The sequence below is a fragment of the Nelumbo lutea genome, chromosome 8 (assembly GCF_056320005.1).
Source record: "Nelumbo lutea isolate HS-2025 chromosome 8, American lotus-T2T, whole genome shotgun sequence".
In the NCBI taxonomy this organism is placed as follows: Eukaryota; Viridiplantae; Streptophyta; class Magnoliopsida; order Proteales; family Nelumbonaceae; genus Nelumbo; species Nelumbo lutea.
This window is the reverse complement of record NC_142691.1, coordinates 22,354,202-22,426,290: the sequence shown is the minus strand read 5'-3', so window position 1 is coordinate 22,426,290 and position 72,089 is coordinate 22,354,202. Positions and strand designations below refer to the sequence as shown.

At 36.0% G+C, this 72,089-nt stretch overlaps 5 protein-coding genes and 1 pseudogene across 9 annotated transcripts; all 6 read left to right on the top strand.

The window, feature by feature from the left end:
* Positions 1 to 14,718: 14,718 nt before the first annotated feature.
* Positions 14,719 to 23,262, top strand: LOC148843316 (putative disease resistance protein RGA3). The gene is given in 6 exon segments (XM_088959396.1): positions 14,719 to 15,436; positions 15,438 to 16,255; positions 16,825 to 18,206; positions 18,209 to 19,693; positions 19,798 to 20,135; positions 22,795 to 23,262. Coding segments are annotated over 4 exon segments (3,792 nt in total). The 5' UTR covers positions 14,719 to 14,929; the 3' UTR covers positions 19,294 to 19,693; positions 19,798 to 20,135; positions 22,795 to 23,262.
* A 2,299-nt stretch (positions 23,263 to 25,561) lies between these two features.
* Positions 25,562 to 25,891, top strand: LOC148843315 (uncharacterized). The gene has a single exon (XM_088959395.1). It carries the CDS (start codon positions 25,562 to 25,564, stop codon positions 25,889 to 25,891), a length of 330 nt encoding a protein of 109 aa, XP_088815521.1.
* A 6,042-nt stretch (positions 25,892 to 31,933) lies between these two features.
* On the top strand, positions 31,934 to 32,964 carry LOC148843314 (putative disease resistance RPP13-like protein 1). The gene is made up of 2 exons (XM_088959394.1): positions 31,934 to 32,341; positions 32,539 to 32,964. Exons 1-2 carry the CDS (start codon positions 31,934 to 31,936, stop codon positions 32,962 to 32,964), a joined length of 834 nt encoding a protein of 277 aa, XP_088815520.1.
* Positions 32,965 to 33,751: 787 nt separating this feature from the next.
* LOC148843313 (putative disease resistance protein RGA3) lies at positions 33,752 to 35,230 on the top strand. The gene has a single exon (XM_088959393.1). It carries the CDS (start codon positions 33,752 to 33,754, stop codon positions 35,228 to 35,230), a length of 1,479 nt encoding a protein of 492 aa, XP_088815519.1.
* Positions 35,231 to 47,593: 12,363 nt separating this feature from the next.
* LOC148843312 (DNA repair protein RAD5B-like) lies at positions 47,594 to 50,099 on the top strand (annotated as a pseudogene).
* A 1,511-nt stretch (positions 50,100 to 51,610) lies between these two features.
* Positions 51,611 to 58,581, top strand: LOC148843311 (putative disease resistance protein RGA3). Of its 5 annotated transcripts, none has more exons than XR_016102910.1 (3): positions 51,611 to 55,540; positions 57,934 to 58,234; positions 58,324 to 58,581. XR_016102910.1 is itself a non-coding variant. In XM_088956808.1 (3 exons), exon 2 carries the CDS (start codon positions 52,381 to 52,383, stop codon positions 55,534 to 55,536), a length of 3,156 nt encoding a protein of 1,051 aa, XP_088812934.1. In that variant the 5' UTR covers positions 51,704 to 52,071; positions 52,349 to 52,380; the 3' UTR covers positions 55,537 to 55,540; positions 55,735 to 56,199. The 5 variants fall into 5 exon arrangements, 4 of the variants coding, with proteins under 4 accessions (XP_088812933.1, XP_088812932.1, XP_088812931.1 ...); XM_088956808.1 differs by lacking the exons at positions 57,934 to 58,234; positions 58,324 to 58,581 and adding an exon at positions 55,735 to 56,199 and having other exon boundaries at positions 51,704 to 52,071; positions 52,349 to 55,540; XM_088956807.1 differs by lacking the exons at positions 57,934 to 58,234; positions 58,324 to 58,581 and adding an exon at positions 55,792 to 56,199.
* The last annotated feature ends 13,508 nt before the right edge of the window (positions 58,582 to 72,089 follow it).

Sequence of the window (72,089 nt, the reverse complement as noted above, 5' to 3'; positions counted from 1 at the left end):
GAAGTTATGCATGCAATGATGTAGGAGGTGTGAATGAAAATCTTTATTACTAATTCACACATCATAGAACATGGTTAAATGCAAAATTAGAAATATAATAGAGATGCTTTGAAATCAAAATACTTAGAGATAAGGTTTAAAATATCGATATGCTTGATACACCAGTAAGGGCATATCGAGCTATACCAATACTTTTCTTACTTATTTTTATTTTTTCTAAACCAGTTCACCGGTTTAAGACTCCTCCACCCTCTGAACCGGTTAAAACCCCAATACACCTTCTATAGGGGTGTATCGGAGAGCTCCCCAAACGATATATATCGGTCACTACGGGCCAATACATGTCATCAATACTTTGAACCTTGCTTACAAATAAATAGTAATAAACAAAATACACCCAAGCCCAATATAAATAAATTCAGAAATAACATAAAGTATAATAATTAGAAAATGCGTCAAAGCAACTATTTTGCTACTGCAATTGGCTAAACCACCATGTGAAAAATATAATCCATTTACTTTCTTCTCTCTGCACTTTTTCCTTTCATTTACTTTCCACTATTTCCTCTTGCAAAAGTGCACTCATAGCGAGTTTCTCTGCACAAACCTACCCATTTCTGCCAAATGAAGGGATCTTTGACTCTTTGTGGACATTATAGATACTAGACCATTTATCAAATTGGGAATTCACTGGATTGTTTACATGTTCAACCCTATGGTATATAACGTTGGAGACCAGATCTGCTGCACACAAGATACTAACCACACAACTTCCAACATATATGATCTACACATACTCATAGGGTTTACTTTTGAAATGACAATCATGTTTGAACTGTAGGTCATGTTGGGAGCTGTGTGGATAATGTTTGAACTGTATTGAGTATAAATAAGGAATTCATATGTTGAGAATTCTAAAGGCAAATAAGGAATTATAATCATGATTGTTATTGGAAACAATCAGAATTTTGAAAGTGTAGACGTTTGAACATTATGTCAAGATTGCGAATGGATTAGAAGGTCATTACTATTGTTAAAGTGCTTAAAAGAAGATAATTTCATGAAAGCACAATAATATTTGTTGGTAGAAAGTGGAATATGCAAAATATGTTTATTTTTTCCTATTGTATGACAATTCTTATTTTTTCTTAACTATTGTGATTTTATTATTGTTCATACAACTTTCATTAGACTATTTCATTTATAAAAAGTTCATTATTGTTTATAAAGTTATTAATTTTCTAATGAAGACAACAAATTCATATTACTTACATTTTACAATATATATGTAATTAACTTCCCCGTACTTCAGTGGTGATAATAGTCACTTGTCAATGCTCTTGAGCAACAATAAGCGGCTAGTATGCTCTGAACCTCCCGAACACTGGCGGCTGGGAAAAAATGATCATTGGTGACCGGCAATTTATTCTAAACACAAACAAACATTTAACCAGAAACTAAACAGAAAACGAACATGAAACTTAAACTTAAATCTACAAGTACTTTCATTCGTATTTAACAAAGATTAAAAAATGAAACTACTTTCCTTGTGAATCACTTTCTCTAAAAGTCCATTTCGTAAGCTGCCCACAACTTGGAATTATAACTTGTATTTGCCTTTACAATACAATCAAAGATGTATTGTCGGCCATCTTCCATATTAGGCAAAAATAGTTTCAAAATAGTATTAACATGTGTACATCACGTGTGTGTGTGTGTGTATATATATATATGTGTGTGTGTGTGTGTGTGTGTGTGTAATTGACATCTCTGTAGTATGGGGTAGAGTATGTAAAGACAATACAAGTTTATTTGAAAACCATTATTAATTTATGTTTTTTTAATTTGATTTAAGATATTAAATGAGATCTTATTTGTAAATAATAATGAATAACCCACTTTATTTGGTATTTACTATTTATCTAATAAATCTATTTTGAGTTATTTATTTTTTAAAGTTAAATTAGGTTGTTTCTTAAAAGTTAAATCAAGCTTGTAATTAATAAAGTATTTTCTTTTTGAAAAAAAATAATTTAAAAACAAACATGGATTTATGGTAATTTTTTAATGAGTCCCGCCATTTGTATTTGATAAACTATGGATAAACATAAGTTAAACTAATAAATAACTGTCTATTGAGAATGTTTAGGAATGAAACTACCAATTTTTTAATCATATTTCTTGAATTAATAGGATGTCACGTGTCTGAATAGTGGTAGTGGGTTGTGGGCTTTAATAGCAATTTTTTAGAAAATGTCATGTATCTAACTTTCCAGAAAATGAGAAAGCTACATATCTATATGGTGGGGGCAATGTTGTGGTATGTCCCTTAATAAAATCAAAATAATAGTAGTTTATGCATTTGATTCCAAATAGTTAGGATATTTTTTGGTAGGCAAACATGCACCTGGATCAGATTGGATGAGCGAGGCTATGTAGTACAACCAAAACCTGGTTGTATCTATCAACTGGTCCAGGTTAACCTGATCACTTTCTATGACTCGGGAAGAGACCATATCTTGGTTCCAACCATATAATTTAGCTAAAGCTATTTTTGTTTGCTGTGCAAATAGATACAAATTTTGCATTTGCTTCAGTCTTTAGAATTCGTATTAAAAATAAAATCTTCAAATAACCCTTAATCAGCACAATATAGTCTTTATAATTGCATTTTGATAGATATTTTTAAATTTAAATAATTTTTAAATTTTAATTTTCTTAATAGGGCCCACTGGCCTTGTTGCGGAGAACCTACAGTTATGTGGGTTTGATCCTGCACCTTCTTATAAGGAGGGATGCCAATTGCCAAATGACCATCTCAGTTACTATGTCATTGGCCTTTAAACTTTGATTTGAAGTAAAAAAAAAAAAAAAAAAAAGTGCTGGAGAAAATATTATTATAATTCGGTTTATTGTTGTTCTATTCATCTAAGCGCCACAATTTTGTGTATAAAGAGATGGTGTGAGAAATTCGGTTAATCAACAGTGATATTTCAATCAATTATTAAGGTTGCATTTGGTACCATTGCCTTTTATTTTAAGACTTTGTTTTATTCGAGTTAGAGATTTATCATTTTTACCCATATATTTTATTCTTATAAGGGAATTCTGTCTAGGATAACTCTTTCTTGGGTGAAGAAGGATATATTTGCCATGGTACCACACAATAAGGCAAATGCCCCTGCCCCCAACTTATGGAAAAGCAAACACGTCCTAAGGCTTCATTTGGGAAGAGTAAGAATACAAATATGTAAAGTGCAAAACCTTGTATTTTGTATTATTTTATATATATTTGCACCATATATATTTGTATTTGACTCTTTGACTGTGATTGTTTGAGGTGTAAATGTGAACCGGGGTAAATATTACACTCTGGTTCAGTTTTGTTAACCTTTGGATTAGATGTTATTTTACATTGTAGATGAGTGTAAAACTCCACTTTAAGTAAATTTTACATTGAAAATTGTTGGAAAGTTACCATGGATAAAATTGATGTAAAACTCTATATTTTCATAACTCGATGGACACTCTCTCTCTCTCTCTCTCCTTATTCTTCTTCCTCCCTGGTTTCACTCTTGTTTGTTCATATCCTCCACTTCAACTTCCGGCAGTAGCAGTTATCCCCCTTCTTCAATTAGCTACTATATCTTTTGGATATCTCACTTGCGTCGGTGTTCCACCACATATCAAAGAATCTAAGTTTTCAACGATGAAGACTTCACCATTGATGTTGCAGATCTGTGGATTGTATTAAACCATGCAGATTTGCAAGATGAGTAGCGCGACTCAATCATATTTGAACAAAACATTTACCTTCTCTGTTCAGCCTCCATGCAGCAAGCTTCTTCACTAGTGTAAGAAGTTTCCATTTGTTCCTCCACCCAGGTTGGTACCAAACAGCAACAAACTGGAGCTCCCACCCCTTCTAAGCACTGCAATGGTCAACTGGGTTCGACTGGCGTTTCCACCATCCCAGAGCACAGAAGATCAATGTTCTAATTCATGGCGTAGGGCAACTGGGTTCCCATTCAAGTTTTCTTGACCTCTTCAGTGTTGGAATTCGAGTCCAGGAGTTTAGTTGCATCTTCATTACAGAGACAAAAACTGTAGTCGTGGTGTGGGTGGAGAGAATGTTTGGATGCAGCAACTATAGCCCTATTTGGATCTCTGCCAGAGGCCGGATGAAGAGGACATTTTAGAGCAGAAACAGAAACCACCCAGGAGAATTTCAATGCAAGGAGAGATTTAGAGAGCAAAAACTAGGTTTGACGGAAGGAAGAGTTTCAGTGTAAAAATTCAAATCCATTCAGTTTCATTTTCCATTGACCACTGAACCGGCACCGCCTTTTTAATCAGTGTAAAAATGAATTCACACTTCAAATAAATAAAGCCTTTCCAAATTGTGCTTAAGGCTGTGTTTGGTTGCAATGCAAATTTGCATTGATGCAAAACCATAGCAGTGCAAACGATTTAAGTGTAAATTCTGACCTATTTTTGTTTCAAATTTTAACTTATTTTGTTTGATTGCAATACAAATGAAGTAAATTAAAGCATGAAGCAAAATAAAGTAAATCCAAAACAAAATTAAACAAGAATGTGCATTTTTTACATTTGCACTCCCATCCATTTATACTAGTGCAAATAAATTTGCATTGCAACCAAACACATTATAAGTGTTTAGAGTTGATCAACACAAATTTTTGAGAAATGTCTTGTCGTATCACATTAAGATAAACATGCATGGGGGATTGAACATATTGGCATTTGTAGATGAACCGATAAAAATAACAATTTGTATTGGTTAGCTTATGACAGATTTTTATTAACCAACCCTAGGCTCAGTTTGGAAGGAGTACAAATACAAATATGTAGAGTGTAAAATTTTGTATTTTTCATGATTTTGTATGTATTTAATTTGCATTGTAATGCTTGTATTTGTACTCTTTCCAAACTGAACTAATGCTCACTTTGGAAGGAGTGCAAAATACAAATATATAGAGTACAAAACCTCATATTTTATATTATTTTGTATATATTTGTATTGTACATATTTGTATTTGTACTTTTTCCAAACTGAGCCAGCATTTCATGTAGAAATGAAAATAGTACCGAACACAATTTAAATATAAAATCCTCATAAAAAAACTTAAATATAAAACAAGTTAAAAACTTTCTACTAGTCTGTTGTTCAAAGAAAAATACTATGTATATATGAATTTCATAAAAGAAAAAAACAAAAGAGAAATACATTGCTAAAAACCAAAAGAAATAGAAAGAGAATAGAAAAGTATGACCGACCTTTTTTTAAAAGGCCCCTAAGGGCAAAGCTTTGACCAACCAAAAGTTTCAATATATCTTCTAATTCATATTGTATCATATTTTTCCATATCACTTAAGGTGGTGTTTGGGACCAATTCTGATTTTTTTTTTAAATCAGCACCACATTAAAGCCACATCAGCAATTCAAAAATTGAGAAATCAGCAATTTATGAAAAATCTCATCAGAGAAATCATCTTCGATCCAAAACACCTCCTAAGACTTCGGTTGTTTGTACTGTTAATTGCACTAGTACATATGTATGAGAGTGCAAATAATGGGGTCAATTTTTTGCTTAAGCTTCACTTTACTTTGTTAGGCTTTACTCCACCTCATTTGTAATTTTAACAAACAAAATAAAATAAAATAAAATCTGTAACAAAACTAAACGAGATATAATTTGCTCTCAATTCATTTGCACTCCCATACTTTTATACTGATGAAAATAAAATTGTACTACAAACAAAGCTTACATTATTTCACTTCTAGTACTTACCAAAAAATATCACTTCTAGTAAAATTATCAAAAAGCAAAAGAATGAAAACAAAAAGTAAATTGAAAATGCATGAAAACATTATTAGAGGTCTTGAGCTAGCACCTTATATTGTACTTTGAAATGGATATTTACCTTTCAATCATCATACCATAAGAATGTAAGTGTTGTATATATGTGGTACAATCCTTCTACCAGGATTCAACTAGCATGACTTAAGAGCTTTCTTAGGTTGAAAGGAAAAAATAAATAAATTAAGCATAGAGAATAAGAGGCACATGCTATTTGGTCTCGTAGAAGGATAACCAATATAACGCTGATTACACAACAAGAAGAGGGAGCACAAAGGTAAAAAAGGGTAGTATAAAACAGATGTGGCGTTCTTGACACTTGAGTAAGGTTGTTTAACAATTCAAACTCGAAACAATGAAATATACTCTAATTTGTTAATTATGAGGCAAGAATAAGAAAACTCTTTGAAAATTAAGAATTCCCCAGCAATTATCAATTTTTTTCCCTTGTTCTGTCTATATTTCATTACATTAATGATAAGATGTAAATGCGTTTTTTTTTATTTGGCTAGCTTGTATACAGTGTAAATCTGAATTGCATATAAATATTGCACCAAGTTTAGCTTTGAACCTATTTGTAACTATAACTCAGTTTGGAAGGATTATAAATACAAATATGTACAGTACAAATACATATACCCTGTATTTTGAGAAAACTATTTAGGGTACATTTGGTTCGTAGTTGGAATCGGAATCGAAATCAGAATGGTCTATTCCCATAGCTTGTTTGGTTCAGACAAGAATGGGAATGAGAATTAAAATAAGTAGGAATGGGATTTCATTCCCAAGGGAAGGGTGGAATGGCCATTCCCTCAAATGGGGGAATGCCATTCCAGCAGGAATGAGAATGGGATTTTGATTCCGCACAACCAAACAGTTAGAATCAGAATAGCCCTTTCCAATTCCGATTCCAGACACCTATTCCTGTAATCCAAATGGACCCAATCAAAGTTCAGGGTACATTTAAGTGTATTCAGGGTATATAAGTAATTAATCCTAATACAAAATATAAGATTTTACATACTCTACATATTTGTATTTGTACTCCTTCCAAACTGAACCTATGTACTGCACCATCTTTACCTACTAAATTTGTAATTTTCATCTCATTTCATTTGCACTAGGTTTCAATTGAGAACAAATGACTACTTAGTGCACATATGCATTTTGGTTTCATTTTACAGGTGTTTGATAAAATTGCATTTCTGTATTGAAAATTACAGGTGCTTGATAAGATTGTACTCAAAGTTGGTCAATGTAACAAGGGTTTATGATACGGGAAAAATTTTATAGCCAATCAACCCGTATCACTAAAGAGGTGAAATCGGGTGGTATTTATTAGGGTCTGTAGCTCGAATCAGAATCGAATCGGAATTGAAATCCTCTGAAATCAGAATCAGAATGGTCCATTCCCATAGTCTGTTTGGTTCAGACAGGAATGAGAATGGGAATTAAAATCAGTAGGAATGAGATTTCATTTCCAAGAAAGGGGTAGGGAATGGCCATTCCCTCAAATGTGGGATTGTCATTCCAGTAGGAATGGGAATAGGATTTCAATTCCACCCACCCAAACAGTTGAAATTGGAATAATTCATTCCAATTCCAATTCCAGACCCTTATTCCTGCAAACCAAACGGATCCTTAAAATTTATGGGGGTTTCCAGTACCATGTATTTCCATAATCATAGGTTTTCCCATGTAAAAAAGGTGGATGACTGGATTCTAGCATAGTGATTCATGTTTGTACCTATCACAACTAAAAATCATTTTACAATAATACAAAATTATTAGCATAAAACTAAACCAACTTTGTATTTTCATAGGACAGGCATATTTACATTTGTACCAAACATTTTTTTTTTTTGTATTTATGCTCTTCTTAAATAGAGCCTAATGCAAACTTTACATTTAAAAAATTGATGCAAATTTTGCACGGTCTTCCTCCTACCTTTATTCTCTTTCACATAAAGTGAGGCATCACATCATCTTGCCTCCCACCTTGCTCCCTCAGATAAATAATCTTCATCCTACCTCAATTCCCTTTCATATGAAGTGGTGAGTGAAGGCTACATTATTTTACTAAACAAACAAACACCACAAAATCAAATATGAAGGAAAATTAAATCAGAATTTGCACTTCCCAACATTTACATTAATGCAAATGAAATTCACACTGAAAACAAACTTAGCCTTTGTCCAATATTTTTAATTTGTTAATTAATCTAATTTATCGGGAGACAGTGTGAGGTCCCTGTTGTCTCACAAGAATCGCCATCCATCAATCTAAAATAGGACTTATGGGTCCCCAGCCTTGGATTCAACAAAGTTTTATTTGATTTAAGGGCTCCATTGCATACATGATTACTTGACATTTTGACAATAGGATGCACCACAGGCTTGGTCACGAGTGTAAATACAAATTTATACAGTATAAATATATAAAAAATAATATAAAATATAAAATTTTGCGCTCTACATATTTGTAATTGTACTCCTTCCAAATGGAGACCTAGACATTGGGTGTAATTTTGGATCCAATTGGCAAATACCTCATAAATGAGAAAATCTATGATACAGAAAAGATAAGATATAGAAAGACTTTTGATCAATCAAAACCCACCCATGAATTTTGATAAATAACACCTTATTTGCTACCACCTAATTTCAGTTTATTGATTAATTGTTTTTCTCATATCATATATTTTCCATATCATAGTCGAACTTCCTATAAATATATAAGTCTTTGAAATTTAAATTTTATAACGGCTTGATTTGGAAAGAATACAAATACAAATCTATAGTATAAATATACAAAATACAAGATTTTACACTATATATTTGTATTTATACTCTTTCCAAACTAAGCTAAAAGCAATTTTTAATTTATTTTGGTAATCGCATGTCCCATTACATAGCATCCCAAATTCCCCTGACGCCCCCTACCCCTACCCTTGGATGAGATGTCTTCCAACCAAAAACTAAGCCAACATGATTTGTATTCTCATATATCACCAATTCACCATAGGATGCGTAGATGAATTGAGATCTGCTCCTTACCGAGGGGACCTGACACCACCTTATCAGACACATCCCACACATTAGGAACATCTTCCTGAATAATAACATGAATAATAACATATAAGTACAACAGAAAAAGATCATGTTAGAATGTGTTGAATGGTTATTTTATTGGGAGGAGACTCGGATCCTATTCATGCCAATATGCAAATTTCGTGATATACAACAAAATTCAAAAGCAGAGGTCACATTGGCGCACCCCACATGCAAATCTGCGTTCATTAGTAACACATTCCGTAGTTTTCATTGGGAGATGTTCTCAATACAAGGTTGAGATGTGCTCTGGTGTAGGGCGCTGATGCCAACTCTCAAGAACAAAATAGCCGGACCTATATATATGCCCTGTATATAGCAGGTATGAGTTACAATGCAAATGCACCCTTAGGCCTTAGCATTGATCCCAAAATGTCTGTAGCGTGTAGAATTATGTGATGTGCCATTGAAAGTACCATGGCTCTGTTTGGTTCACGGAAATAGGGGTTTGGAATCAGAATTGAAATGAGCTATTTTGATTCCAATAATTTGATTGGACAGAATTGGAATTGGAATGGGCTATTTTGATTCCAACTGTTTGGTTGAACAGAATTAGAATCCTATTTACTTTCTTGCTGGAATGCCATTCCCCATTTAAGTGAATGGCCATTCCCTGTCCCTCAATAAAATCCCATTCCTGATGATTATAATTCTCATTGCAAACCAAACGGATTCTAAAAAAATCAAATACTTAATAAATAAATCAGAATAATTTGAAACATTTTGGGCCAGCAGTATGACAATTATTTGACGTAACCTCCTAATACACATTCTATGCAAGAATCATGGCCCACTATTTCATTGGCCCTCGTAACAGGTCGCTTAAAGCAAATATGAAGATGGGTCCAACGGTGGTTGGCTTTTGAATAATGTGATTTATAGGTTGTTTCTACGGGAATAGCTGATTGAATGTTAAACAACGAATTCATGCAACTCTTGCATTCTTCGCCCTGTGGAAACGATGAGGCCTATGAATACAGGAGCTACAGGACAGAGGACAGAGATGGATATGTCTACTTCTCACATGGTCCCACTTTGTCTGTCTCGGTGTCTCCCAATCTTTTATGTTCAGCTGAACATGCGCTTAGAATACGGTTGATATGAACTCTGATTGCCGAGTCCAGGGATATTAAAGATTAATGGGGGCCCATTCGATTTGTAGGTTGGGGTGGTAGAACTCATAATAGAGGACAATGATTAATACAGCTGGTCCAGTAAGATGTCCTCTTCCTTTTCGGCCTGAGCTGAGAGTGTCCTTTTAAGCCACAGATGCAGCACCCTAAGCAAGCTTGGCTTATATCTACCAAAAAGCAAAAAAAAAAAAAAAAAAAAAAGTAAGTATAGCTAGCTTATTGCTATGCATTTGGACCTGGCTAGATACTTCTCGGTTTAGTTTGGGGGAGTGTTTTCAATCCGCCGTTAATCCATTTGGTCGAACCGTTTGAATCATCATTCAATCAATATTTTAAGTCTAATTTTAGTAAAATTCAGAAATTGGTATAAACTGTTGATAAGTTAAAAAAATTGTTTGATTTGGGTGATTGGACTATTGACTTTGACCCAGTACCCAGGTCATGGGTTACACACTAATTGTGTTTCGATGTTCAATTGGGTTGGTCTTTTTTTTTATTTTGAATAATTTTTCAAATACACTAGTTGTGTTTCACAATTTTTAATATTTTCTCACAAATAAAAAATTAAAAAACATAATTTAAAGGTTAGGGAGTTGAATCCAATTTGACAAAAATGATTCGGCCTTCAGATAGGTTTTTAAAACATTGAGTCCAACCTGACATGACATTGTATAGAAATTAGAGAGTTGTGACTTGAATTGTTTGGATTAGTGTTTTGTTAAAATTTGAATGGGCTCAGACCAAATGCTTGAATCCAAAAAGCAGTATAAAATGCTAACTTGGGCCAAACCGAATTGCACTCCTAACTCAACCCTTTATTTTAGACCCCATTTGAGCGGGCTGCTATCTTGATTTATGGAAACATGCAAGCTACATAAATGAGACCTAAAACAAATCTTCATAGAATCTAGACTTGTTTAGAAAGCCTAAAATAGCTAACCAATGTATTCAACCCATCAATGACCCGGTTCGTCAGACCACTAGCTCAATCAACCCTCCAATTTGGGTCAATCTATAAGTCTATAACCTACTATATTACCAAAAACGATTGACCCATTATGGTCTTATTCTTGACGTATCTGACTTTTTCAATGGGCTTTCAGTTTTTTCTGTGTTGTTTTATTTTATTTCTTTACTCTTTTACAATGATGGCAGGGTTGATCCATTGACTTAAGAGGAAAAAGGGGTTCAACCTTCGGTTTGGGTTTTAAGACAAAGCGTGGACCTCTTGCACACAAAAGCTCTACTAATACGGTATCCAACTCTTTGTGGGAAGATGTTTCCAATGTGTGGCTCAATACCCGTGTGAGCAGAGATTTTGTGTGGCGGAGATCCCGTTGCTTTTAAGTCATTGCTCACCATGCCACGAATTTTGATGGTTGGCCTATCAAGCGATACTTTAATCATTCATAGGTAGCATTAATCAGTTTTCGAGCCTTTGTTGACTTCGACGATCGGACCATTTGGCCTAGGAACCTCTTAGGCAATTGGTTGCATTTTATCTCAAATCTTTTCCTTGCTAAAAACAGTTGAATTGGTCAGCGATATATTAATCTGGGTAGTTGAATTATCGATTTATTTAATCTATTTAACAGTTTTTTGCCATTTTTTATTTTAATTTTTTTTGTTGGAATAAGCCATTCATTTGAATCGGACGATAGAACCATCAACCTGGAAATCAGTGGCCAGAATGGTTATTGATCGTGTGTGATTTGGATGATCCTAACTATAAGGTAGTTCAGACGTCTATTGCCAAGTGGATGCTTGAACTACAAGAAAGAGGGGTCAGAGAACCCGAGATGGTTAACCAGGCAAGATCGCTCCGATGCTTAAGTCAGTACTTAGTGGATAATTGCGAATTGGAAATCAATAAAGTTGAGAGCTAGAATGCACTTAATCACTCGTACTCGAGTCTTGAGGGCTAATGCCTTTATATAGCAAGGCTGTTGTGGGCCTCACGAAGCCTTTCCGAGATTCTCGGGCCGAACAAGTAGGATTCCGTTCCGCACCGGTAGGTGGATAACATGCTAGCTGATAATGCTTATCGCGTCCATCCGATTCGGGCGAGATGTGGATAAGGTCTACGGTTCAGCGATTTACTCTCGGAAGGCTCGGAGATAGCTGGCGAGCTTCTAGAGTCGGTTACGTGTCACCTCGGTGTACGTGGGTACTGAGGTGCCCTGGCTTCGGTGCTATCTGAAGTGATCAGGCACCTGAGGTTCCCCAGCTTGCCGGTGTGGCACTCAATGCTGATTCATCGTTTGGCTGGCAGGTTGCATCCATGTGTCTTTTACCCATTAGGCCAGGCCAAATCACCCCTCATCAGTTGGATTTTAAAACATTGTCATTAATAACCTTATACCAAGCTAGTTTATTGTCTACTTAAAAAAAAATAAGAAAAAAAAAACCTTACTACTTGTCTTAAATTATCAAGAAAGAGGGGTTTTTACTATTTAATCCATGCCCACAAATCTTAACTCCATTGTACAGTTGGGGGTAAATGAATTGATGCCAATACATGGGTGAGTATTAATACTTAGATAGAGTCATTTAAAATTTTGAATTATTGTAGAATTCAGAATTCTGAAATGGAGTATAGTCTATTTATCCAAAAAAGGAAGAAAAGGCTAACGTCATTGATGGTCTAAATGGTTCAATCATCTAGTCCAATTCTTGAAATATTCATCAAATACCAGTTGATGAAGTCTTTTATTGGCTCAACTGAAGGGAGTAACTTTGGATTGGACCCAAATCCACTAAAAAACGAGATGTTCCCTATTTCAGTTGCGAGGTCTCGTGGCCAGCGTTTTGTGGTCATCCGATTAATCCTTGAAAGGGGTTAGGTTTGAGAAAGATTGGATTGAGGATAGGATTAAAAGAATATTAATATTATAATATAATAAACTAGAATTGACCGGGTCAGATTTGATGTCATGGGAAAATGTATCCAGTCCACAATGGAAAAAAAAAAAAAACTAATATATATATATATATATATATATATATATATATTGTTGTATATTATGTATGATGTGTGCATTGATTTATTTGTACAATTGCAGCACGAAGTGTCTTCAAACCGATAGCTTAGCATTTTCTTAAGAGTAATTCTTTTTATCCACTGCAAAAATGTTAAAAAAAATAGGGAAAGACAAGCTAGTTATTACAAAGACCAAAAGCAGAGGGAATAATCAAGTTTATTTCTTGGATGAATTAATAGAGAAGTGATTAGTAGAGGGAATAATCAATTTTCAAAGGATAGATAGTGCAATTTCATTGGGAATTCATGGGAATAATCAATTCTTTAGAATGAAGTAAGGATGGCAACAAGGCGGGTTAATTTGGAGAGAGTTTGGTTTTATAAATTTTAGATTGTACCAGCCTCTCAAAACCTCCTAACCCGTACTTATCCCAAAATCCATGGTGGGTTTAATTTTGAGAATCCAAACTCTTTTTTCACATGAAAATGCCAAACCTTCTCCGATCATATCCTCGCCACTTTTAAGGGTAGGACTGATAGGAAATAGAACCCACCTATAATTCTTATTATTTCTTATTATATATATTCAATAGATAAATAAAAGATAAATAATAAGAATTCCATTTATTTGATTAAGATATGTTAAAAATACATAAACTTTGAGTTATCCTTTACATCAAATTTAAAATATTATTAAATTCAACACTTAATACATAAAATTTTTATACTTTCCAATAATATGCCATGGGAGGATCTGGTTTAGCATAATACTTGTATAATTTCAAATCCTTTCACCATCTCAAAATCTGTCCTTAAACCTAACGCAATATGAAAATAAATCAAGTTGAAAAAGGCTTCAAAGAAAAGAGCAGAAATTGAATTTCAAGAAGAATAATTCTTCACTAAATAATTAAGAGAAAGTTAATGTCAAAAACTATCTTAACCTTCCCCTAACTACTCTTTAATATAGACTTGCACCCTTATGATTCCTACAAAAAGTTTCATAATCTATCAAAACACTCGAAAAGAAAGTCTTAAGGCTGAATTTGGATGCGATGTAAATTAAGAATTGATGTAAATTTACATCGGTTCACTTTTGTACGTGTTTTGTAAAAGAATGTAATTATTATCCACACAAAACAACATTCCGATTCAGTTTTATGTGTGTTTGGATGGAGTGTAGTTTTACGTCGATAATAGATGTAAAACCTCATCAGTTTTAAAGTTTTATATCGATACTCGATGTAAAAACTATATCGATTTTATCGATATAAAACTTAAACATCTTTTTGCATCAATTTCAAAATACAACGGTCATATATAATTATGATTTTGTGTAAAACTTAAGCATCTTTTTACATTGATGACATTTTAAACTCTTCCAAACGTAGCCTAATTAAAAGTCTTACATTCACACTAGCTTGGTAAATTCCAGCTAAAGGTAAAAACCCTTGTGCTAATTTAGTAAATTCTTACTAAGATGGAAATTTGTTCCACGCTAACTTCGTAAGTTCGAAATATAATAGAAATTCTCAGTATTGGTTTTGAAAATTCATGGGCCGCGCCTCATTGTCATCCTCTTCCATAAAATCTGGAGAGAATATGTCAAAGCTGATGGTTACACGCAAAAGAAAATGGAACAACATAATATAATAGAAAGCTCGAGAAGTATGCTTCTCCAGTTCTTCATCTTGTGGTGCAGTGAATGCTTGGGCTGGTTGGATTATTGAAGTCAGATGAACCCTTTATATTATTCACTGCACGTATTCATTTTTGGCTTGCCTTCGAGTCACTTGGATCTTCCTTCTATTATCGGCAAGAAGATGGCTATTGTTGCAGAAGCACTTGTTTCCTCTTCTCTCGATTTGATTATTCAGAAGTTGGCCTCTCCAATCTTCAAAGAGCTTCAATCCCGGTGTTGCCTCGATGAAGACATTAATAAACTAAAGAATTCTCTGAAGAAGATCCAAACTGCGGTGGATGATGCTGAGCAGAAACAGAACGACGACAACTTGGTGAAGATTTGGTTGGAAGAGCTTAGGCAGCTGATTTATGACGCCGAGGACATAGTGGACGAGTATATGACTGAAGCTGGAAGATCTGAACTGAAAGCAAAAATAAAAGCTGAAACTCAACAGGTATGGAGCTCTTCCTTTTGTTTTACCCCCGTTAATAAGGTAACGAAAATCTTATCAGAAAAGAAGAAGAAGATAAAGAATATCTTTGATCATCCAGACATGGCATCTAGGATTAAGGAGATCTCTGAAAAATTAGAGAAATTAGCTACAGACAGGGATAGCCTTTACATGGAGTCGACAAACGAGTTCCTTGGTCAGTGAATCACACGTTTACGGTCGAGAGGGTGATAAGAATAAAATTGCTGAGTTGTTTTTATCAGATGGGCTGAGGGAGGGAAACGCATTTGAGGTAATTCCCATTGTGGGAATGGGTGGGCTTGGCAAGACAACCCTTGCCCAACTTGTTTACAACGACAAGAGAGTAGAGAATCACTTCGATCTTAAAGCATGGGTCTGTGTATCGGAAGAAGTGGATGTTGGAAACATAACAAAAGCTATTATGGAGTCGGCCACCAAAGAGCGTTGTGAACTTACTTACCTTGATCCGATCCAAGATAAACTTAAGCAAAGATTAAACGGTAAAAGGTTTTTATTCGTTTTGGATGATGTGTGGAATCTGAAGAGGAACCATTGGGGTAAACTGCAAACCCCTTTTAAATTTGGGAAACAGGGGAGCAAAGTTATAATAACCACACGAAGCAGAGAAGTTTCATTGATCATGGGCACGATGGATGCTCACATTCTGGTGGGTTTGTCGGATGAAGATGGTTGGTCATTGTTTAAGCGACATGCGTTATCTGCTAGCAATGTCAATTAGAATCCATACTTGGAAGCAATTGGTAAAGATATTGTGAAGAAATGTAAGGGTTTGCCTCTTGCCGTGAAGACAATTGGAGGCCTCTTAAGCTCAACAGCTGATGAGAAAAAGTGGAAAACTATATTGAAAAGTGAGGTTTGGGATGTACCACAAGACAAAGATGAAGTTATGCCAGCTCTAAAATCGAGCTATAAACATCTCACAGTCCACTTGAAGCGCTGTTTTGGTTATTGTTTCATCTTTCCAAAGGACTAGTGATGGGTGATTTGGCATGACCTAGTAAGAAGGGGACACGTATACTGTTCGAGGGGTGACAATTCGGCCAAACGAACTGGCCCGCAACATTCTGAGCTCAGATGTTCAGCCACCTCGACCCAAAAACCACCTCGACGTAGAGATACCTCGATACCCAATCCAATTCGGGACTAAAGAATCAAAGTACCAGTTCGGAGCTAAAGAACCGAAACGCCACGTAATCTACTTGAAAGGCCTCCCCAACGGACCTCGAATTTCTTGGATCACGATAAGACTCATCCTAGATCCGCCTGAATCGGAGGTAGACGATAAACCTTATTAACACATTGCTCCCCTTCAAAAATGGAACAGATCTTATCCAGACAGCCCGGAGATCCCAGAGCGCTTTTGTAAGGCCCACGACTGCTCCATTATATAAGGACATAAAACCCCAAGGCAAAGGCACGCGTGATTATTTTAATCACTAGCATTCAAGCACTCAAGTATTCAGCTCGCATCCACAGTATAATATTGATTTAAGCATCGAAGCGACCTCGCCGGGTTATCTACCCCGGGTTCTCTAATCCACTATTTTGCAGATTGGTCCAACTCGCCGCACAATTAGAGTTCGAATCGTCTTCAAACTAGGAGTAATTAGATTGCGCACCATCAACTACCTATTTGACAAGGATGAATTGGTATTGTTGTGGATTGCAGAAGGGTTTATACGCTCTACAAGGCAGAAAGAGATCGAAGAAATAGGCGGACAGTATTTTGATGAGCTGTTTTGTAGGTCATTTTTCCAATACTTTAAAAATGACCAGAAAACAGAATTTGTGATGCACGACCTCATTCATGACTTGTCACAATCTATTTCAAAAGAGATTTGCTTTAGTTTGGAGAATAACTTGTCTAACATGACTGACAGGGTTCGTCATTTATCGGTCCTTCCCATAATAAAAGCTGATATTTTGCACAAAGTTAAGCATCTCCGCACATTTTTGCAATTGAGATGCAGATATGGAATTGCCTATGACAAAAAACATCTTGATGGTCTATTTAATGCCATGAAATGCTTACGTGTGCTGTGCTTATCTGATCACCACATTGATGAGTTGCCAGATTCCATTGCTAAATTGAAACTCCTACGCTACCTGGACTTGAGTGGCACTAGAATCGAATGGTTACCAGAGTCAATTTGTAGCCTTTACAATTTACAAACTTTAATACTCCCAAGCGAATGCTATAGTAGATTACCTGAAGGCCTACCCAACCTAATTAACCTGCGGCATATCAAAGTAGATAGAGGATGGAAAGTAGAGAGAATGCCACATGGGATTGGAATGCTAATTAGTCTTCAAACATTGCCTGAGTTTGTTGTTGGCGAAAACAATACTATGTGTAGCAGCAGTAGTAGCAACATCATTGGAGAATTGAAGGATTTAAAACACCTCAAGGGACAACTCCACATATCGAAGTTGGAGAATAAATCTGTCGCCAGGGATGCCAAGGAGGCCCATCTAGATAACAAGGAATGCCTTCGGAAATTGGAGTTAGTATGGAGTGATAAAGGCTCAGGAAATGAAAGAACATTGGAAATTATTGAAGGTCTGCAACCTCATTCCAACTTAGAGGACTTGGATATCAGTTGCTATCCTGGTTCAAGGTTTAGTTGGATTAAGATGCTTCCAAACCTACAAATTTTGCAGCTCTGTGAATGTAAACAACTTAATGCCCTGCCTCCTCTTGGAAGGCTACCTTTACTCAAATATCTTTGGATTAAGGGCATGAGTAACATAAAGCATGTGGGGCCTGAGTTTTGTGGCCAAGAGTTTCAATCACTAGAAGTGTTGAAATTTATCAGTAACACTGAGTGGGAGGAATGGTGTTTTGAAGGAGGGGTAGATGACCAAGAACAGCAGTATACTAAATGCCTACAATTTTTCCCTAGCATGGTAGCCTTACCATTCAAAATTGTCCTAAGCTGAGGAGACTACCCTCTTACAGGTTTGCTTCCTTGTTATCTTTGAACATTGCAGATTGCAATGAGCTGACTTCTCCTCCAAGACATGGAAGTTTCTCACATGGTGAATCACTATCAACATCTGCCACCGCATTAGGTTATCAAGAATTTCCCTTCCTTCGTTACCTCACTATAACCAACTGCCCCAAGTTAAAGGAATTTCCAGAACACCTTCCATTCTTGGTATCCTCGCACTTAGAACAATGTCAAGAATTGGTTGCTGTTCCATGGGTTCCATCGCTCTGTCATTTGGGCTTGTTGGAAATAAACAACAGTATACTATTTGCAAGGTTGCCCAAACTCAGTGCTCTTTCTTATTTGTGGATTCAAGGTATTTGCCTAGTCCAAGATTTCTTACAAATGCTCACATCACTTGAAAATTTACATATCAAAAGTTGCAGTGGACTAGGAAACAAGGCTATGGATTTACACTACATTGTTTCTCTCCGTCATTTTGAAATTGAGAATTGCCATGATGTTAAGTCAATGACCTTGCCCCCCAAACTGCAAACACTTTCTGTCACTGCTTGCCAGAGCTTGGAGTTCTTTCCCACCATGTTTCACAATCTCACTTGTCTCACACATTTAACTATCTCCCAATGTTCTGGTTTCACATCTTCCCCAGCAGTAGATGGAGTAAGGGGATTGTGGCCTGCTTCACTGGAATTTCTTTGCTTAAAAGATTTTAGTAATCTCGATTTACCTTCTAGGTTTTGGTGGCTTCACAACCTCACAAGTCTTCAAACATTGATCATTGTGGGTTGTTCCTCTCTTAAGCATTTTCCTAATGGATTGTTGCCTACCTTGAAACGTCTTTGTATCAGTGACTGTAAGAATCTTGAGTCTCTACCTGAGCAGATGAACCTGTTCACATTCCTTAGACATTTGAGCATAAATAAATGTTCTCGCCTGGTCACCTTTCCTAGCGGTGGATTGCCCAAAAAGCTGGAAAAGATGCAGATTAGAGGATGTGGGGACAATCTAGATATGCTGCCCAAGTGTCCTGGACTGAGCAAACTTACTTCTCTTGAATAATTGACTATCATTTGCGCTTCAGGTATGGTGTCATTCCCAGAGAAAGAAGAGGAATAAGAGTGGTTGCTGCCAACCTCTCTTAGAAAGCTTAGTTTCTCGGATCTAGAGTGTCTTGAGTTTATACAGTCTAAGGTGCTGCTAAAACTCACCTTGCTAGAGTATGTGGGAATCAACAATGCTCCTAAACTAATATCTCTGCCAGAAGATGGACCCCCTGCTACACTTCGAAGGCTGAACGGATGTCCCCTTCTGGAGAACTCGTACCAAAAGAAGACTGGAGGAGATTGGCCTAAGATAGCTAACATTCCATACGCACTTTTTAATATCGCCAAAAGTTGTGATCGTGCACTTGAGTGGGAGTATGAATGGTATTCTTGAAAAGAAACAATATCCGCATCAGGTTACTCGTCTTTGAATTTAGCTGTTATTTGTCTTTTGTTCAGATTTTCTTCTTTTCCTCATTTTTTTTCCTTATCTAATTTGAGATTTATTTTAATTTGATAGCATTCCAGATCTGAACCCATCCATTAGACAAAGCTGACAGGCTTGCAAGCTTGAATCCCTTACTAAGACAAGGTTTCTTCATAGTTCATATTATTTCATGGTGATTTCTTTAACCAGGCATGGAGTAAGAGAGATGATTGGACCAATCCAATCCCTCCCATATGACAAGGGGTCAAATTGGAGTATAACAATATTCTAGATTTAATCTGCTCGTCTGAGCCTTGCAGCATATTTGGTTCCGTAATGCTCAAAGATATTGTGGACTATGGAGTCGTGTAAGGTTGAATTAAGTGGATTATCTACTCACCAAAATATGGAACAATCAAATATTGTTTGAGGTAATTTATTTTATCATTGACTTTGAGATAAACTTTGGTTTCTTTCTCCAAAATGCAAGATTTTACTCTTTAGTTTTAAATGCTTCGGAAGTACTATAAAATAATTGTATATAGAAAGTCTGCACTCTGTAGTGTTGTAATTTAAGAAGCCCAAACTTCAAAAAAACTCAACAAAGATTTTATGGATCATAGAAATTACCATAAGCTTTTAACACTGGAAGGTTTTGTTGCTCTGCATCTTTGTGTTATTGTAGACTTCTGTACTTATGCCTGTTCATGTCCTAATAACCATATTTATTTGTCTTCAATGCCTTACAGATGTACATTGAAGATACAACAGAGAAATGCCATCCATATAATTCCTCTACCTGGTCATTGTTGTTGTATGGTTACTAACTTGCAAATTTACTACAAATTTTTAATAATAAAATCTGTTTGTGGAGCACAGTTAGTGTGGGTAATTGTTTTATGAATTGAATACTGAAGAAGCAGAGTTAATTTTATAAACAGAGTTACCTTTCCTCAGCTAAATTTTCATTCTTTTGTTTAAGCAGTCTTATTCCTGCTCTCTCTTGCTTGAGCTCCTCCTAGAAAAAAACTAAAAATGATCACACACCTGTTTTTAACAGAATATGCAATGTGAGAATATCTGGGTAAATGCAAATATGCAATTGCATATTCTCATAGCCAATAATGACTAACAGGACCATCATGCAGTTGTTATAAATGCCATTGAATTGAGATATCACTATTTCCATGCTTAAATCTCATCAAGAGCTTGAATTTTTTTTAATATTTTTATTTTTGGATTATTAAGAGCTTGAGTTAACTAGTTCTTAAACAGAATTTTGTCTTAATAACAGAAGATTATTGAAGTCTACATAAAGGAGCAATAGAAAAAATGATACCTAATACGTTTTTACATCTATAAATGAGTTGGACCTTCTAAATTCAATATTATTGTGTAAAAACATTTCATTTGGTTGGAAAATGTTGGGCTACACAGTGGGCGGTATCCCTCCCACAAACCCTTAACCCTTGGTGAAGGTAGGATTCAATCTACGCCTAAGCTACAATCCAACAAAGACCTTACCAGCAAGATTGCTGGCACCTTCATGTGAAAACATTTTAAACCAACTCTTTTTGGATTGCAACTGTTAATGCATGTAAAACTTTTTGACGTGTGTATGATTTCCTACATTTATAAATATTGTAGTTTATGGTTGAACTATCAGTTTTAACCCTTTATCACAAACTTGGCATTAAAGGTGAGTTCTAATCTTAAGCATGTAAGAAGATGAAAATGTTGATTAAAGAAAGTAAGCAAATTTGGAACTTAGGCATGGGGATGTCTAAGAAAAAATTTGTCAATTTAGGGAAAGGGTTAGTTCTTAAAATTATATCAGCATCAAGGTCTAAGTTTTCTTTAGTTTTTTTTTTTTTTTTTTTTTTTTTGCTTTTGGTTCTTAACCTGTAAATGGGTATCCCATGGATCATTAAAAAGTGGTCATAGCAGTTTACCTCCTGATTTCTTGGTTCATCTTGTCAGGGGAAGTGACTTAGGGTGTGCTTCTATACCAGTGTTAGGGGAAAGGCAGGCTATGTTGTACCCTGTGTATTTTGCAATCTATGTTAAGATTTTGATTAATAAAATTTTAAGGTGATCGCCCCTCCACCTGGAGTAAAGTTTGGAGTTCGAAAAAAAATTATCTGTTTTCTTGTAAATTGGAGATGCACGAAAATATTGTTTTTCATATAGGTAAAATCTCATTGTGATACTAGCCATTTCTCTCATAATGTTCCTCATATTGAACCTTTGTCTAGATATTCTTGTTTGTCAATATATAGCTAATTGCCAAGTTATACAATGACAGGGGTTATCTCTCTTTTCTACCTCTCAAATGTATGTAATTGATATAATAGATATCCTTATTACTAAATTGGAGAAATGATATCCTCCAATCAGTACACTCTTATATCAGTAAAACCAAAACCTTTAATGAGTGTGATTTTTATAGTGCGATCCATGAGCTCATCCATAATGGTTGATTGTTTTGAGGTCAATGTACCGATTCATTGGTACACATGTAGTATCTGCTTGAGCGATCATATGTAGAGCTTAATGTGTTAGTCAGTAGTCGCCAAGATTTGTATATATGTAATTAAGAGTTTAATACCATACAATTTTCCAGGGCATTATGATTATTATCATCATCATCTCAGTGCCATATCCATAGTTAAATTATGGGCACTTAAAATTATTTTTTATTACTTTCACCCAAGTCTGTTTTGGTCTGTCCCTAGATCTTTTAGCCTCTTCAACTTAGTTGTAAGAAATAAATTTTCTAATAGGTGCTATAGATGGTTGTTCTATGCTTTCCAGGGCATAATGATGATTGCAATAATTTGATTAGATAAGCTTTCTATTTGTCTTAGCATTGCAGGTTCTGTATATTCTTTAGGCTCAGTTGGGAAAGAATACAAATACAAATATGTATAAGGCAAATACAAGGTTTAAAAATACAAAATACAAGGTTTTGCACTCTATGTATTTGTATTTATACTCCTTCCAAACTGAGCCTTAGAGATTCTTCTATTATTTTGGACTTTTCATTGTGCTACCTGGTTCTTACTAATTCTTTCCATCAATATATGGCAGGTTTAATTTTGCACTGAAGAAGTTCTGATAGCTTTCATAGCTCACAAGGGTCAATGCATTTTCTAGTTCAGATGTAAAAATTAGTTGTATTAAGAAGTCCTTGAAATTCAATTGGACGGTGGAAACATCATGAGTCTTGATTAAAACCAAAGAAAGATTTTGTTCAAAAAAATAAAAAACAAAACAAGAAGGAACAAAATTTTAGATCACCCCTTGTGTGGCTTTCTACCATAGTTAAAGAAGTGGTGTTCCATCTTGAAAGTTCAGGTGTACAAAAGCACAGTTCTCGGATTTCTTTCTCACAGCACATGGGAGATGTTCCCAATTCACAGCTGCAAGTGATGTGGGGTGGGCGTGACAAGGAATTTGTGATGTGGATCCTAATGATTTAAAGTTTTGTGAAGCAATTTTGATTAGAATCCATTTGTTGATTATATTAACCATATATGGCATTTGGATTTTAACTTTCATGACTTGTACAGAATCCAATTCAATGGACTCCGAAAATCTTAAACCTACTTCCGTAGTTGATTCAGTTATTCCTGATTTAGATGTTAGAACGTTCATTAGATTAATATTGGACTGGATGTAAATTTAATCAAATTTGACTGAAAATTTATAATTATATAATATAACTTATGTATATATATAATCTGTACTATTAAATTTAACATTTATTATTTATGTAAATTACATACAAGTTAAAAGTAATTATTTTTATACCTTTTTATATTCTAATTTTAAACACAATAAGGCAGACTTGCGTTAAATCTGAATTCAATCCAAAGTTATTTCCAGAGGGCTAGAAATGACCTCATTTTTAAAGGGGAGCATCGTAGCCTGAACTGCATCGAGCCATGACCCTTTTAACAAAGTTATTTCCAGAGATTCAGAATTTCACCTCTACCAACCTTGCCTCTCCCCTTCGGCCTGATTCATGGACTCCTCTACAAGCTGTGAAGGTAAACTGTGACATGGGTTGGAAGTTGGACCTATGTGTTCAGCGTAGAGCCTATCCGTAACACAATTAATGGAGCATTGGATTTCAGGGGCCTTGTGGTTGGTATTGAATGATCCAAGTTACATACTTGTATGAATAGAGGATAAAAAGAACACATTATTGTTTGGCAAATTCACATATTCTATGATGTTAATAGTTAACAAAACAATATATCATTTATCATAATAATGATTCTCTCAAAAAGAAATTATCATAATAATGTTTATTTTAGTATAGAATTTCCGGCATCATAGATTTTTCTTTTACACTATGTGTTAGATTTGAAGGAAAAAGTAGGGAAATGAAAGAAAAGATAAAGGACCCTGACAAACTTTGTATAAGTTTTCTTATATTTCCCTTCATTTTCTTATCTTTTCTTTCAAACCAAACATAGCCTTAAAGGGTTAATTATTTTATATTGGCAAACATTCCCTTAAACTCCCAAAAGCCTTTAGGAACAACTAGTTCAAATGAACTTTTCATTTGGGAATACTAAAGGGTTAATTATTTATGAATACTGCCAAAAAAAATTATTTATGTATACCCTGTACATTAGAAACTACTTAAGTGCCCTGCAAATTTAAAACTACTTAAGTTTTTTTTGGCTTCAAAAATTAATTCTATTCAAAGAAAAGATGGGATATACATCGCGAAGGATAGTATATGTCTATCCAGTCATAAGATAAGGGAGATGAAATTGCAACAGACCCTAGAGCAACTGGATGTCTATCAAATAATCACTCCTAATCAAGGCTGCTTGGTTATCAACCTTTGAAGCATAGTGGATTGCTAGTTTTGTATATGTTTGGCATCGATGCTGCAGTTGCAGTGCTGATGTGTGGTTTGGAGCACTGTTTTATGAGAAAACAGTGCCCTTTTTTTGTTTGGAATCGTTACTGCTAGGTAGGAAATTTCCTAAAGCAACAATAACCTTTTCTGTTTGGTACCAATGCTCTAGGAAACATTTTCTGCACTTCTACCCATTATCCATTGCCACATCACTGCCCTATTGGCAGCAACGAGATGCAGCTCCAGGAAACACCAAATTTGGCATTGCTCCAAGCAATGCCTTTCCAATTTCCAAGGCATGGCTTGGAGCACTGTTTTCTATGGAAAAGTAGTTTCAAAGAGACGGTGAGCAATGCCTTCCCAATTTCCAAGGCATGGCTTGGAGCACTGTTTTCTATGGAAAAGTAGTTTCAAAGAGAAGGTTGTTTCTTGGAGCACCGTTTTTTCCTACATGGCGCTGATGTGGTGCCATTTTTTGGAGCAACAGCAACGGTTCCAAACAGACGCCTTATTGTTCATATCTCAGTTGAGAGCGCCAGCTGAGAGGGCATCCTCCACTTGGATAACCTTTGATGCATCTACCACTATTATCTAGGTTGGATAACCATTGTCATCTACCACTCATTCGTGTAGGACAGCTGGCTAACCACGTGTCATCTACCACTTACGTAAATTAGTTATAAATCGGTTACACACTGACGCAAAATGTATTTATAACTCAGTCGTTCACTCATTTAATTCAAGAAATCCTAAGATGAGGTTTTACCATTTTGCGATGAACTTCCAAATATTTGCAATAAGTCTTTGCACTTTGCCTTCTTTGTCTTAGTTTTTACATGCTATCAGAGCTAGTAATTCCTTCTGTTCTTGCCTTTCACTACTAAGGCGATCTGTGATTCCTTTTTTTTCTTTGGTTTTTCATCACTGAGTTCCTTCTTCTGGATGTTGCACCCGCCGTTGTTTTCAATCGTGACGATCATGGAATTTGATCCAACTTCTCCTTACTACCTACACCCATCCGATAACCCAGGGAGCATTCTAGCATCATTTCCTTTGATCGGAGACAATTATCCAACATGGCAATGGGCCATGCGGAATGCACTGAGAGCAAAGAATAAATATCGATTTGTGGGTGGATCTTTACCATGGTCACTAAGAACATCATTAGAAGAGAATGCTTGGGTTAAAGATAACTCAATGGTGGTTTCTTGGTTGTTCAACTCTCTGGCCAAAGAACTCCACGAAAGTGTAGCCTTCATTGACTCGGCTTCTGAGATTTGGAAAGAGTTAGAAGAAAGATTTGCGTAGAGCAATGTCCTGCGACATCATCAGCTAAAATGGGACTTGGCAATGTGACAACAAGGAGACCATAGCAGGGTATTTCACAAACTCAAAGGGGTGTGGGATGAACTCGGAAGTCTCATTGATCTCCCTTAGTGCACCGGTGAAGCCTTGAAGCATTTCATTACTGATCGTGAGAAAGAAAAACTCCATCAATTCTTGATAGGTTTAAATGAATCTTTCAACGCCATTCGATCGAACATTCTGGGATTGGATCCACTACTGAGTCTGGACAAGGTGTATTCTCTTGTAATCCAAGAAGAATGCCATTAGCTATCAATCTCTCTTCGAGGACGGCCAAACCCTAAAGCTACTGTATTGAATACTGTGTCAAGATCCATGCCTCAAGTCTTTGAGAATAGCAATCGTTCAAAGTATATTTGTGATCAATGCAAGAAAACTGGACACGTAAGTGGTAGATGACACGTGGTTAACTAGCTGTCCTACACTAAATATTCTAACAGATGTTTCAACAACTCGACATATAAACAATTAATGTTCGTCGGTTGTAGGGTACAAAGTGGTGAAGAAATTTTCTCCTTTTTTTGAATTTTTTATTTTTATATTCCATGTCATTTTTTGAAACAACTAATAACCTAAATAATCTCTTCTCCTAAAGTTTCTCCAAAACTACCTCCCTCACTTTCTCCAAAATTATCTCTAATTCCAATTTATCTTCTAAATTATCTCTAATTCCTATTTATCTAAAAAATTATCTCTAATTTAGTAGAGAGTTTCTCTCCTAAGTTATCTCTAATTCCTATTTATCCTCTCCCCTAATTTTTATCTATATCTATCTAAAAAAGTTTGGATTAAAAAATTTAAGAATTATTTAAATATTCTAACAAAATTATATTAAAAACAAAAAAAAAATAATTATATATTTTTACAGAATATATCATGAAATTATGTACTAACAATTTAAAATCTGTTTTTCTGGATTATCAATTTAAATTTTATTCAAATAATAAAAACGACATTAAAAATAAAATCTTATTTAAATATTTCAATAAATAAATATCGTAAATAACAAATATTATAAATATATAAATAACTTTATAACAAAATATTTAGTAATATCTAATAGCTTTAAATAAATAAAATTCAAATAACAAAAAAAAATCTTACAAAATTAACAATGAAACTATGTATTAATAGTATGAATTATAATTTAATATATTATTAAATTCAGTAAATAACAAAAAAATGTAAATGTTTTACAAATTATTTAAATATTTAAATAACTAAATATTTAACATAACTAGATTTTAAATAGTTAAAATAACGAAATTATGTAATAAATTTAAAAAATTTCTTAACAGTAGAAAAACAATTATAGCATAATATTGAAATTAATAATAATTCAATATCTTACAAAATTAACAATAAAATTATGTAATAATAGTATAAATGATAATTTTATGGATTATTAAATTCAATAAATAATTAATGTTTTAAAATTTAAATATTTTGCATATTATTTTAGTAGTTAGGTAACTAAATATTTTAAATAACAAAATATTTAACATAACTAGATTTTAAATTTGTTAAAATAAAGAAGTTATATAATAAATTTAAAACCTTATGAAAAGTAGAAAAATAATTATAACATAATATTTAAAATATTAATAATTTAATATTTTACAAAATTAATAATTGAATAACTTTAATAATAATATAATATTTTTACATAATACTGTAAGTAACTAGATTCACTTATATCAATTAATAATTCGAGAAAATAACTTTCATGTAAATTAATATTTAATAATAATAATTTAAAACTCTTAACATATATTTATTATATAATTATATATTCTAATATTAATATTTATTTTATTTTAGTAATTATTTATTGTTTTTTGGGATAAATGTGTTTTCAATATAATTATTTCTAAATTTATTTTTGATTTGTTATTTATCAAAAAACTTTCAATAATTATTGGAGATTAAACTACTATTATTGAAAATTTTAAATTTTTTTTATTGTACTTATTGTATTTTTTATATAACTTATTGATTAATATTTATTAGAGATTATACTATTTATTGACTAATTTAATATATTTTTAACTTTTATTGTGTTTTTGAAATTATTGAATTTTTTCATTATCAATATATTTTTCAATAATTGTCCATTTTCGCTATAAATTTTCAACAATTATTAGAGATTAAAATATTGTTATTTATCAAAGATGAGATTATTAATTTATCTGAAATTTTGAGTGTTCATGAGTTGGTTTGTTTTAGTTGTAAGTTGTTTTGCCAACCAAATTGACCTGGTTAGTTGAAACTGATTGACCATTTGTGAAAACCGATTCCACTCAAGTTGTATCTGTTTTGGTCAATTTTTTGGTTTGGCCAGTTGGTTCAAAAGATTTAAACTTGAAAATTAAATTTGAATTTTAAAAATTATAGTGCAATTGTTAAAAATTTAATTTATGATATAAAACATTTTAGACTAAAAAATATGGGAAGTTTCTCACTTTTTTCATATTTTGTATATATATATATATATATATATATATATATATCAATGGTCAAGTCATTCAATTTTGGTGGATTTACAAATGGCCAAAGCAAAAATGATCTAGTATGGTGAGGTCAAGTTGATCGGGTTGGTCGGTTTCATCGATTTAATGAATAAACCTAACTAAAATTAATTATTGCTATTTTTGTATTATAAAAATTTTATTAAAAGTAGTATACAAAATAAGAATAATTATTAATTATTTATAAATTTGAAAAATATAAAATAGTTGTATACTCTTATGTAGGGGTGTCAATTGGGTTAGATTTGGTCCAATTCGATCAAATCTAATGTGTGTCCATTACAAATGGACCTGGTCCAATCCAGAGTCTAATGAATATTTTGGACCAGTCCAAAGATTGTCCAATTTGTTCAAATTCCTATTAATTTAGATTGGTTTCAACTCAAACTTGGTCTGTTGACACCTATGTTCTTATTTTCTATCAATGGACCAGATATTGGTTCAATCCAATATAAATTCATTATGGACAGATCAGGTCCAATCCAAATATGTCATATTGGTCTGTCGAGTCTATCGAAATTCAACATGTCTTATTGGTCCGTCCAAATGGATTTTGATTTGGACGGAGTCCAACCCAAAACCGCTCCATTGACACCCCTACTCTTATATGTTTCTATTAGGGGCATTTAGTAGAATGCACCTTAAAGTTTTAAATATTTACTCAAAACTACCTTATAGTTTTCATTTTAATAAAACATCTCATATATTTTAAAACTTATTTACTTAATCAACCTTTTACTAAGGAGTGTTTTTTTTTGTGATTAGGGCCATGATTTTTTATTTCAAAAATACCCTTATCACTTTTTTGTACAGAAAAACAAAATTGACCAAATATAGCCAATAGAGTGGTTCCTTATGTCTTATTAGGGGAAAAATGGTATTTTTATTTTAATTTTCTTTTGATAAAATTTATTTAAATGAACAATAGGGTTGACATTGTCATTTTCCACTATCATCTAATGGAAGATTGATTAAATCCATAGTAAATTATAAGTGGTATTTTAGTAAAATACAACTTATAGGATAAATTTTAGTAAATCCATGAAACTATATAAAGTGTTTTAATAAATGACCATTTCTATTATTTAGCTTTCGCTTAACAAATCCCGTGCATCGCACGGGTCCCCAATAGTAATTAATTAATGTTCGTCGATTGTGGGGTTGAATGAAAAACACTGGTCTCATCATTTTGTTAAAGTTGTGTTTTAGGTTTTGTTTGTTAAAAGAAATTATAGTTTAGAGAGTTCTAATAAAATGAACAAATTAAAGCTGGCAAACTCAAATATTCTATGATATTCGTAATTAACAAAACGGTCGTAGTTTTCATTTTAGTTAACAAAAAAGTTCTGTTAGATGGTAAGTTAGTAATACTTTATTTTCTACCCGTTTATATGAACTAACAGGATCATTATCTTCATTTAGAAAAGAAGATGTTCGCCAATGTAAATTGCTTTATTTTTTAAAACAAAAGCAACGGCAAAAATTATATATTGCTTTTGCTGACATTGGCAATTGTTTTGTTTCAAAAAACAAAAAACAAAACGAGAATAATACCCGCATGTATGGGTGTATTGAATATGGTTTTTTGAATTTTGAATGTATATAGAATTGCAGTGGAATTCAGAAATCTGTATTAGGCCTGTCCATATTTTTTCCTATACTTTTTATAAAAAAAATAAAAAAAAAAACAGAAAACCTATGGCAAAAGCGGCTTCCATTTTCATTTGGGTATTCTAATGCTTATTTTGAGAACTCGATCCATATGTTATACTAACGTGGATCAGCCATCATAGTACTGCAATTTGGGCGGACCCATCCCTAGCTTTTGCCTGGGAGGCTGGGACAGAGGAATAGATTCATAGGTTGGGATTTTCAAGGGCTAAAAATTCAGGCTTGACTCCAATTCTAGGGTATTTTGATTCATAGTCCAAATTGGAATCAGAATCGACATCAATTTTTTTGGAATTGGAATCAGAATAGTTCATTCTTATAGTTAGTTTGATTCAGACAGGAATTTGAATGGAAATTGGATTTAACTGAAGTGGGATTCATTCCAAGGGAAAGGGAGGGAATAGAGAATGGCAAACCGGACCCCTATTCCTGTTAATCAAACAGTTGACTCCAAACCCCTATTCCTGCTAACCAAACCAGACCTTAGTTTGGGATTGGGTTGATCCCTTTGTAGTCTTATCCCAAACTATGCTTTGCTCAACCCAAAATGAGTCCAATCCAATCCCAATATAGTTTTAGAATTGGGTTGAGCCATGGGTAGTCCTGGAATTCGGATTTGCTCCTCACGGAATGTGCCTCACACCAATCTCATAGGGCATCATAGCTATACATTGTGAACATCTTCCCATGAACAATTACATCAACCACGGGAGATATTCAACACTTATGTACAGCTAAGATGCCCTATGAGGTTGGTGTGAGGCGTGCTTGTGAGGGGTAAATCCAATCTCGGTAGCTATGTAGTCTAATCTTTCAGATCAATCTTAAGAAAAAAAAATTAAAAGTTAAAACACTAGTTGCTCTGTTTCAACAAGTGGGCCTTACTGAGTGATCAAGTTTCAACACGCATGGCTTGTTGTTGGTTGATTAAAAGGGAAGGTTCAGCTAGTGGGCAAGAGAGGACAAAGTGGAAAAGGGATGCTTGTGAAGGAGGATGTTGCTGTTTTATGCTAAGAGTGGTCCATCTTGGAACAAGTGAATGATTGAATGATATTTTGGTTGTAATTTGTAAACTGCAAGGAATATTTCTTTGGAAATTACCCTTGAATTGGGATGGGTTCATCTCAAAGGTTGGTTCATACATGTAAATTAATAACTTGAACTAGATCTTATTTGCAACTCTGAGTTAGGGGGCCCTGATCAGATGGGGTCCTAGTCCTTTTTTCTGTTGTCGGATAATAATTTATCATTTCATCCAAAACTATTAACTTAATATGATACCAATCCATTGGTGTAAATTGTAAGGGATCCTTCGTGTCCTGGGCTGTTAATTGTAGATTATTTAAATCGTAGAAATGGCTAATCGCCTTATTTATAAAATTTTACAGTGGTGAATTTGATAGAACAAGAAGTCAAGGTTGATGACTAATGTGCAAGAGAGGAAAAAGGACGAGATTAACAAAAGAATCAAATCTAGAGCTGGTTGGAATGTTGTAACCGGAGAGATCCTTGCTTCTTTACTTCACTGCACAAATTCATTTCAACTCATACTCCTTGAGTCACTTGATTTCTTCTTAGCTCCTGCTAGTCTACAACTGAGAAGATGTCTGTTGTGGTAGAGGCACTTATCTTTGCTTCTCTTCAAACGTTAGACAGTTTCAATCCCAACTGAGTGTTGAGAAAGACCTCAGGAAGCTAGGAAGGACATTGATGAAGATATAGGCCATAGTCAACGACGCCAAACAAAAGCAAATAAATCGACCTGCAGTGGAGATGTGGCTGGAAGATGTCAAACATTTTGATTTATGATGCTGAAGACTTACTGGACAAGTACACAACTGAACTTGGACAGTCCAAGCTGGAAGCAGAAACTGAGGATGACACGAACCAGGTATGGAATCCTTTACGCTCTCTTACACCAATTATTAATAAGATCAAGGAGATATCTAAAAAATCTGGGATGGCATCTCAATTAAAGGAGATCTTAGAAAGATTGGAGGAACTTGCTAAAGAAAGGGGTGAACTTGGTTTAAAAGTGCTTCCGGTTGGGAGGAAAGTTACTAGTGAAGTAACACAGAATCGAGAAACAAGTTCCTTGGTTGATAAATCAGAGGTTTATAGTCGAGAGGATGATCAGAAGAAGATTGTTGAGTTGTTGTTATCAGGTGGGACTGGTGGGGGAAGTGTTTTTGAGGTAATCCCAATTGTGGGAATGGGTTGGCAAGACAACTCTTGCTCAGCTTTTATACAACAATAAGGAAGTTGATGATCACTTTTAGCTCAAAGCATGGGCCTGTGTGTTTGAAGAAGTGGATGTTGGAACCATAACAAAAGCTATTCTGGAGTCGGCCACCAAGGAACATTGACCTTAAACATCTTGATCCAATTCAGGATAAACTTAAGCAAAGTCTACACGGAAAGAGATTTTTACTGGTTTTAGACGATGTGTGGAATTTGGAGATAGGCCATTGGGATAAACTACAGGCCCCTTTCAAATTTGGGAAAGAAGGAAGCAAAGTTATTGTAACTACACGAGACATGAAAATTGCGTCCAACATGGGCAGTGTAGATCCACACAGTTTGGTGGGTTTGTCTAATGAAGATTGTTGGTCGATGTTTCAGCATCATGCCTTTTCTGGTGCTAACAGCAATAATTTGGATAATACAAAATTGGAAGCAATTGGTAAAGAAATCGCGAAAAGATGTAAAGGTTTACCTCTTGCTGCAAAGGCACTTGGAGGCATCCTGCGCTCTGTAGTTGATGAAAAAAAGTGGAGAAATATCTTGGAAAAAGATGAGGTATTTGATAAATTATGAGATCAGAAGGATGTGATGCTAATTCTAAGGTTGAGCTATCAACATCTTCCTGGACACTTGAAGCGTTGTTTCACTTATTGTTCCATCTTCCCTAAAGACTACAGGTTTGAAAAGGAAGAACTGGTGTTGTTGTGGATGGCAGAAGCTTCATACACTCTACAAAACAGATAGAGATAGAAGAAAGAGGAGGGCAGTATTTTGATGAATTATTTTCCAGGTCATTTCTTCAATACTGTGATGACAGTAAATTCAAGTTTGTGATACATGACCTGATGCACGACTAGTAGAATCTATTTCAGAAGAGATTTGCATACAATTGGATTTGGGGGAAAGTAATAATAAGTCATTTGATTTGATGGAGAAAGTTCACCATTTATCTTTGCCTGGAGCTTCACATCGCCGATCAGTAGAAGTAGATGCACTGTACCACGCTAAGCATCTACGCACATTTTTGCAACTTAGTCCATTTGATATGGGAGATGGAAAATGTATAATTCTCCAGATTTACGGAAAGCAACTTGAGGATGTATTTAGCGCATTTAAATATTTACGTGTGTTATGCTTATCTGATCCTTGCATCCACGAGTTGTCAGATGCCATTGGTAACTTGAAACTGCTATGATATTTGAGCTTGCATGGAACTAGAATTACATGGTTACCGGAGTTGATTTGTAGTCTCTACAATTTGCAAACTTTACTATGTCCTCAGGGATCAAATAGATTACCTGAAGGCGTACACAACCTAATTAATCTCCAGCATATATTTGGGCCTACATAGGTAGATGGTATGCCGCCTGGAATTGAAAGATTGACTAATCTTCAAACACTGACTGACTTTGTTGTTGGGGAAAACTACAACTACTATAACAACAATATTCGGGAGTTGAAGGATCTGAAGCACCTTAAGGGATACCTTTCCATTTCGAAGCTGGAGCATATAGCTATGGCCGAGGATGCCAAGGAGGCCAATCTAAAAAGCAAGGAACACCTTCAGGCTTTGATGTTAAGATGGAGTAAAAAGGAATCAGGAAATGAAAAAAGAGCGGTTGATTATTATGAGGAAATAATTGAATGTGTGCAACCGCCTACAAACTTATACCATCTATATATTGAATGCTATCTTAGCTTGAGGTTCCCCAATTGGATTCTGACGCTTTCCAATCTACAAACTTATACATCATCATCTGCCACTGATACTACCACCACCATGGATTCCCAAGAACTCCCTCTTCTTCGTGATCTTAAATTGATCAGTTGCCCCAAGTTAAAAGAATTGCCAAACCACCTTCCATCCTTGGTATCATTGAAAATGCACAATTGTCAAGAATTGGTTGCCCTTTCGATTTGTGGCATTCGTCGAGCCCAAGATTTCTTACAGCCTAGGCCTCTCACATCATTTCAAAGATTAGAGATTGAAAATTGTAGTGGTATAGGGAACAAGCTTATGGATATACAGTACATGGCTTCTCTCCATCATTTGAAAATTAAGGGCTGTCCTGATCTTGAAACCTTGTTGGAGCTTCATAATCTCACAAATCTTGTAGATTTGAAAGTCCACAATGCTCCCACTCTCGTATCGTTGAGTTTGCCTCCTAATCTACGACAACTTTCTATTGCTTCCTTCCAGAAACTAGAATCCTTGCAGAGGGGACTCCACAATTTAACTTGTCTTGAAGATTTAACCATCTACAAATGCCCTAATATCTTTTCTTCTATAGCGATGGTAGGAGAAGAGAAATGGTTACCTACCTCAGTGAAGCGACTTCGCATGGGAGCAAATATTAATTTTGTCGAATTATCTTCCAGTTCTCGGTTGCTTCAAAGCTTCACATTTGTCCAAGAACTGAAGATCTACGAGTGTTCTAGTCTCTTGCAATTTCAGGATATAGGGTCATTGAATTTGAAAAGCATTGTCATCCATGGTTGCAGCAATCTCGAGTCTTTACCAGAAGAACTAAACAACCTGACATCCCTCGAGGAATTGTTTATAAGAGGATGCCCTCGCCTGATTACTTTTCCAAAAAAGGGTCTGCCCATGAACCTGAAGAGACTCTGCATAGGAGCATGCGGTGATGATCTAGATACCCTACCCAATAGTATTGGTCTGAGCAAACTGACGTCGCTGGAAGACTTGGCCATATGTGATTCAAAGGCTCTCGTGTCATTTCTAGAAAAAGCAAAGGAGGAGGAGTGGTTGTTGCCCGCCTCTCTTAAAAGAAGACTTTGGTTCTTAAATCATCTCCATCTCGACTTCTCGAGTTCCTAACAACAAGGAGTTTCACAAACTCAACTCGTTGGAATATTTGGGAATCCGAGATGTGCCTAAGCTTGCATCTTTGCCAAGGGAAGGTTTACCTGCCTCGCTTCACACGCTGGAGTTACAAAATTGTCCCCTTTTGGAGGAATCGTACAAAAAGAAGACTGGGAAAAATTGGCCCAAGATGGCTAGCATCCCCTACGTAGACTTTTTATGCTTCCTCTAATCTAGCTTTTATCAAGTCCGTCCTTCCAACCCAAGTCAAGTAGCTTCACCATAACTGTTCAATTCAACACAACTACAACATTGCTCCGTCTATATTTAATGCTTTTGAATTAAATATTGAATCCATTTCTTAAAATATTTTCTGCACTGATACCTATTATCCAATATTTCTACTATGTAAATATTGGAAAAAATATCTATTTCATCCTATGGTCTCAATTGTTGAACATACTATAAGAAAAAATAAGAAATTTAGGAAATTAAGGAAAATGGAAAAAAAACTTAAAATTACATAAAATATAAATGTAAATATAAATATAAATTCTAGACAAATGTAAAATATAGAACAAAATGCACCATATCAATTCAAATAAGAACACATCGGATGCCATGTCACTGCAACTTCAGCGCCCTATTGGCAGCAACGAGTTGCAACTCCAGGAAACGCCAAATCTGGCATTGCTCCAAGCCATGGCTTCCCGATTTCCAAGGCGTGGCTTGAAGCACCGTTTTCTTTTAAAAAATGTCTCCAAACAAGAGCCCATTTCCTAGAGCACTGTTTTTCTGATGTGGCGCTGATGTGGTGCTGCTGCTCCAAGAAACGACATTGATGCCAAACAATCACATTGTTTTTGTCTCATTTGCATTTTTTGGTCAGACAAATTTTGCATACAAGGCATTTCTTTGGGACTTGATTGTTATCTTCTCTTTGCTTCAATTATTCCCCTTTATCCTCGTTATTTTTTACTCTTCTCCTTTGAGATTTATTATAATTGCAAGCTTGAATCTCTTACTAAGGTGGCAGTTGATAAATCTGAAATTTCATATCTAAAAAGTTAAAAAGATATTGTCTAAAATTTGAAAAAAAGTATAAATGCTTTTATACTTTTTAGAGGCGCTGAATCCATAAGTTTGTTTGTGTTGGATCACCCCTTTACCATATGAAATTTACTGATTTTACTATTTTACCTCTAGAACATACTATTTGGAAATATTGAGTTAAATTTGCATTATCTCATAAAAAATAAAATTTTACCTCAAAATAGTATTGAAATAACACAGATAAAAAATTAATAATTACTAATTACTAACAAATAAATGAAGTTATTAAAAATAAAAAATAATTAATGATTATAAGAAATATTAAAAGAATTAATAATTAATAATTAGTAAAAATAATTTATAAGTAATAATAGTTATTATTAGTGTTATTATTATTACTAGTCTTATTCTTATTCTTATTCTTATTGTTATCATTATTATTATTATTATTACTCACCAAACGACGCTACTACAAGTTGCAGTGGCGGTGACGGGAAGATAGGGGAGCAAGAGAGAGAGAGAGAGAGAGAGAGAGAGAGAGAGGTCAAATGGGGAGGGGTACTTTTGACTTTAGGCCACGTCTGAAATGCATATTAGTGTGTTAAGTGGTAGACCTTAGTCTTAAAATTTCAGATTTGAAAAAACTTTTTAGATCATAATTCAGATGCAACATCAAACAAAGGTGGCATATGAAAAACAACATTTTCATATTTAGACGTCTGAAAAGTGCAATCAAACGCCACCTAAGACACGATTTTTTCAGATGTTTTCGCTAATCTAGGCAGGCCCTCCCATCTGATAAGATATCAAGTTCATCTTTTTGGTCCTCCCATCTGATAAGATATCAAGTTCATCTTTTTGGCCATCCCATCAAAGGTAGGTTGACACGGTAGGGCGTATTGGCCTGTATTGTTGTTTTCTTTTTATGTTTTATTCATTATTTTTTTAAAACCTATTTAGAGGGGTTGGTTTAAGTCATGACTACCATTTGAACCATGGTTTGACCTAATACAATCCCTGTAAGGGCATATCGGGAAGTTCCCGGCACGATACGTATCGATACTTTGAACCTTGCATCCAACAAATCAGTGTTCTAGAATTAATCATTCCCCTGTTAGGAGGATTAAACAGTTGCTAACATATCGAACAATCAAATATTGTTTGAGGTAATTTTGTTTATCATCCAGATATGACTTTTTTATGAATAGTAAAATTTTATTCTTTAATTTCAAATGCTTTAATCTATAAACTAATTGTATATATAGGAAAGCTTGCACTTTGTACTGCTGTAAATGAAGAAGGTTAAGCTTCAAACAAACTCAACCTCTCAGTTCTAAAGTGTACATTTTATGTTTTGAATTAGACATCCATGGAGTAGCCAGTGTATACTTAAAGGTTTTACGGGTTTTGGGAACCATCCTAAGCTTTTACACTGGTAAGGTTTTCTTGATACATCTTTGTGTCATTGTAGACTTCTGTACTAATGTCTATTTCATGCCCCACTAACCATATTTGTTTATTAAATACTTGTAGCTTTTAATTATAGAGTATACTTCTGATGGATATAATATATCTATGCTTTTTTATATTCTTTTTCTTTCCTCACATTCCTTTTTTATTTGTTATCCATTATTTATTGTACCTAACAAATGAACAAGAAGATAAAAAGAAAGGAATGTCATCCATATATTCCTCTACCTGCTTATTATTATGGCAAACAACCTTCAAATCCACAACAAGTTTATAATATTAAAATATATATGTGGAGCAGAGTTAGTATGAGTAATCGTTTTACTAACTGAATTCTGAAGATATAAAGTTAATTTTAAAAACAGAGTTACCTCTTTCTTAGTTAACATCCATTCTTTTTAAGCAAGTAGTATTATTCTCTAAATTGTTTAAGTTGAGCTACTTCTGGAAATAAACAAGAATTTGTTCATTATTAAATGATCAAGCACCAGTTTTTGAAGAACAGAATCTGCCATATGAGGAAATCTAGATAAATGCAAGTAACTAGTTGTGTGCTCTCTTAGAAAATGGGAACTAACATGATCATCCTACGGTTGTTATGAATGTCATTGAACTGATATAAATCACCATCCACATGTTCAAATCTCAAGAGCTTGGAATTTCATTTTTGGTTACTAGGAGCTTGGTATTAACTAGTGTTTCAACAACAATATCTCTTTCTTTCTTATATATGAACATGAATATGTGCAAGCCCTTAAATTGTCCCAAAAGTGGCAATACGGCTATGTTTGGTTTGATAGATAAAATGGTATAAACAAAATGTTATCTAAAAGTTCCTAAGAAACTTCACAAAATTCCATAATAACTTCCCCTTGACTTTCAGTTTCTCTCTTATTTCCTATCAAACCAAACAAGTCTTAAAGGTGAGCTCTAATCTGAAGCAAGAAGATGAAAACGATGGCTAAAGAAAGTGATCAAACTTGGAGGTCAGGCATGGGGGAAGTCTTAAAAAAATTGTCAATTAAGGGAATTTGTTAGTTCTTAAGATAATAAGTGATCAGCATCAAAATATTAGTTTTCTTAATTTCTGTTTTTCTTTTGTATTTTCCAAGATTGTCTAAAAAATGAGATATAAGAAGTCATTTTTCTCGACTAATCAATTGGGTTTCAAGTAAGTTCTTGGACATGAATCTGAATTAATTAGCTGCAATTGATGGTTATATTAAAGGCTGTTTAACCAATGATAACACCGCATGCAGCTATGCATGCTAGTTGAAAGATTGCAATAATTGTGGGGCATATATACTTGATGGCTGGAATGGGATATTTTTCTTGGTTTAACAGCCTTTAGCACAGCAGATCCTGACTCCTTTCACATGGGGCTTGAGGATACCCCATGTGGGGCATATATACTTAATGGTTGACATGGAACATGCATTTTTCTTGGTTTAACAGCCTTTAGCACAGCCATCAAGCACAGCAGATGCTGACTCCTTTCACATGAGGTTTGATAATACTTGTTATTCTATAATGCAACTATTTTTCTTGTTTTACACTGTTTCAAGAAGCAGGGTGGTTTCTCTTTTGTTTTACACTGTTTCAAGATCCTTTGGATTCCTCAAGAATGCTAGAATGATTATCCATTTCTAGTAAATTAAGAAGATATGTAGAAATATTGTTGTTCCTTCCAATAGTCAAGTCTATTGTGATCCTAGCTATTTTTCTATACGGTTTCTTAAAGTTAACCTTTGACTATTATATATGTAGCCATGTAATTGTCAAGTTATACAATGTAAAGGTCTATCATTCTTATTCTGCCTTCCAAATATATGTTATTGGTATAATGATATCACTAAATTGGAAAGAGAACATCCTCTCATCAGTACATTTTTATGCCAATAAGACCAAAACCTTTAATGAGTATGATTTTCATACTGTTATCTCTAAAATCATCCATAATGGTTCATGTGCTTGCAGCATAAAGTGTTGACTCACCAAGATAATATGTATCTAAAATAATCTATCTATGGTGCAGAGCAAAGCTCATGTCTTGATTCCTTCCAGAAAATAAATTGGAACGAGAACGAAAGATAAAGGGTTTACAAGAAAGGGCACTAGGACAACATAAATAGAAGCACCAAGGTTCAAAGCATGTACAACATATTCTGTTTCTGGGGTGCACATCCAGACTTGAATTTTTTGTAAAGTAGAACACGATACAATAATTTTTTTGGAATGGAGAACATGATGAAAGCTTCTATTCGGCATAATAATAATTTTGATAATTTTGGTTAGGTGACATTTCTACTTCTCTAAGCATTGCAGGTTTTATATATAAGAGAGTATTCTCTTCTTTCTTACTAGTTCTTTCTATGAACTCATGGCAGTTACTGCATTAAAGAAGTTCTGGTAACAGTCACAAAGCAGTGTATTTTCTTTTGATTTTGTTGTATGCTATCAGTTGTTTCCTTGTATTAATATTTCGTTTTTGTTTGATTTTCATGATGTGATTTTCTAGGAAACACATAAAAATTTGGGAGAATGATTGATCAAGTGATCAGTCCAGGTCAGAATTTTCTAGCCCCACCAAAGAGGGGGGATGAATCCTGACGTGAATTGATGCCAAATTAGTGGACATGATGCGGTTTATTGGGGGGGGGGGGGGGGAGCTACTAGTTGCAATTCAGAATTCTGCATTGAGATACAGTGTACTTAACCCTAAAAAGTTAGATATTGAAATAGTACTTTTCTGCCAAATCCTAAAACAAGATGTCTCCTTGATTCTATTTAATTTGGAGACCGGATTCCTTGGTGTTTTTCCTATTGCATTGCTTTTACTATATTAGTGCAATGTGCCAAGTAAGTGGGTTCTTAAGTAAGAGAAACAGAATGTCAAGGGAAAGTTCTTAAGGAATGTTATAAAAATTGTTAGCCCAAGGATTGTTTTCTTTTCTCATTTCTCCTTTTTCTTTTTAGTCAGCTGTATCATCAGTTTCGACCTAATTGATTTGAATCTGTCGTCTTTAGTGCATCCAATAAAAAAGGAGAATGGGGGCAAACCTCCCTACTTTTCCATAGATAAAAGGAACTTGAGAGTTTGAGTCCCAGAGAGTGATAACCAAGATAGTTGGCCCCAAAGTCGGCCAAAATATGAGCGACCATAGTACATCTTAAAATAGAATGAATCAAGTAATTGGCAAATGCTTTGGGTAAATCTTTGCAATCAGAAATGGTTGTGCTTATTTGTAGCATAGAGGATGTGGGTCTACTTTTCAACTTTCATAACAATTGGATTATGCCTACAGTATTGCTCTTAGGTATAATGAGCATGAGGTCCAACTAAATTCCTATCTTCATTCCATTGAGGTACAACAAGGTAGGTGCCTTGTTCAACCTGCAATGAACATTACCTTCATGATCTCCAAAGACAATCCATATGCCAACTCTGGTATTCTTACTTGCTCCATCCACATTAATTTTTATTACTATGATCCTAGGTATCCACTCTCCTTCCATCATTCCACAGGGCTTGTTCTTGTAATTGGAAATAATAGATCTCCTTAATGTGGGTTTAATTTTTTATTTATAAAATATATTAAAATTTGCAATTTAAGGCTAAAAAAGGAGGCTTTTTATGAAAATAGCGGGGCAAGGTACCATAGGCACCTTGGGATATATAGACCTTGAAAAGTTACCCGGAATTAAAAAAAAAATTACTCCAATCAGACATCAGAGTGCAAACTTATGGCCTCTGAAAGTTTGCATGTATTCAGTATGCAACCCATGACCCAACACCAAGGTTCGAAGTATCAACACGTATCGACCTGTATCGGTCGATACATATCGTATAGGGAGCACCCTGATACGCCCCTACTGAGGGTGTATCGGGGTTTTGACCAATTCAGGGGGTAGAAGAGCCTTAAACTAGCCCCTTGAACCGGATTTGAAAAATTAAAAATAAACAAAGTAAAAAAAGGACCAATACTGCCCGATATGCCCCTACCAACATATTGAGTGTATCAATATTTAGAACCTTGCCGAACATCGGGTCGAACGGGTCAATGGTCGAATCGTCTGGGTCGAACGTTTCTTGACCAAATCAATGGTTTTTTATTGTCTGACAGGCCTTGACTGAATTGGACCTAGAATTCGACCAGCTGATTCAACGGTGGGTTGAAAACATTGGTCTAGACAAGTGTTGAAGGTTCAAATCACATTAGATGCATATTACTTTTACCAGGAGAATAAAAAACAATTAATCACTTGGAGTCATTTCACTTTGTTTAGGTTTCAAGTTTGGTCAAATTGCTTGGGTTATTGGTGAGACCTACTTGAACCATCTAACTGAATTCGTATCGAGCTAATTGCATCAAGAGTGCTCAAACTATTTGGATTCAGAGCAGACTGATAGACCCAAACCGAATCGAACTGAGTCGATTGTGTTCATTCAGATCTGAACCAGGTTGGTTTGAGACAATTGGTTCAAATTGGGTTGGGCATGAGTTCATATTTGGGACCGACTTGACCAACCCAGATTAGATTGAAATGGGCCGATCATTCCATTTAGACCTGGGATAAGTTGGTCCAGATCGATCCAAATCAAGTTGTGTTGGGATGCCCAAACAATTTGATTTTCTTGACCTAAATCGGATCAGTAGGTTGATTTAGGTTGGGTACAGTTGGGCCATTTTTGTTAGAATCAAATTAGATCAAATTGGGCCATTGAACAAATTGATTGGATCTAGGTTAATTCTAGCTAGGTACGAGTGAACCGACTTATCCAAACTAGATTAGATTTAGCCATTGAACCATTTGAATTTGGGTTCATGTCAATTTGAATAAAATGTATTGACTCAAACTAAAACTAATTTTAACTAATAATTAATTAGAAAAATAATGTATTAATTATAATTGTTTTATTCAGATAAAGAAAATTAAAGAATATCTATAACCCAATGAATTAATATAATTAATACAACTAATTATAATTGTTTTAGAAAAATGACTAAGGAATTTACACTTACACCATTAGTGGTTAACCCAATGAATATCTATAACGCGACACGACCCAATCCATTCAAACTGATCTAGTAAATAACTCAACCCATTTCCAACCCGCTAAATAAATGGGTGGGTTGGATGAATTATATATATAATGGGTGGTATGGGTGGATTCAAAGGATTGGGTGAAAAATTGCCACCCCTATTCCTTATGAGCTATCCACAATTTCATGATAATGCTTGCACTATATTATTACAGGAGGTACCATCAATTCAGAGATTCATGCAAGAGGAAAACTAGACTGCTCTTGGGCCTAGACAGTGGAGGATAAGATGGAAAAGAGATTCTTCCTCTGCATTCAAATACTCAACTAGCAATGCAAGGGAATATCCAAATGGTGATTTGCAAGAGTCACTTTTGTTGGGAGAACATCTTTTTCAGGCGTTGCCACAAAAATAATTTTAAACTGGAGTTAAAATATTAGTGTTCCACAGTCTCCTCAAGATAGCCCTTCAGAGATCCAATCGGTTGTAGATGCGATTGGATGCTCATTTAGCGTAATCTTCACAAAAGAAGAGGCTGAAATTTTCCATGTGGTTGTTCAACACCAAGGGTGTTATGGTTTGATAAAGTGGGAAACACGACAATTTGTCATTTGATAGTGTATTTGGTGGTCTCTTAAATGTTCATCGCTGCCACACCAAGGCTCATTGAATGTATCGGTTTGTATTCCATCTCCCACAATTCAATGAATGCCACATTCAAGGAGAAGCCAAGATTTGAGCATTACACCCTTGTTTTCTGATCTTAATTGCATAGAATCCCAAACTGCATTGATCCTTGGGCCTCAGAAAATCCTCATAGGGTAGTAGCTAGATGTACCCTTTTAGCACCACTTTTGTATCCCCTCCAGAAGCTTTAGCACAAGGAGTCAATTTGAGAACAAACTTGCTTGGGAAACTAGAAAGTTTGCATGCGGTAGTTTCGTGTCGCTTCCATAGTGGATTTGATAATTATGGAGTATCTGCTTGTAAAAAAGAAAGGGATTATAACAGTTAAAAAGGGCAACTTTAGAATCTTAATATTAATAAAGTAATATTTTAAAAAAAATTTCAAAAATAAATTAACTTTTTAAAAATAATATCAATTAAAGAAAAATACTGTTCATCTTCTTCCTCTTGCAATTTATTCAGCATCACTGCCGTCCGCTACCCGCCACCGCCTCCAACAACGCCTCCGCCTCCAACAATGCCTCCGCCCACCTCCACCTCCGCCTTCGGCAACATTGCCGGAGGTGGGCGGAGCTAGAGGCGGTGGCAGATGCGCTAGTCGTCATTCCTCTACCCAATGCCGCCACCTCCGCCCACCAGTGCCGCCGTTGTCGCCTTTGCCTCCACCCACCTCCAGCAATGTTGTCGGAGGTGGAGGCGGAGGTGGCGGCATTGGGTAGAGGAATGACCACCAGCGCCGCTGCCGCTGCCTCTATCTCCACCCACCCCCAGCAACATTGCCGGAGGTGGAGGTGGAGGTGAAGGTGGGCGGGGATAGGCGGAGGCATTGCCGGAGGCTGTGGCAGGTGGCGGTGGACGACAGTGCTGCTGAACGTATTGCAAGAGGAAGAGGATGAACAATGTTTTTACCCTAAATTGATATTATTTTTAAAAAATTAACTTATTTTTGCATTTTTTAAATATTATTTTATTGATATTAGGGCCTAAAAGTTTCCCTTATCTCTATAATCCCAGAAAAAGAAATTTCAACTTTTGGGCTCTAATATCAATAAAAATAATCTTTTTAATATAATTATTAAAATATGCTACTTTTTTTCTTGTAAAATATCAAATAGGGGCAGAAATACTGTTCATCTCCTTCCTCCAAACCACCAAATAAATCTCCCCCAAGATTAATAAATATTGATTACAAATCTCTACTTTTTTGTTCACCCTTGCAGTTGCTGGCTTGCTGCAAGCAAAAATGGCAAAGTCCACTTGCGTTTTTGCATTTTGTTATGTGTGTCTCGCTTCTCTACTTAGCACACAAATAGACCTCTTCCAATCCTGATTTCTAGGCTTTAATGGCATTCAAAACTGCTTTAGATACCTCTAATAGGCTTAGTAGCTAGAACCAAACCATTGATTTGTGTACTTGCTATGCTGTTTCATGTATTCTTCTAACTGCTTCAAAAGAATAACTCATAGCAGTTCTACTCTGAATATGCAGCAACTCAGATGCAGAGAAGAAGAAGAAGAAGAATAAGAGAGAGAGAGAGAGAGAGAGAGAGAGTGAGTGAGAGGTGGGGAGATTCATTTGATGGTCTAGAGGAAGAAGGGGATGAACAATGTTTCTACCCTATTTCATATTTTAAAGAAAAAGGTAGCTTATTCTAGAAATTATGTTAAAAAATATTATTTTTAGGGAAATTCCCGATTAGTACCTTGTACTTTGGGCGTAATGCCACTTTGGTCCCCAAACATTAAAATGCAACAATTTTGTATCCAAACTTTTAAAATGTGTTAATTCAGTATCTATCGTTAACCAATCCATTGACCAGCCATTAAGTGACATTAGTGACATTTGAAAAGACACAAATGCCCTTTGAGTGTCATCTAATTTTCTTTATCAACCATCCACATGTTGATAAAAAAAAATGAACTATCTCAAATCCTTGCCTCTTCTATTCAAGAAAGTTGGGGTTACATCTAAATGGGCATTCTAGTGACCCCAACTTTCTTGAACAAAAAAGGCAAGGATTTGGGGCTGTTCATTTTTTGTCAACATTTAGATGATTGATAAAGAGAATTAGATGATACTTGGAGGGTATTTGTGTTTCAAATGGCACTTAACGGCTGGTTAACGGGCTGGTTAATGGAAGGTAGTAGATTGGCATGTTTTGAAAGTTTGGATACTAAATTGTTGCATTTTAAAGTTTGAGGACCAAAGTGGCATTAAATCCAAAGTATAGGGTACTAATTCTAATTCGGAATTTTCCCTTTTTTATTGATATTAGGCCCCAAGAGTTACCCTTATTAGCTAGAATCCCTTGGTTTTTCAACCATCCACCGTTTTTTTCATCTTATCTTATCCAATAGAAATTGTCAAACCTTAACTTAATTTGGATTGACTAAATGGCAGTGGATTTCCAAGATACAATTGCTGAATGTTCATAACTGAACACCAATGCAGAGCCAATTTGAAGATTCTCCCTTCTCTAGGTGTTGTGACTAAAAAAGATGGCCGACTTCCGAAAAGTTAACCATTTGGCCTAACCACTTACGGAACATTGAGTTGTTCCTTTAAACAATCAACCTCTCTCCCTTCTACCAAATTTGAATCCTTTAGGTTGCATTTGGTTGGAGTATGAATATAAATTTTTAGAGTGCAAAACAAAAACGTTTGTTTCATGTGAGTGCAAAGTGGTTCAAGATTTATGCACCCATTTTGCACTTGGCTCATTTGTTTTAAAAGATACAAATAAGAATACAATTTTTATGAATGTTTGGTATTTCCATCTAATGGAGGCCCATCCCAAGGCCCACATCACCTTGGGGGCGGCAGCTCCTAGGATAAGGATAATTCCAAGGATAATCCAAGAAAGAGATAACTCAAGAAGTCCAAGATCCAAGGCAACTCAAGAATTCAAGATAATCAAGAATTCCAGAGATCAAGATAATCCAAGGCTTCCAAGATTCATCCAAGAAGATCAGACGGTGAATATCAAGCCAAAGAGTTTGATCCTATCAAGACCAAGATCAAGAAGAATTCGATCCTATCCAGATTAGATGTTTTGATATCTATCTTAGTTGTTCTTTCCTAACTATTCTATAATTTCCAGATGTACTATAAATACTGCTATTGTTTTCAGTTAATACACACTTCAGATTTTCTATTCAATTCTCGCCACCTTTTCTCTCTCCTCTAGAGATTTTCTCTCTTTCATGTTTCGCTAGAAACTTGGTTTGCCCGATGCTTGCATAGCCAGTCTGGTTTATTGCTTCCACGCTGTGTCAGGTGGTATCAGAGTAGGGAGTTCGCCTAATCAGATGGCCAACCAAGATGGTAGCAGTCGCAACCCACCCCATGACGGAGATCAAGGGTTCTCAACTGTTTGGAGAGCAATCGAAGAGCAGCGCACTGCCAAATGTAACATCGAACAACAGTTGGCAGAGATGGTTGAACAACTGCGAACCTTGTTACAAGAGGTTGTTCCACGGAACCGAGAGAATTCACATCCAATCGAAGGAGACGACCACGACAGACCACCCGTCAATACTGCATTCCGACGTCCAGTTCTTGACGACGACAGTGATGATGAGTTAGAATTCGGTGGTGCTCCAATTCTTCTCGACAACGACAAAAATTGGCACAATCTAAGTAATTTCAATCCCCGTAGGAATAATGATGAATTTAAACTCAAGGTAGACATTCCTACTTTTAGTGGAGATCTTGGCATAGAGGGACTTCTAGACTGAACCACAGAAGTCGATCGTTTCTTTGAGTACATGGAGATACCAGAGGATAGAAGGGTCAAATTGGTAGATTTCCGATTAAAGGGAGGCGCATCTGTTTGGTGGGAACGCCTGAGAGAGACCCGGATCAGAGAAGGAAGGGGTCCTGTTCGAACCTGGAGGCGCATAAAACAATTAATTAGAGGTAGATTTTTACCCCCATATTATGAACAGTACATGTTTGAATCTTACCAACAGTGTGCGCAGGGTTGCCGTAGTGTTAATGAATATACATCTGAATTTTTGAGGTTAGCTGAAAGAAATCAATTATCTGAAAGTGATAACCAGCAGGCATCCCGTTATCTGAGCGGTTTGAGACCGTCTATCAGAGATAAAATTGGTATACAGATGGTTCTCAGTGTGCAGGAAGAAAGGAACCTAGCCTTAAAAGCAGAATTCATGTTCCAAGACAAGGCACGTAGTGATAATTATCGCCGATACAGCGGGAGCGACAACCCGGCAACTGTCGACAGGAACAAATCAGCCCCAGCAGTACAACCTTCTCACCCGGCAAGTACAGCTAACGCCGGTAAGGTTATTATAGGAGGACATACTCGAGGTAACCCTTCCAACCCTCCTAAACCCAGTAATCCCTATGCAAAGCCTACTCCTATTAAATGCTTTAAATGTAATGAGGAAGTATATTGTGGGTCTGATGGGGAAGATGAAGAGGGTCCATACGAACATGAAGAGTATACTTGTGTTGTGGGAAAATTAATGCTATCCCAGAAAAATCAAGATACCTCTCAAAGGCATAGATTGTTCCGTACTAGATGTACTGTCAAGGGTAAATTATTTGATTTAATTATTGATAGTAGTAGTCAAGAAAATATTATTTGCAGGGATGTCATACAAATGTTACAATTACTTCCTGAAAAACATCCAAACTCATACACAATTGGGTGGATTAAGGAAGGAGGCGGCATACGAGTGGAGGAACGCTGCAAGGTACCATTTTCTATTAGTAAGCATAATAATAAAGTATATTGTGATATTGTAGACATGGATGCTTGCCATATTTTGTTGGGTAGGCCTTGGCAATTTGATACAGATGCAAGGCACATGGGTGGGAAGGGTTGGAAGAATACCTACCAACTTGAAAAAGAAGGTATATGCTACACCTTGTTACCTATGGCTGAAAAGAGTATTCCTAAGGCTCCAAAAGCAAATGAAAAAAAATTCCGTACTACTACACATCATTATACTGAATGTAATCTTGATGAATTCCATGATGAACTCCCACCCATGCGAAATATACAGCATCACATTGATTTTGGGGCTAGAACCATAATTTTGTATGCTACGACAGGAAGGCTGCCAACGGATTGGGCTAGAATCGTAATTCCCCTTGTAAATTCCTCAAAGGTTAAGGTTTGTGAAAACCTTAGTTTGATGCAAGCAATCATACTGCATGTAAGCAATCGATTCTACTCTTTATCCTCTTCCAGCTCTTTTTAAATTACTGAAAATTAAGCCATATCAGAAGGCAGGATTTACCCCAGAGGATCTTGACAATCGAAAACGTTCCTTAAACATAGAAGGTGATTCAGACGACACTGCAACACTCTTGCCTCTTTTGAAACAAAGAAAGGAGGGCCAACATCTTGAGCAAAGTAACGATGAACAAGTTATCTTAGAGTCATCTCTAAATAAGCTTGTCGGTACTACAGATACATACAATTTGGAGGAAATGGATCCTCCAAAAACACTTGTGATCTAAGGCCATATCAGAAACAAGCTCTTTATTGGATGACAGAATCAAAGAAGGGAATTGATGTTAAGCAAGTGGCCAAAACACTTCATCCATGTTGGTCAGCCTACCATATATGTGATAAGAGAGCGTCTGCAATCTATGTTAACAATTTCTCAGGGGGAGCTACTACACAATTTCCCAGTGCAACCGAAATAGCTAGAGTAGATGCTATGGGACTTGGAAAAACGATGACGACAATTGCTTTAATGCTTGCAAATCGAGGCAGAGGAAAACCTGATGAGGAAGAAGATTTCATGATCACAGATGCTGTAGCAAATTATGAGAAAACAAAGAAGTAACAAGGCGTTTAAAACAAAAGCCCCAACAACAGTGACGGTTGGCACCCTTATCGTTTGTCCTATGGATTTGTTAGGCTAATGGAAGGGTGAAATTGAAACCCATTTAGAGCCGGAATCTCTTTCAATTTTTGTGCACTATGGTGGGGATAGGACCAATGACCCAAAAGTGCTTTCAAGATATGATGTGGTCTTAACGACCACTTACAAAAATGATTCAAATGAAAGCATTTTTCACAAAGTACAGTGGTTCAGGGTAGTGCTTGATGAGGCACATACTATCAAATCCTCAAGGACACTAGGTGCTCTGGTAGCCTTTGAATTGAATGCACATTGCAGCTGGTGCCTTATGGGTACTCCCTTGCAGAGTAACTTGGAGGACCTCTACAGCCTTTTACGCTTCCTACATGTTGAGCCATGGTGCAACTGGGCATGGTGTCACAAGTTAATTTAGAGGCCTTATTAATCTGGAGATGAAAGAGGGCTGAAATTGATTAAGGCTGTCCTAAGGCCATTGATGTTGAGGAAGGAACGGATCCCCATAGGAAAATACAACAAGTTGCAGCCTCGAAAGTACGATCCATACAAGATCATGAAGAAAATCAACGACAATGCCTATGTCGTGGACCTACCAGATCATATGGGTATCTCTAAGACCTTTAATGGTGCTGACATCCATCGCTACCTGCCAGAGATGACACTTGCATATCCTAGTCACGATTCGGGGTCGAGTTCTTTCCAAGTGGGGGAGAATGATGGAGGCCCATCCCAAGGCCCACATCACCTTGGGGGTGGCAGCTCCTAGGATAAGGATAATTCCAAGGATAATCCAAGAAAGGATAATCCAAGAAAGAGATAACTCAAGAAGTCCAAGATCCATCAAGAATTCAAGAATTCAGGATAATCAAGAATTCCAGAGATCAAGATAATCCAAGGCTTCCAAGATTCATCCAAGAAGATTAGACGGTGAATATCAAGCCAAAGTGTTCGATCCTATCAAGACCAAGATCAAGAAGAATTCGATCCTATCCAGATTAGATGTTTTGATATCTATCTTAGTTGTTCTTTCCTAGTTATTCTATAATTTACAGATGTATTATAAATATTGCTATTGTTTTCAGTTAATACACACTTCAGATTTTCTATTCAATTCTCGCCACATTTTCTCTCTCCTCTAGAGATTTTCTCTCTTTCTTGTTTCGCTAGAAACTTGGTTCACCCGGTACTTGCATAGCCAGCCCGGTTTATTGCTTCCACGCTGCATCACCATCAATACAAATACAACATTTTCTTGCTACCAAATGGTGTTCCAACTACTCCCATCATTAAACAAATATATAAAAAAAGACCATTAAATAAATATAAAAATAACAAAAATCTTTTTGTTTAAGATTTCTCTTTGAAATTACAGAATCTAGCAAATCTCTTGCTGAGTGCATTTTTGAAGATCCCAACAATGACCTCTTGGACAACTCAGCAATTGCACTTTGCACCCACCACTTAGACGTATTGACTTCGCCATAAATTCCTTGGCCCCTTCCTCTAAGCACCTACTCATTTCAGACAAAACAGAACATAAACCAGCTGCTAACATCTCCAAACGCACCAACTCTCAGTTGTTTGCCAAGTTTAAGGTAGACAAACACAAAGGAGTCCCTGTTTGAAAGGCCATTTCACATATGCCTGACATAGTATTTTTTTTAGGTCGTTACTAGCGAAAAGGCAAATTGATTTGGCTCGACTTACTAGTGAAAAGTCCATTTGAATATAACAAAAAGGACTTGGGTGTGGATAAAAAATATGAGGTTGTGGATAGAGATCACGAGGTTCTCCATTGAAGCTTCCAATAAGCACTGCAGTTCATAGTCTAATGTTTGAAGTTGGAAAAATATTAATAAGTGTTATTTATTTTAATATTTTTATTAATTGTTAATTATTTTATTTAATTAGTGTTAATTATTAATTAAGAAAATCAATGATGCGAAAAGGATATGGTATGAGAAGAGTTTTGATCAATAAAAAATCACCCATGAATTTTGATAAATAACACTTAATTAGCTACCACATTTATGATTCTAGTTGATTGGTCAGAAGTTTTTCAGATATCATATCTTTCCCATATCATAATTGAACCTTTATTAATTATTTTAATAAATATTATTTTAATTTTAATAAATTATTTTATATAAAATAATATAAATCGAACATAAAATTATCAAATAATCTGTTTTAGGACCTTAAGGGTAGTATACTCAAATCAAGAAATTTTAGATCCTGAATATTATATTCAATCCAACACAGTCTCTAAAAAGTGACCCAAGGACTAAGCCGTTGACCTGCTTCCCGTTAACTCTCTACCCTTTATGGCCTTCTATCAGAAACAAGCTCATGGTTGTGGGTGTGGGAGTTGGAGATCTAGTAGTCCCAAATTATAACCATTGAGCCGTTGACTCGCTTGCCCACTAAGAAGAAAAAGGGTCATGGCTATTGTGGGAGAAGCAATAGTATCTGCTTCTCTTAAGGTGTTGTTCGACAAGTTGGCCAGCCCAATCATCACAGAATTTGGATCTTTATGGGGTATTGAGAACGATCTAGCAAAGCTTCAAACCACACTGCGAATGATTCAAGCCGTGCTCAACAATGCCGGCCAAAGACAGACGAAGGAGGAGGCTGTGAAGATTTGGCTAGATGAACTCAACCATCTGGCTTATGATGCCGAAGACATATTGGACGAGTATGCAATCCATGTTAAGCGATTGAAATTGAAATCAGACCAGGTGCGCCGCCGCTTCATCCCTTCTTTTTTCAATTCAATTACACTGAAACGTAGAATAGCATTTGGGATAAGGGAAATCAATGAAAGGCTAGCAGACCTTGCTAGAAGAAAGGATCAACTGGGTTTGAGGGAGGGCTTTGGAGGGAGTTCGAGCTTTGAAATTAGAGAAAGACCTCAAACTAGTTCTCTGGTTGATGAAACTTGTGTTTATGGACGGGAAAGTGATAAGAAAATGATAATTGAACTGCTTCTCTCTGATGATTCTGAACCTCATACAGGAAATGCGGTTGGGGTACTTCCCATCGTTGGCATGGTTGGGCTGGGTAAGACTACTCTGGCTCAGCTCGTTTACAATGATGAGAGGGTACATGACCATTTTGATCTTACTGCGTGGGTTTGTGTATCTGAAGAAGTTGACAATAGGAGGATAACGAAAGCTATTCTTGAGTCAGCCACAGAGGAAGTTTGTAGTCTTATGGACCTAGATCCTCTCCAGGTAAAACTTAAGAGAACTTTGAAAGGGAGGAGATTTTTACTGGTTTTAGACGACATTTGGAATGAAAATCAGAATGATTGGGATGTCTTACGGATTCCTTTCGCGGTTGGGAAACAAGGAAGTAAGATTATAGTGACAACAAGAAGTGAGATAGTTTCATCAATCATGGGTACCGTGCCTGCTCACCATCTCGATGCCTTGGCCAATGAAGATTGTTGGTCATTGTTTAAGCAATGTGCATTTGTTGATGATACAGATTTGAATTCACATCCAAATTTGGAAGCAATTGGTAAGGAGATTGTTAAGAAATGTAAAGGTGTGCCTCTTGCAGCAAAGACACTTGGAGGCCATTTACGCTCAAAAGTTAATGAAGATGAGTGGAGGTATATCTTGACAAGTGAAATATTGGAATTGGGAAATGAAAATGGTATTCTACTAGCTTTAAGATTGAGTTATCAACATCTCCCAGCACATCTTAAGCGGTGTTTTGCTTATTGTTCCATCTTTCCTAAAGACTATAGGTTTAGGAAGGAGAGATTGGTCTGGTTGTGGATGGCAGAAGGCTTTATACATCCTGCAAGAGGGAAACAACTGGAAGATATTGGTGGCAAGTATTTTGATGATCTGTTTCTGAGGTCATTTTTCCAATATGATAACTACGATAAATCAACATTTGTGATGCATGATCTCATTCATGATTTAGCCAATTCCATCTCAAAGGATATATGTTTTAGAACAGAATTTGATGATGAAATAAAAAATGTTCCTAATAAGGCCCGTCATTTGTCATTCCTTCCTGTATCTTATGAACCAGTAAAACTTGATGCCTTGTATAGTGCTAAGAGTCTACACACATTTCTACTGCCAGATACAAGTAAAGATGCATATAGACACTCCTTTCAGCAGTTGAGCCTCTCCACTCAACGTTGGCAACAACTTCATAATCTATTTCTTGCACTAGGATGCTTACGTGTTTTGTGCTTGCATAGCTTCCCCATCTGTGCGCTACCAAATTCAATTGGTAACTTGAAACTCCTACGTTTCCTTGACCTCTCCTACACAGGAATTGAAAGGCTACCAAAATCAATTTGTACCCTCTACCATTTACAAGCATTGATACTTGATGGTGTGGTTCTTCATAAGCTACCAAAAAATTTAAGCAACCTAATCAGCCTTCGACTTATCAGGATGACCTATAAAGGAAAAACTGGACATGGAATTAGAAAGAAGATTAGTCTTCAAGCGCAAGGTTTGTGGCGAAACAGGGGGTCTAGTCCAGGAAATTTGAAGAATTTAAATTACTTTGATGGAAACCTTTACATTTCAAGCTTACAGAATATGGTCAATATAATAGATGCTAAGGACGGCAACTTAGAAGACAAGAAAAACATTCACGACTTACTGTTGGAATGGCATTGTGCAGGAAGAAAAGAAAGTGCTGCAATAGAAGAAATAATTGAGTCCCTTCAACCTTATATGAACCTAAAAGGGCTTAGGATCCAAGGGTACCACAGTTTAAGATTCCCTAATTGGATGGCACAGGTCTCTAATCTATTACAAGTTGAATTTTCCAATTGTAGCAGGATGCAGACGCTTCCTCCTCTTGGAGAGCTGCCTTTGTTGAAGTACCTTAAAATTGAGCACATGGATAGCATAAAGCATATAGGGTATGAATTTTATGGGGGTAGAAATGCCACTATATTTCCTTCATTGAAGACACTAACTTTCAATGACATGCCTGCCTGGGAAGAATGGTCTTGTGGAGTAGTAAATATAGACCAAGAGAAAAGTGAAGACTTATTCCCCTGCCTCTCTAGGCTTGAAATCAAAATTTGTCCCAAGCTCAAGGAACTCCATTTCAATAGGTTTCCGGCCCTAAAAAAGTTAAACATATATCTTTGTGATGTATTGACAGCTATTATCCCCTCTTACACTGGTTGGAGTGATGGTGACTTAAGAAAAGAATCATTATCATCATCATCATCACTGGTAGAATTTCCTTTCTTACGAGATCTTAGCATACAGTTTTGTTCAAAGCTGAGGTCACTGCCTCCACTCTTTCCTTCCTTGGTATATTTAGAAATAACAAATTGCAATGAATTGGCTGATCTCCCAATGCTTCCATCTTTGATTCGAATACATGTTAATTCAAAACTCATATGCATACCGGAGGAATTCCTGAAACCCCTAACAACACTCGAAGAATTAAAGATTTGTTCTAGTGTGAATCTGGTAGCCCTTGGGAACAAGGTTGGGGGATCACAACACCTTCAGTCTCTGCGGCATTTGGAAATTTGTGGGTGTCATAATCTTGAGATCTTGCCTCAGCTTCATAACCTTAATTTTCTTATATATTTGAAGATTGATGATGCTCCAAAGCTTGAATCTTTTCCGGAAATGGGGTTACCCACCAACCTACAAAAGTTTAAGATTAAAAGATGCGAGAAAATGGAGTCCCTGCCGGAGCAGATGCACAGTCTCACATGCCTTGAAAAGTTAAGCATCCAAAGTTGTCCTTGCATAATGTTCTTTCCCCAAGGTGGGCTTCCCACCAACCTTAGGAGACTTAAGATTAGTGGTTGTGGTGAGAAGAATGAGGAAATCCTACCAAAGTGCATTGGGCTGCATAAACTTACTTCCCTTGAAGAGTTGACTATGAAGCAATGTTCTGGACTCATGTCCTTTCCACGAGATGAATGGTTATTGCCCACCTCTCTTACAAGACTGAGACTCTACAATTTCGAGAGGCTTGAGTGTCTACCACCCAGTTGGTTCCAGCAGCTCAATGCTCTTGTATCATTGGAAATCAATGATGCTCCTAGGCTCAAATCTTTACCAGAGGAGGGACTTCCCCCCACTCTTCAGAAGCTGGAAATTTATCACTGTCCCCTTCTAGAGGAATCATGCCGAAAGGACCAAGGGAGGGATTGGCACAAGATTGCCCACATCTCCAACATAAACATTTATTGAACAGGTTCCTCATCTTGCCCTCCAACTTTATTTATTTCTCTTTCTCCAGTAAAAGAAAGGCAAGATGTGTTTCTGAATCTTGCATTACTATACTTTCAAGAGTTGCTAATTTTATTACTTTTAAGAGCTAAACTGATGCTTTGTACCATAAATATAAAAAAACTTTGAGTGTTATAACTTGATTAAGCTTTTACTTAGGTGTTTGATAAGAGCTGAGATGACTAAACTGAATGGCTTATGGCTCAAGCTCCTTAGGTGTTTGATAACTGCTATGGATGCTTCTGAAGCTGAAGACAAAGCTTTGCTTGCTGGCGTCAAATGCACTAATGAAATTCAAGCAGCCCTTTTTTCATTGGAAGGTGATTCCAAAATGCAATTGGTGGGTAAACAAGACAGGACCAGGTCCTTGGAGGCTAGCACATTTCCTTCTTGAAATCTTCGAGCTTTAAGAGATTCTTAGCTGTAGCTTCAGGTGGATCCCAAGAGATTTTAATCATGTGGCTGATCAGTTAACTAAATCAGGTTCCGAGAGGAACATTTTGTATAATGCAATTAGTTTACCTATCTTTTGAGCCTTTTTAGTTTTTGGTAAGGCTCAGATTAGTACATCCTCTTATGGCATTCCCCTCCTCTTTTTGAATGAAAACTTAACCTTTCTCAAAAGAAGCTGACTGCTGAAGTTTAGTTGATTACTATACCAGCTTATTGTTATGGCAAACAACCTTCAAATCCACTACAAGTTTATAATATTAAAATATATCTGTGGAGCAGAGTTAGTATGAGTAATCGCTTTACTAACTGAATTCTGAAGAAACAGAGTTAATTTTAAACAGAGTTACCTCTTTCTTAATGAACTTCCATTCTTTTTAAGCAAGTAGTATTATTCTCTAAATTGTTTCCTTGATCTACTTCTAGAAATAAACAAGATTTTTTTTCATTATTAAATGATCAAGCACCAGTTTTTGAAGAACAAAATCTGCCATGTATGGAAATCTAGATAAATGCAAGTAACTAGTTGTGTGCTTTCTTAGCAAGTGGGAACTAACAGGATCATCCTACAGTTGTTATAAGTGTAAGTGAACTGATATAAATCACAATCCACATGTTCAAATCTCAAGAGCTTGGAATTTCATTTTTGGTTACTAGGAACTTGGTATTAACTAGTGTTTTAACAACAATCTCTCTTTCTTATATATGAACTTGAATATGTGCAAGCCCTTAAATTGTCACAAAAGTGGCAATATGGCTATGTTTGGTTTGATAGATAAAAAGGGAGAACCAAAATGTTATCTGAAAGTTCCTAAGAAACTTCACAAAATTCCATATTAGCTTTCCCTTGACTTTCAGTTTCTCTCTTATTTTCTATCAAACCAAACAAGCCTTAAAGGTGAGCTCTAATCTGAAGCAAGAAGAAGATGAATACGACAATTAAAGAAAGTGATCAAATTTGCAGGTCAGGCATGGGGGAAGTCTTCCATAAATTGTCAATTAAGGGAATTGGTTAGTTCTTAAAATAATAAGTGATCAGCATCAAAATATTAGTTTTCTTAATTTCTGTTTTTTCTTTTGTATTTTCCAAGATTGCCTTAAAAATGAGATATAAGACTCATTTTTCTGGACTAATCTATTGGGTTTCAAGTAAGTTCTTGCACATGAATCTGAATTAGCTGCAACTGATGGTTGTATTAAAGGTTGTTTAACCAATGATAACACCCCATGCAGCTATGCGTGCTAGTTGAGAGATTGGGTGATTGTGATGGCCGGCTGACATGGGACATTTTTCTTGGTTTAACAACCTTTAGCAGATCTAGACTCCTTTGGCATGGGGATTGATAATACCCAATGTGGGGCATATGTACTTGATGTCTGACATGAAACATGCATTTTTCTTGGTTTAACAGCCTTTAGCACAGCCATCAGGCACAGCAGATCCTGACTCCTTTCACATGAGGCTTGATAATACTTCTTATTCTATAATGCAACTATTTTTCTTGTTTTGCACTGTTTCAAGAAGCAGAGTGGTTTCTCTTTTGTTTTACACTGTTTCAACATCCTCTGAATTCCTCGAGAAAGTTAGAACGATTATCCATTTCTAGTCTATTGTGATCCTAGCTATTTTTCTCATACTGTTTCTAAAAGTAATTAAACCTTTGGCTATCACATATAGCTATGTAATTAGTATAATGGTATCACTAAATTGGAAAGAGAACATCCTCTGGTCAGTACATTTTTATGCCAGTAAGACCAAAACCTTTAATGAGTGTAATTTTCATACTGTTATCTGTAAAATCATCCGTAATGGTTAATTGTTCATTCAAATTGATATATATGTGCTTGCAGCATAAAGTGTTGACTCACCAAGATAATATGTATCTAAATAATCTATCTATGGTGCAGAGCAAAACTTATTTCTTGATTCCTACCAGAAAATGAATTGGAATGGAGAAGAGCTCCTCTAGAACGAAAGATAAAGGGTGTACAAGAAAGAACCAAATGCAAGCAAGGGCACTAGGGCAACATAAATAGAAGCACCAAGGTTCAAAGCATGTATAACACATTCTGTTTCTGGGGGTGCACATCCAGACTTGAATTTTTTGTAAAGTTGAATACCATACAATTGGCTAGGGTATACTTCCTGTTTGAGTACATGACGAAAGCTTCTATTCGGTATAATGATAGTTTTGATAATTTTGGTTAGGTGAGATTTCTACTTATCAAAGCATTGCAGGTTTTATATATTAGAGAGTATTCTCTTTCTTACTAGTTCTTTCTATGAACTCATGGCAGGTACTGCATTAAAGAAGTTCTGGTAATAGTCACAAGGCAGTGTATTTTAATTCTTTTGATTTTGTTGTATGCTATCAGTCGTTTCCTTGTATTATTTTTGTTTTTTTTTTTTTGTTTGATTTTCATGATGTGATTTTTTAGAAAACACATAAAAATTAGCTATTGAAATAGTATTTTTCTCCCAAATCCTGTAGTTAATGAAAACAAGATGTACGGATGTAAAATTCTCCTTGATTCTATTTAATTTGGGGACCGGATTCCTTGGTGTTTTTGCCTCTTGCATTGCTTCTACTATATTAGAGCAATGTGCGAGGAAAGTGAGTTCTTAAGTAAGAGAAACAGAATGTCAAGGGAAAGTTTTTTAAGGTTCAGTTTGGAAATAGCACAAATATAAATATGTACAATGCAAATACATACAAAATAATACAAAATACAAGGTTTTACACTCTATATATTTGCATTTATATTCCTTCCAAACTGAGCCTAACGAATTTCATAAAGTTTAATTTGTTAGCCCAAGAATTGTTTTCTTTTCTCATTTCTCCTTTCTCTTTTTAGTGTGCTCTATTTTTTAGTCAGCTATATCATCAGTTTGGACCTAATTGATTTGAATCTGTTCTCTTTCTCCCAAAGTGATTGCTGATTACCAAACCGAAACTAGTAGACGAAGGACCAATAGTTGCATCGACGTTAATTTTTATGTAGTTATGAGGAGGAGGCACCATCTAGTTGGAATTCGATTCACTACATGACTACACTATGCAAGTCAGGACTTCTCGTCAGAGCTTCAAGGATGATACATTTTGATTTTCAATCTTCTGAAAGCAACTCGAAGAGGACCGATGGGAGCTCCATTAAAAATTTAGCGGTGCAAATTGGGTAGGTTCGGTGGGTTAGGTTTGCGTTGAACTTCAACCCAACCTGTTTGACCTGCCAACCATTAATAATTCATTTAAATAAAATTAAATGAGTTGGATTCAACCCAAATCTGCTTTAGCCCAATCCAATCCACCCAATTCATTAATTTGTAACAATTTAGCTTATGGGACTTAAACCTGAAAAACAATTCTCTTTTTACAAATAAATTGGTTATAGCTTTGTAGTAATAGTGGTTGTCATTTAGACCAATGCTTTTAAAATCAACCCAAAGGCTAAACCATTTTTTTCTCTGGGTCACAGGTTACTGGCTCTACGACTTCATCGTATATATATATTTGCATCAAGAGTGGTCGAACTGCTTGGATTCGGAGCAGATCGATAGACCCTAACTGAATTGAACTGAGTCATCTGTGTTCATTCAGATCTGAACTATGTTGGTTTGAGATGGACTGGTTCAAATTGGGTTGGGCATGGGTTCATATTTCAGACCGAGCTGACCAACCCAAATTAGATTGAAATGGGCCAACCATGCCATTTAGACTCAGGTTAAGTTGGTGCAGATCGGTCCAAACCCAGTTGGGTTGGGATGCCCTAACAATTTGATTTGGTTGACCTAAATCGGGTTAGTCTATATTGTTGGGTTATTTGGGTTGATTTAGGTTGGGCACAATTGGGCCATTTGTACCAGAATCAAATTAGACCAAATTGGGCCATTGAACAATTGGTTGGATCTAGGTTAATTCTAGCTAGGTATGAGTGAACCAACTTATCCGAACTAGATTAGATTAAGCCATTGAACCATTTGACTGAATTTGGATGCATGTCAATTTGAGTAATTTGCGTTGATTCCAACTAAAACTAATTTTAATCAATAATTAGTTAGAAAAATAATGTATTAATTATAAATTGTTTTATTCAAATAAAGAAAATAAAAAAAAAGCTAAAGAATTTACCCTTTACCATTAATGGTTAACCCAATGAATACCCAACCTGACCCAATCCATTCAAATTGACCTAATAAATAATTCAACCCGTTTCCAACCCGCTAAATAAATGGGTGGGTTGGATGAGTTATATAATGGGTGGGTTCAAAGGATTAGGTGAGAAATTGCTATTAGTTCTCCAAAATTTCATGATAATGCTTGCAATACCTTCAACTCAGAGATTCATGCAAGAGTAAAACTAGCTAGACTGCTCGTGGGCCTAGACAGTAGAAGATAATATGGAAAAGAGATTCTTCCTCTGCATTGACATGCCAAAGCAAAACTCGTTGTCTGACCCAGTAAGGTTTTGATTCTGATCTTCCCTAGCTACAGAGTCACATTCTTCTAAGAACAACGACCTTGTTCTTCCAATTTTGCGAATAACCTATATTAACTTAGCTTGTAAGAATATTTAGTCGCTTGTATGGCCAGTATGTTTATAGTGATTGCATTTAATCTTGGATCGATTGCTTTTAATGATTGGATTCACTTTGTTGGCAGCAGTAGTAGAGTACAAAAGGGAATAGGAAATTGATTCTTTCAGCATTAAGCTCTCTCTCCCTCTCTCTCTTTCTCTCTCTTCTTCCAAGAATTCAGGAGGTTGGCCCCTCGAAAAGCCTGAGTTAGGTAGGTTCCTAACAATTTGGTATCAGAGCCAGCATGACCAATACAAGAAACACGTCAGTAGACACCCGAGTGGATCAGATGGAGGTAGACATCCATCGAATGTCTTCAGATCTCAAAGTAATGAAGGAAAGTTTCATTGCTCTACTGGAGCAAGGGGCAACGAACATTGACATAGAGTTCGAAAGGTATTTCGATTACCATGAAACATCGGGGCAAGATAGGGTAGCTCTGGCTTCTATGCATCTTGAAGGGGAAGCTATCCTCTGGTTTCAATGGTACCGAAGGGGGCACCCTCATCAAACCTGGGCAAACTTCACGAACACCATGACTGCCCATTTTGGATCATCTGGGTTCGAAGATCTTGATGAAAATTTGGCAAAAGTTGCGGCAGGTAGGATCCGTAAAAAAATACTAGATAGAGTTCGAAAGGCTGGCCGTGAGAGTCCAAGGGTGGACGAAGAAGGCGTTGGTGGGAAGCTTCCTTGGCAACCTAAAAGAAGAACTGCGGCTGGAAGTGAAAGCGATGCAGCCTACTTCGTTCATCAATGCGGTAGCACTAGCCAAATTGTATGAGGGCAAGTTCAGTCGAGCAAGAAAGGTGCAGTGACCATGGGGTCCCAGAGCAAGAAGGGAGCAAGAAAGGATGACAGCACCAGACAAGGAGGAAGGAGTACTAGGCCTAGGTCCACTGGTTCCTTTCAAATGGCTAACCTGGGCAGAGATGCAAGCCCGCAAAGACAAAGGTCTCTGTTACAACTATGAAGAGAAATTTGGGCCGGGCCATCGTTACAAGAAACAACAAACATTTCTCCTCCAAGAAGATGCCGAAGAGGAAGACGACATCACCGGTTGCGGAGAATTTAACCCATGGTGGGAAATACAATCCAATGGCATGCCTGAAATATCCTTACAAGCCCTTATGGGACATGCGTCCCCTCAAACAATGAGAGTTGCAAGGCTGATCCTAGGACGCCAAGTGTCAATCCTCATAGACAGTGGCAGCTCCCTTAACTTCATAACTCAAGTCTTAGTGGATAAAATGGGACTCCCGGTTCAACCAACAATGGCCTTTATGGTTCATGTGGCCAACAGTAGTAGCCTATCTTGCAATAGCATTTGCATGGGCCTACCACTAAAGATTCAAGGTCATCAGTTTGCGGTGGACCTATATCCTCTCCATCTCAATGGAGTGGATGTGGTTCTAGGAATTCAATGGTTAAGACAGCTAGGACCCGTGGTCTGTGACTGGGCCCGTCTCACCATGGACTTCACATCAGGAAACTCTACAGTCCATCTACAAGGACAAGCATGCAAGGGCCCAAGGCCCATTAGTCTTGCAACACTGACAAAGCAAAGAGGAGATCCAGATTAGCCCATATTCATGCACATGGACTCAAGTTGGACCCGACCATCCTTAGCTAACAACAGCCCAGATAGGCCTAGAGACTTCCAAAGCCGCCTACAACAACTCCTTCAGCACTATGGCGATGTTTTCAAAGAACCCCAAGGACTGCGACCATGCCGGGAGCATGACCACCGCATCTCCCCTCATGTTGGGATCAGCCCCGACCAATGTAAGACCCTACCGATACCCTTACTTTTAGAAATCTGAAATCAAGAAGCAAGTTCAAGATATGATTAAGCAAGGGATAATACAGCCCAGTCACAGCCCATTCTCGTCACCGGTACTATTAGTCAAGAAAAAGGATGGGACGTGACAGCTTTGTATTGATTACAGAGCCCTTAACAGCATCACCATTAAAGACCGATTCCCAATACCAATCATTGATGAGTTGCTTGATGAACTCAGTCAAGCCACCATATTCTCAAAACTAGATTTACGAGCTGGGTATCATCAAATAAGGGTACATAGGGAGGATGTTCACAAAACGGCTTTCAGGATACATGATGGCCACTATGAGTTTCGAATCATGCCATTTGGGCTGACCAAAGCTCCAGCCACAATTCAAGCATTGATGAATGACATATTCTGGCCATATTTACATAAGTTCATCCTTGTTTTCTTTGATGACATATTGGTCTACAATCCCAATTGGGAGGAACATCTGAACCATCTACAGGTCACCCTTGCAACACTTGAGGCCCACCAGCTATTTGCTAAAGAGTCCAGATGCTCCTTAGGACAAAACCAAGTTCACTACTTGGAACATGCTGTAGAAAAGGGGACTATAGCGGCTGACCCAGATAAAATCTCCAGTATACTGGGCTGGCCGCAACCCAGATGTGTGAAAGAATTGAGGGCCTTCTTGGAACTGTCTGGGTACTACCGTCGCTTCATCAAAAACTACGGCCTAATAGCTACCCCATTGACCCAATTGCTGAAACAAGACGCTTTTAACTGGTCAAACCAGGCCCAACAAGCTTTTGAACAATTGAAATAGGCAATTGCGAGCCCTCCAACATTAGCACTGCCCGATTTCACGAAAGATTTCATCATTGAGTGTGATGCCTCCAGTTAAGGCATTGGGGCTGTTCTCATGCAAGAGGGGTGACCACTAGCCTTTTTCAGCAAAGCCTTAACATCACAAAAGTGGGCCAAATCAGTTTATGAGCGAGAATTAATATCAATAGTCTTAGCAGTCCAACGTTGGCGATCCTACTTGATCGATAGATGGTTCACAATTTGGACCGACCATCAAAGTCTAAAGTTCTTATTGGATCAATCAGTTCTATCCCCAGAACAACAACGCTGGATATCCAAGCTACTGGGGTATAACTACAGAATTGAATACAAAGCAGGGGCTGCTAATCGAGTGGCGGACGCGAAAAGAAGCCCAATCCCATAAGGAGTTATAGCAGTTGAAGGCCCAAATATTGGCAAATCCCTCACCACACCTCGAGTACACAATTAAGAATGATCTACTCTTCTTCAAAGGATGCCTAGAAATCCCGGTAGCCTCTGCTCATCTTAGGAAGCTCCTGGAATTATTCCATGCCTCACTCACGGGTGGCCACTCCGGCATCCTACGAACACAAAAGTGTATCGCCACACAATTTCACTGGAAAGGCATGCGTACATCTATCCAGAACTTCATAGCCGGGTGTGCAGTATGCCAACAAAACAAGTCAGCCACTACAACACCAGCAGGCCTCTTGCAACCACTCCCAATACCAACCCAAGTCTGGGATGATATATCAATGGATTTCATCATGTGATTGCCCATTTCTGCTGGCAAAACAATTATCCTTGTGGTAGTAGATAGACTAACAAAATACAGTCATTTCCTACCTCTATCACACCCATTTACAATAGTCACAGTTGCTGAATTATTCCTCTGGGAAATTGTGCGCCTACATGGGCTCCCCAGCTCAACTGTATTAGACAGGGACCCTATCTTTATGAGCCGTTTCTAGGCTGAGTTTTTCCGCCTCTACAGGGTTAAACTATTCAAGTCAACTAGCTACCATCCCCAATTTGATGGACAGACAGAGGTGGTTAACAAGAGTCTCGAAACATATCTAAGATGCTTTGCGGGAGATCGACCAAGACAATGGGTGAAGTGGATCCATTGGGTCGAATGGTGGTACAACACCACATTCTATAGCGCTGCGGGGATGACACCCTTCAGAGCTTTATATGGTCGGGACCCTCCCCCTCTACTTCCTTATGAAAAAGGAACCACCACAGTAGCGGCCGTTGAAGAACAGTTAACGCAACGGGATGAGGTGCTAAGGGAACTGAGACATCATCTCTTACAGGCACAACAATGGATGAAGCACACCTATGATAAACACCACAAGAATGTCCAATATGAAGTAGGTGATTGGGTGTTTCTCAAATTACAACCCTTCAGGCAGATTTCAGTTGCAAGCCGACAGTGGAACAAACTCAGCCCGCGCTATTTTGGCCCATTTAAAATCTTGGAGAGAATAGGATCAGTGGCCTACAAACTGGACCTTCTGGCAACATCCAAACTACACCCTATATTCCATATCTCCTTACTGAAGAAGGGGCCGAAGTCAGGAGTCATTACAAGTGCGACCCTTCCCATATTTTCAGAAAAAGGACAAGTACAGACTAAGCCAGCTCACATCATTGATTTTAGATGGGTGCGCTGGGGAGGCAGAGTCATACCAGAGCATTAGTTGTTTGGTCCAACCTTCCGGAAGATGATACAACCTGGGAATCCTACTTAGATCTACAATCAAATTTTCCTACATTAGACCTTGAGGGCAAGGTCGCTCTAAAGGAAGGGGGGATTGTCAAGACTGCTAGAACAAACCAACAGAAGGCAGTTAATCAGTTTTACAAGAGAATGCCACGTCAGCACAACTAACCATCCACTTTTAACAATTGTCATCCACTTGTAACAACTACCTTATAACAACTGTAACAATCAAGATTGTAAAACTAAGTAGTAGAGCAGAAAAGGGAATAGGACATTGATTCTTTCAGCATTAAACTCTCTCTCTCCCTCTCTCTCTTTCTCTCTCCTCTTCCAAGAATTCGGGAGATTGGCCCCTCGAAGAGCCTTGAGTTAGGCAGGTTCCTAACAGCATGAAGGGAAGCTACTTCGGTGCTTGGCTGATGGTGAATATCTAAAAATTGGTTTCTCCCGTCTTATGACTCTAATGTATACATTTTGCTTACAATCAGCAAATTAAGGTTGCATAGGTAGGATGTTAGAACAGTGTTAAATTCTTCACTAACCCCCATAAGAAATTGCTACACTGCACTTCCCTTCCAAGTTTCAAACAAAAATTCCTTTGTAGCACCAAATGAGCAACTAGAAATGGATGAGTAGACTGCAGTTTCATTCCAAATTGCCTTCATCTTAGTGAAGTATGTGGCAAATTTTTTCGGAGTATTATCAATTCTTGGTTTAGATGAAAAATGCATGATGTATTTGTCTTGTGAAAATTGTTCCTCCACATCTTGCGAGATCATAAGCACTATCAACATATCTGATGCTCTCAAGTAGATCTATTGCAAGTGAGTTAAAAAGCTAGGAGGTGACCAGCGGGCCATGCTTGGTCCAAACTAGCTGTTTTTCTAGGCTCAGTTTCGAAGAGTATAAATGTAAATAAATATATATGTAAAGTTTTAGTTTAATAGTTATCTCCGTTGAGTGGACAAAAAACCAAGACCGCTTTGTGGTGAAGCAATGAAGACAGATCTGAAAGAACATCGCTGCTACTACTATTGTTACCGGAAGCTGCCATTAATACCGATGGCTCGAGCTTCAAGACATAGGCACAAAAGTAGAGTTGATTGAATTTAGTATGCGCTGATATCATACAAATTAGCATTCAAACAAATGCAAATTAAGTATGAAAAAATTGTAATTGATGTTCAAAGATTCCTGAAGCCCGGAGCACATGTTAGTATAAATCATTCATTAGTCTAATTACCATTCAACTATTCACTGTGATTATTTAGTATTTTTCTCATCTAATAAGCAGTGGAAGGTGGACTTCTCAAGAATAAGAATAGGAGAGAAAATATGAAACAAATTAAGACAATACTTAATATGCCAAGTCACGTTCACCTATCTTTCAGTTATGAGATTGAACCAAATTTTCTTTCATCAATTGCTCCTCATTCCTCGAATTAGGGGTCTTGATCTCGTTTGGGGAATTCATGAATATTGATGACGTGATGCATTTTACAAGCACATATTCACATCAAATACCAACTGCCTTTAGTTTAGAGATGTATCTAGTTAGACATATTTTTTAGGAGACCTCCCACATCAGACACATTTATATTGCCACCTGTTTAAGCCAATGTTAATGATCATGTGCTATTTTTGTTTTTTTCATACAAAACTAACCCTGATCAACTAGTCAATGGCTTTTAGATAATTGCCCCTATTTAATTTAAATTTTATTCTTGTTTGGTTGAAATGAATATCGAAATCATATCAACCCTTCTAAATCTCCAATTTCAACCTTAGCGACTCATGAAGCTTCACCGCTTGCATGTTTATATGTACTTTGCAATTTAAATATTTTGCAGTTGTAATTTTGATCAAAGGAGGGGATTTCAGGAAAACTATCGTATAGAAAAGGTCAAACCTCTTAAACTACTAGCAAGTTTTAGGAATTTTGAAATTTGAAAACCGACATTGCTACTTGATGCATTGTAAATATATACGCGGCAATAAGAAATTTTAGGAGCTCAAAGAGAGAACAATTAGATAAAGAATTAAAATTTCAATAGGAAATTTCTTGTTTCCTGGAAAAATCAAAATTTCACTATTTTCCTGTGTCAGGTAATAGGAAAAAACAAAATTTCAATAAAAATGAGATTCTTGGAAGCTCAATAATTTTACTATTTTCCTGGAACTTTAGAGAAAAATGGAAAAAAAAAATACATAATTTCTTTTATGTATAAACTAGAGAGAAGAATTTAAGGAAATAGGAAACAAGAAATTTCAAGATTATGAAACTGATTTTACTTACTTACCCATTTGATGTTGTTGGTTTTCACATATTTGTTTTTTTTTTTTTTTTTGTAAAATCTTATTTCAATCTATTATATTTTATTTTGAAAATTTAAAGAACGATGAAAGACAAAATCACATGATGTCACATATAAACAGATTGTGATGGAATGCTAATGGCAGGGAGAGGATTGTCAAAAAACTTAATGATAATTTAAGGTAATTTATAAATAAATAAATAAATAAATTTCCTTCAACTTAAGGAGAGATTTGCCATATAGAAAAACTCAAATCTCAAGAAAAGAAACTACACATATAGCCCATGACTTTGAGTATGAGGTTTCAACAAGTTACTCAAAAAAGAAAAAAACTAATTGATAGTGGCAGGGATGCTGGATAATAAATATTATTTTTCTTTTGAGATTTCAAATCACAGAAAAAACTTTAAAGAAGGCTTGGCAGCTTGAATGAATTAAGATCTATTATTTCTTAACTGCAGCGGGTATAGCAGCATCGATCGAAACAGCAAGAAAAGAAACACTTGGGTTTGTGGATTAGAAGTCTAAAAAAAGGCTGATAGATACTGAAATGTTACCGAAACCTCCTCTCTATAATGCAGCAGATTATACAAATAAACCTCCTTCAGAATTCTGAACCATGAACTATATAAATGGTTAAGCTCTTATATTGATGAATAGAAGCATATGTCAAAGCCTGAGTGGTAGAATGAATTGGGATCCGCTCCTCACACAGGGCGTTTCACACCAATTTCATAGGCACATCTCATTATGTATTGAAAATATCATTCATGAATAATAAAGTATAAGTATGGGAGATGTTTCTAATGAATATGGTGGGATGCGCATGAGAAATTGGTGTGAGGCGCCCTATGTGAGGAGCAGATCCGGTCTTAGTAGAGGTCATGAATAACATAACCTTGGGCCTACCAACCATATATCTTGCATCAAAAAAAAAAAAAAAACCAAGCTGAGATCCCACAAACCCGTGCTATATCTTCTTAATCACATCTCATCTATGGAGGATTTATAAATTTGTGCATGATATATAATATAATAGGTTCATATTTATGCATTCCAGGTATTAGGTATTAGATACCCTAAAGTTAAAACTCAAATCTTATAAGGTTTTAATCTAAAATCCCAGATCCATCCCAAACCCTATAGGGTTTTGATAAACGAGTCCTATTAGGGTCGGAACGGGTCAGATACCTAAAAATTCCTGCAAAATTGTCATCCCTATCTATAAGCGGAATTGCCCATGCTTAAATTAGGCTTTGATTGTCATATTGTTCCACAGAGGTACATTTTGAAAATTGGAAGAATAATTAAGAATTTAAGAGTAAAAAGAGTCTTTTCGTTATTTTTAGGGTAAATTATGAAGACCCCGTATTGTGGGGTCAATGACAAAGAACCCCTTGTACTTTAATTTGAAACAAAAAAAAAAAAAAAAAAAACCTCCTGAACTTTTAAGTTACAACAAATAATCCCTTGGGCCAAGGGCCTTGGCCGCTAAGTTAGATGATGGAAATCATCTAAACCTTCTCTATTTTCTTTTTCATGCCATTTTCTCTCAAAGTACCCAGTTTTCTTAGTAGGAAATACTTTGTCATCTCACCGGTGGTCTTTGCCGGAATGGAACTCGAATAGATTCTGAGTTCTTAAATCATTTAATGGGCATTCCATCAAAGAAAAGATGATGTGAAAACATCATTGAGCTCGAACAGCTTGTCTCTTGGTGGATGATGAGACTACAATCAATTTACTGTGTGTCACTTTCTTTGTGCTATCAGATCTAATCAGCATAAATTTATTCTATTAGTCCCTACTTATAAAAGAAGGTGCAGCCACCGTGAGAGTGAAACGCAGGCAAAGTTGTTGCTGAAAACCATTTTCCTGTGAAAGGTCCCCAGTCAAAGTTATTGCTAGAAACCATTTTCTTTTCAATTCACGAGCTAAAATTCTTAAGGTTACTGAGCAATGAAAAGAAGAGAGCTTCCTCGAAAGTAAACCAATTACCATGGAGGAGATTTCAAATTCCCATAGAGCAAGCCAGTCCCTTTCTTTCTGTTAAATCCTAAGCACCCAGAGAAAAGTAGAGAATCATCGCTATTCCAATAACTGAATTCACGATTTTGAGGAGACATTCCCACCTGAAATTTCAGTCCCCATTGTCCAGTTAAATACCAAACTCAGCTGATCCAAACCACATTCATTGTTTAGAGTTTTTTTTTTTTTTATTTGTTTTTGTTCTTGGAGGCAGAGACAGAGAAAGTAATGATTTGCAGCACCACCTACAGATGAGGAAAATGTGCGAAACATTTCTGAAACAGAAACCTCTCCACGGAAATAAAAAAGAATCCTAGATTAGCGAAAGCAGTTAAAAAGAGATATATAGAACAAGAAGAAGAAAAAGAATGAGGACAAAGACCTCCATTTGCCATGAAAATCTGTAATAAATTGCAGCCACAACCATGGAAGTGATTCATAGATTAGACATGACTGTCGCAACGGGGTAAGTATACCATTTTGACGTCTTAACTGCTAATCTATCTGCAACGCATGTAGCTACGATATCTGATTAGTGTCTTCCAAGTTCTCCGCCATATTATGTTCTGGAGCTCTCCATGGTGTTCTGTTTCTTCTTCTCTAACACAAGCAGATGGTTTCATAAATTAAAGATGATTTGATAACACCATATGCCACATAGCAGCACCAGCACAAGTATTAGATAGAAGTATGTAGATGGAAGGATCTTGCAGTTTTAAGTTTAGTAGATTATTAGCAATCATGACTCCCATTTGAGAATTTCCATGCTGCTTACAAGCACTTAATAAAGAAGCCCATGTAGATTCATGATCAGGTTCAAACGGCATTATTTTAATCAGATAGAGTAGCTTCATCTAGATGTCCGGGACAACTAAGAAGATCCAACATACATGTATATAATGTTGCAGAGAGGGCTTGAACCCAAGAAGTAGGTGGTTTCTTCTTCACTAACACGAAGCATATGGATGAGATTTCTACAGAGAAGACAATGAGCAGTATAAAGTGTAAAAAAAAGTAAGATTTTCATAAATTCAAGAAAAGGTAATTTGGGTATTTAGAAAACTTTAATTAGATGACAATAATCTTTTTCAAAGTTAACTGAGGGAACACTAACCGAAGGGGATCTTTGTATAATGGATAAAATTCAGGGAGGTCTTTGTTGCAAATTAAGGTATAAGGGTCTTTGTAATTTATCCTTCTTTTTAATAGAATACCAATTTCTCAAAAAAATATATTCCAGAAACCTCACCGTTAATTTCCAACTAGCTTTATTCTAGCACTAGCGGAGCCCCATGCAATGCACCAGGAAAATCCAAAACCTAACAATAAGATCAAATGGAAATTTCATTAAATCCAGAAATTATCATTAATTATCATGAATTATAATTAATTTAATGAAATTATGGATTTCTGCTACTGAAATTTATGGTTAATTAATTGAATTTTAATTCATGGTTAATTAAAATGTGTTGTTAGCTAACAATGAATTAAAAATGTGATAAATTTATGTTTAATTCCTCTTTTGTTAATTAAATTACCCAACCCATTGATCAAGTACACAATTTGCTACCTAAACTGGGCACACATGGGACTTAGGCAATACATGGGCCCTGTCAAGAAAAATAACAATTTCCCAAGTTGGGTGAGCCAATCCAATCCAACCCAACCATTATTTTGTTAATGAGTAACATTATTAACCTTTAATTGACATTTAAGTTAATGATAAAAAACTACTGAAGTTTTAGAAATTAAAAATACTAAAAATGCAAAAAAGAATTTGATTTTCATTGAAATAAACTTTCCTCTAAAATTTACTGAAAATTTTCAATAAATATTTGAAAATATCAAAAAATTATTGTAAGGGTATTTTAATTGTTTGTAAATTGATATTTTGAAAAAATATCAATAACTAATCACTTGTGAAACTATTAAAATAAGTTGATATTACTAAAAAATTAAATTTACTAAATAAATTGATATTACCAAAAATATCAGTAATTATTCAATAGTTGTTAATTATTAATTTTCTGGTAATTACTGATCCAAATAATTAATTTTCAACATTTAAATGTAAATTGTTAGTAATTATATTGAAAAATATACAATGATTCAGTAATTTATCAGTAATTGTTCATTAATTATACAATAACAATGTTATTGTTATTAAAAGTATACAATACTATTGTTAGTCAATTACTGATATTCAAATATGATATTATTTAATTAATAAACAATTATTCAAAAACAATAATTACTGAAATTATTATCCCGGAGCTCTCAAACCATTGGTACCCATTATCCATAAATTGGGTATTTTGACCAATGGTTTTTCTCAATGGGTTAATAAGTAAAGAAATTAAGGGTAGCTTATTAATAGTGTATTCGGGTTGACCTTGGAAATAAAGAAAAAGTGGGTCATATAGGACCCGAATACACTTTCTTCCTCACCTGTTTGATGCTACAATGCAATACACTGTAGCATCATAGTGCCATTGAAGCTTGCCCAATTCACACCTAATAGGTTTTTCAAATGGCGACACTTTCAAATCTCTCTCTCTCTCCGACAACATCACTAACAAACCATCACCCTCATTACACCAAATTCATCATGATTGAGAAGAAAGTGAAGGCAGAGTAGTGTAAAGTGGAGAGAGTAGGGTGTTAATTTGTTTCTAAATCATTTTTAATATCGAGGCCCCATTCACTTTTCGGTAAGTTATTTATCCGGGTAAATGCAATAACCTGGATAAATTTTTCTTGACTCTCACATTGATATTCTCTTTGTGAACAAGAGAGTGGGAAGG

Bases quoted from the DNA above. Each gene is read 5' to 3' on its own strand.
- LOC148843315 (XM_088959395.1), top strand. From the start codon at position 25,562: ATGGAATTTGATCCAACTTCTCCTTACTACCTACACCCATCCGATAAC.
- LOC148843314 (XM_088959394.1), top strand. From the start codon at position 31,934: ATGTCAAACATTTTGATTTATGATGCTGAAGACTTACTGGACAAGTAC. The intron at 32,342-32,538 runs GTAATCCCAATT...GATCCAATTCAG, and splicing joins GTGGGGGAAGTGTTTTTGAG to GATAAACTTAAGCAAAGTCT.
- LOC148843313 (XM_088959393.1), top strand. From the start codon at position 33,752: ATGCCGCCTGGAATTGAAAGATTGACTAATCTTCAAACACTGACTGAC.
- LOC148843311 (XM_088956807.1), top strand. From the start codon at position 51,775: ATGGCTATTGTGGGAGAAGCAATAGTATCTGCTTCTCTTAAGGTGTTG.